Source organism: Sciurus vulgaris, assembly GCF_902686455.1.
Source record: "Sciurus vulgaris genome assembly, chromosome: 12".
Lineage (NCBI taxonomy): Eukaryota > Metazoa > Chordata > Mammalia > Rodentia > Sciuridae > Sciurus > Sciurus vulgaris.
Window position 1 is genome coordinate 75817879 of NC_136473.1, and position 72089 is coordinate 75889967.

A 72089-nucleotide genomic window follows, 5' to 3' on the forward strand; every position below is an offset into this window, starting at 1 on the left:
AGCTATGGAGTTTTATACCATATCTATCATTTTTACAAAACGACTCTTTCCTCCTTCAACTTTCTGTAGAATCTTTTATAGATAGAAAGGACAGGAAAAATGTTTATTTACCATATATTTGTTAAGCCATGTACATTTGCAATGCATCTTACCTGACAATGTGTAAAGGGTATAAAGCATTATCAAACTGGCCAATTTTGCTGATGTGGAGAGAAGAGATGATAGGCAAATAGCATTCTCTTCCAAATCAAGCCTGCCTGATCTCGCTGTTGCTAATGCATTTCTCTCTGAAGGTAGTGGCGAGTCAGGAAGGCACAGCTGAGGAAAGCAGCACATTTTCCTCTAGAAACAGCAGCCCTGCCTTTCTCTGGGGTTGAAGAATGCAATCTACAGACTGTAAACTGTGTATCCTAAGAATCTTGTGGTTTAGGCTTCTGGACACATTTAGTGTCAGTTGAGACTCTAGGAGTCAGTGTGGAAAAGAAATCCTTAACTGGCAAGAAGAAGAGATTTCTTGACTTTAAAGTGTTATATCTAGGAATCTTCCATGTGCGATAAGGGAATCCTGTTAGGTATGCCAGTAGAGTTTATTCTTTGTGACTCATTCCTTCTTAGGGCTGTCTGTTGGATTTATCAGCATAAGTGTTATTCAGAGCAGAAGGTACAGGTGTCTGTGTGTGTGTGTGTGTGTGTGTGTGTGTGTGTGTGTGTGTGTGTTTTAAGGAAGGGAGCTGTTGTCATCTGAGAATCAGATGGTTTTTAGGTTGGTTCCATCTTGAATACCAACAGTTTTCTGATGGTTGTGACATTAGTAGCAAGGGCCTTAGAAACACCCGAGGATGATACTAGAAACAGAGAAATGAGACGGGGGCTATTTCATTCAAGAGGTAAGCTTCCCAAGTTGAGTGAGTTAATTATCGACCTCTATGGAGTCAAGGAGATGGATTGGGTGCCAGAGAACCCAACAAAGTCTTGTCTCAAGGCATTTGTTACTTATTGCTTCCATCACTATAACAAATACCCGAGATAATCAACTTATAGAGGGAAAAGGGGTTTTTCTGGCTCACAGTTATTGGCAGGCAGTACCGGTCAGTTTAGGAGCAGACCGTCCCAGGATTTCCAGGTCTCTGGTGAGGATGCCAGATGACAATGTTGGGAAGTACATGGCTGAGCAAAACTGCTCACCTAGAGTCAGGAAACAAAAAGAGAGAGAGGAAAAGACCACCTGGGTCACCCAATCCTCTTTGGGGACACACCTCCAGTGACCTAAAACCTTTCATTAGGCCCCACCTCTTAAAGGTCCCATAACCTCCCAATAGCACCATGCTGGGGACCAAGCCTCTAACACACGTTCCTTTGGGAGACACGTAAGATCCAAAGCATAGCGGCATTTCTCATTATTCTGCTAATCTAGAGACACAGCAGGAAAGGGAGAAAAAAGAGGGACTAACATTTGTTGTGCCATTGTATTCTACATTCTGTACTGGGCCTGTTTATATATATGAGCTGTGCTTTTTGATCTGCTCTTTTCTCAAACATGGTTTCTCATGGACCCAATGCTACACATTCCAACAGTGTTGGTGAGACACAAAAATTTATATGTGCCCAACTGTGCTTAATGTTCTGCCCCCAGGAAGCGACTAATGTGGAGCCAGCAAAAGCACAGTCACTTTTGATAGATGACTGGCTCCTCAAGGCTGCTTCTGAGACACTTGATGTCTTCCTGTGGGATTGCTCAAGATTCCAGAAAGCCTGGGTTTTGTTTCTCTCTGCCATCATTGTGGCTGAGGTCGGATGCTGCCTTCTGTGTGACTAACTCCCTTTCCTGAAATGAAAACCAGTAGAAACAGCAAACAAACATTCAGCATGGGTTGCTTGCTCGTTGAATTCCCCTATCTACCAATTTGTGCCTCTTGCTTTTTCAACCTGGTGGGTTAATGCTATAAAGTTAATTCCTATTAGTTCTATTATTACACTTTATCTGGCTTCCCCTGGGGCAGCTGGTGGAATATTGAAACACACACACACACACACACACACACACACACATAAATGCCTTATAATAAAATAATTTTTAAATGATAGATTAGATCTTAAAATATATGAACAGCTTATGTTATCGCTGTGCCTGAGAGACTTCACCCCTCCGGTATGGTTCTGACTCTGTTTCTGATTAAAGAAAAAAGAAATTGCTGTTGTGAGTGTTTGGCTTCTGATTTTCCATAATTCTTATTTGTAAGCACTTTTGTGCTGGTACCTCCTTATAATTTACTAAGTGCTTTGCTCTTAAAGAGCACTTAGCAGAAAGAGGTGCAGAGAAATTACATCTGGCAATTATGCCAGTAAATTTAACTCTAGGACCCAAGCAATATAGGTCATTTCTTGCTTCAGGTTTCTTATCCCTGTCCCTGCAACAGGTTGCCCATGGACTGCTCCTGACCACGTGAAGGAGGCATGGGTGATTGCCTGCTGTTAAGCTGTCATTTAGGTCTCTGATGGCCTTTGGAATACATAGTAAGGCTCATTCATGAGCAAGAACAAAGACAGTACAGCCAAGACAAAGCTCAAGAAGCCTAGATTACCAGAAGTCATGTGGTCTTAGTTTCTTGTGGTGCCAAGTAGCTCAGCCCTCAAAAAAAGAATGTGACCAAAATTTTTTCCTCTGCTTTAAATAATATGCCAGTGAACTTGCCCATGACCTGTTCCCCTCCCCTCCCTCAGTATTTCCCATGCTTCTGCATAGAAGGACTGCATAATTTCTCCCCAAATCTGAAAACTTTGAGACAAAAAGAGGAAGTAAATAGTTACAGGAAGAAAATAAGTGTAAACAAGGACCCTCTTGGGTAAACTGGGGATGAGTAGTCACTGGGTTGTAAGGCTTCCTCCTCCAGGATAGAAAAGAAGACAAGGATATAAAATTAGTTCTGAGTCCTAGCACTGGGTCCACTTCTCTACACTTCCTTTTCCAAAGAACTTGTAGTTTGAGTTTTCTTGCTGTCAAGCAGAAAGAAGATATTTGATATCATGTGCACTTTGTCCTCTGAGGAATTAGGAGAGTGAAGCATCCAAGTGTGTGGGCTCCCAAGCCAGATTACATGGGTTTATATACTAGCTTCCTGCTTACCAGCTGGGTGATCAAGGTACTTGCCAGTTATTTAACTTCTTTTGTGGTTTAGTCACTAAGTGAGTAGAGAAGAGAAAATCCAGAAGCGTTACATCAATGAAAGTTCATCCATCTGGAAACAGGAGACAAGAAGGAAAGAGGTGGATTCTGAGTAGAGGTTAGCATTTACAATAGGCAACCCCTTCCCTTATCTGCAGTTTTCCTTCTGTGCTTTCAATTACCTAGTCAACTATAACCCAAAAATATTAAATAGAAAATTCCAGAAATAAGCAAGTTTTAAATTATATGCTGTTCTTATATTTAAATACAAGATTTGAGATATGGTAATAATTGGTTGATATTCAAGATGACTACTGAGTGACTACATGGTGGGTAGTATATACAGTGTAGATACTCTGGGTAGAAGGATGATTTCACACCATTGTGGGATGGAGCAGGATGGTATAAGATTTCATTATGCTGCTTACAAAGACTTCTTGAAAACCAGTGGAGAAAGTCAATAGAAGCCTAACACTACACCATAGTGCCTACATAACTCACCTCAACCACATAGGCATTTTTATATCTCACCTCACCACAAGAAGAAGGGTGAACACAATAAGATATTGTGAGAGAGAGAAAGAGAGAGAGAGAGAGAGAGAGAGAGAAGGAGTGAGAGATAATATTCACATAACTTTTGCTACAATATATTGTTATAAATTTATATTTTAATATTATTTATTAATGTTTATCTCTTATTGAGCCTTACTGATAAACTAATCATAGGGATATATGTATAGAAAAAAATGGTCTATATATAGAGTTTGGTACTACCTGTAGTTTCAGACATCCACTGGGAATCTTGGAATGTATCCCCAGAAGGTAAGGAAAGGCTAGAGTCTGAAATACCCACCAGTGCCGGGCCCTTAATGACAACTTTAATCTTAACACCAACTCAGCAAGGTACACATTTTTATCATCCTCATAATCATCATCACCATCGTTACAGATGTGAATGTGGAAGCACTGAGTTAATATCTTCCCATGACCACACAGCTAGCAAGAATTAGGACCTACTTCAAGTTAGACCACATTGCTTCCAGTATACCAACTCTGTCAACTGGAGTGTGTGTGCATGTATGATAAGAGTATTATTCTTCAGTGAAACTCCAGTTAAACTTACTTCAAGTGGCCACCAGCTCATGTTTTCTAAAGCAATTTGCCCTCAACTGGAAATTCTTCTTGTCAAAATATTTCTCCCTCCTTCGGACTTCAACTTTGTAGCCTGGGATAATTTCTTTAATCTCTCCTTGTTTCAGTTTCCTCATCTATAATATGGAACTAATAGTCACACCCACCTTATTGGAGTTTTGCAAAAACTCAATATGATAATGCATGCAAAGTCTTCAAAATGGTGCCCAATGCATGATACATTCTCAGGGACTAGTAGCTGTCCATATCATGCTTCAAGCTAGCAGGTGAAGTCAGAGAACTGGAGAAAGAAGATCTTCATCACTGAGTGGTGGAGAATAGAGGGGAACTTTAGAATTCTATCAAATAAGAAAAGATGAAACATGGCAAACAAAAAGATATTCCTTTTCTGCTTTCATGAAAAAGCTTTCTCAATGATATGACAAAAGAAGCAAACTCACCTGGCACAGTGGCACATGCCTGTAATCCCAGCAGCTCAGAAGGCTGAGGCAGGAGGATCAGGAGTTCAAAACCAGCCTCAGCAACGTCAAGACATAAGCAACTCAGTGAGACCCTGTCTCTAAATAAAATACAAAATAGGGTTGGGGATGTGGCTCAGTGGTCAAGTGCCCCTGAATTCAATCCTAATACCAAAAAAAAAAAAAAGTAGAAGAAGAAACTCACCTTCATTTATCTAGTAGCAAGCAACAGGTCCATACCCATTGTCACTGAAATCCAGATCTGCAGTTTCTGTCCTCGCCTACAGACTCTCCTATTTCCATGTTGCCCACAAACTCATGACATTTGCAGGTATGCTAATAACTCTGCAGCCCTGCTGCTCTGGGCCTACCTGGAAAGAGCCAGTGAGCACAGAGCAGCCAGGCCTGCAAGGCGCACACCTGAAGAAAGCCTCCTCATCTGTAAAATGAGGAGATTGGACCCACTGAGGCCCTCTTCAGCTCTAACACTCTATGGGTCTGTGATTCTGAGGTACCCCTGGATTACCAGGGCACCAGAGGGTGAGCCAGTTGCATTTCTCATGCATAATGGGCTGAAGAGAAGCAATTGGTGGGAATTAAAGTCTCAAGTCTCAAGCAGGGCGGTTTGTCCTTGCTGTTTATTGGGAAGCCGAAGGTCACGCTTTGCCAGAGTCTTAAATATCAATCTCATCCATAAACCCCATGCAGGCTGCCTGGAGAGTCAAAGTCTCTTATATGAGACGAGTACAAGGTGGGGGAGAGCACAGAGGACAATGGGATATTTCAATACAGGCGAACAGCTTTCAGAGTCCTATAGCCTGGTTCAGCTTTCCTTTGCAACCGTGCTGTTTGATCCCTTTGCCATTGGGTTGAAAATTGTAAAAATACTTCACTTGCAAAAATTCACTGTGCATGTGGTTTTTCCATCCACCGGCTTTTAGGAGGCATTAAATGTACCGGAACACTTTGATAACCAGAGAGCATGGGCTGCAATCATCAAGGGCAATAGGTTCCGGTAGTAAGGGATGAAGGTCATAGGCTTTGTTCTGTCCATCCTATAGAATGCAAATCTGAGGCAGGCGGAGGGTGGGGATGTGTGTGGATTCTTTATAGGCCAAAGTAACTTTCCTGGATGTCACATTCAGCATGAAATTGTGACAAAGGGGAGAGAGAATCCGCCTAGTCCCCTGAGACCCAATTCAATTTCACCAGCTGCTGGGATTCCATTTACCCTCCAGCAAGTTGTGTCCCTACAGTGTCACAATCGCATATTCAATGGAAACCTTTGCAATGGGTCCTTCTACCAACCGTTTGGGGAATTGCTTGACTCCTTTACCCTGAGTCACTTGCCATCACTTGGCTCTGAAAACACACTAACAAGGTTCATGTGTGATTGAGGAAGTTTGTGTCCAGGCACATGTGTCTGCACCCCTGAGAAACAGTGACCCCGGTAACTTAAGTATGGAGACCATGTCTGGATCACCTACGGCAACTTCAACTCTTCACACCAGCTATCTGACCTGGACACATATCTTAACTTTTCTTTCCGGTTTTCCTAGCTTTAAAATGGGGAATCAAATGTATCTTACTTCAGAAAGTAGGGGAAGGATACTGGGAATTTATACATAGCACACCTGCTATTATTTTTCCTCAATCATAGGTTAGGCATTTGTCAGGGGCTACTGTAGAGACTCTTAAAACCTTCCTTCTGGGCCTGCAGGCTACCTCTAGCAAATGAAGTTGCCACAGAGGGGAAAAGCAACTAGATAAGCGATTATCTCGCCATGGTGAGATCAAATCCTGTCTTGGTTTGAAAGGAAGAAAATAAAATGTTAAGAAGTACTAAGAGCAAGGGGTGAGGACACAGCACAAGAAGAGGAGAAGAGGCCAAAACAGAGTTTCCTAAAATCCATGAAAAATTTCACTGAATTTACAAGTTGACTTCTCTGGTCTACTGATTGAACTTCCTTTCCATCTGTCATCAGAAATTCCCACGTCTACTTTTTACATATGCCATTCTGCTCCCGTGCCAACTTCTTATGGTTTGGATGTGAGGTGTCCCCCAAAAGCTCACATGTGAGACAATGCAGGAAGGTTCAGAAAAAAAAAAAAAAAAAAAAAGATTGGGTTGTAAGAGTCTTAACCCAATCAGTGAATCAATCCCTGATGGGATTAATTGAAGTGGTAGGGTGTGGCTGGAGGAGGTGGGAACTGGGGCGTGGCTATGGGGTATATATTTTGTATCTGGAGATTGGAGACTCTCTTTCTCTCTGCTTCCTGATCACCATGATGTGAGCTGCTTCCCTCTGCCACCCTCTCCCGCCATGATGTCCAGCCTCACCTCGAACCCTGAAGAATGGAGCTGGCCTTCTATGGACTAAGACTTCTAAAACCGTGAGCCCTCAAATAAACCTTTTCTCCTCTATAATTGTGCTGGTCAGATCCTTTTAGTCACAGCAGCAAAATGGCTGACTAAAACACCACTCCACACTACTCTGCCCCCTAGAGGTACCTCGGAACTCAGGGAGAGAAGAAAGTGAAATGGCATGGAATTTCACATGACTGTGACCAACATCTGCAGCACAATCCCTGCTGGTAACTCCTAGATGTTCAGAAATAAGCCCAAGAACACACAAAGAGTATCCAGACTGACTTGAGCTGTATCCCACAGCAGTGCTTTGTTGGAGGCAGGGAGGAGGTTTCCTGCTTCTAAGGTGTGAGCCCCACCAGCGCAAGACGGTGTCCCAGGAACTGGTGCTTTCTCTGAGAAGGATCAGAGCCCCAGGTGAGAAGACATTGGGGATCCCACAGTTGATTCTCTGTGACACCCTCTTTCTCCTTCTCCTCTGCCTCTTGTTTTGCTTCTCTCCCTAGAGAAAAAGTCTCCAGTTGTGCAATGAACTTGAATTGTCAGATGGGGAAATATATTTACAAAGTAGTACAGGCTTACTGGGGAAAAGATCAGAGAATATGTGAGGGGAAAAGAAAGTAATTCCTATAATGACTCAACCCTGTAAGTCCCTCTCCTCAGAGCACTCTTGTAAAACAGCCTAAACAGTTCTGGATATATTTCCAGAACCTTTTCTATGTACACATAAGCCCAGGAGAATATGTGCAACAGTATTTTTTGAACAAAATAAATTTACATGGTACTTATTGGTCTGCAAACTTGATATCTTGCTCCACCATACATCACAGATATATTAGTTTCCTAGGGTTGACATAACAAAATACCAAAAACTGCACAGCTTAAAGAATGGAAGTTTTTTCTCTCACATTTTGGAGGTTCGGAGTAAAAAAATCAAGGTGTCAGCAGGGCCATGTTCTCTCTGACAGCTCTAGGAGAGGATCCTTCCTTGACTCTTCTATCTTCTGGTGTTTGTCAACAACCTGGTGTTTCCTGGCTCTTAGACTTATCACTCCCACTACATGACTGTCTTCCTATCAACTTCCCTCTGTGTGAATCTGTCTCTGTTTATAGATTTCTCCTGTTTACAGGGACACCAGTCATATTGAGTTAGGGCCCCCAATAATGACCTCATCTTAACATGGTCACTGCTTTAAATATTCTATTTCCAAAAAGGCCACATTCTGAAGTACTGGGAGGTGAGACTTCAACATATCTTTTTTGGGAAATGCAATTCAATACTTAACAATGGAAATCCTTTTGCATCTATTTTGGTTTCTTAATAACTTAATAACCCAATAATATCCCATAGTTTTTCGTGCTATAATTTACCATTCCACAAGTGAAGTACAGTCATCCTCTTCAGTTTTCCAATATGCCAATGAGCACTGTAATAGAAATTCTTATTCTATTGACCACATATTCTTATATATTTACTTTCGTAATGTTTAAGGATGGTGCTATGTTCTGCATGTTATTATCTCCTCTCAAAATTTGTATTTTGGACCAGTGATATTACTAAGAGGTAGAATCTTTATGGATACAAAAAACAAGATTGAAGGGAATGGCCTACTCCCTTCCCCCTTCGCACCAGATGAGTTCACAGAGTTTGTCTCTCCCTGCCTGTGAGGACACAGCAGTAGGCACCATCTCTACATGGACTAACCTTCACCAGACACCACATCTGCAGGTGCCTTGATCTTGGACTTAACCTCTAGAACTGTGAGCAATAAATTTCCATTGTTTATAAATTCCCCAGTCTAAAGGATTTTACTATGGCATCCCAAACACACTAAGACAGATGGATTCCTAGAAGTAGAATTTATGGGTCAAAGGATATGTACATCTTAAATTTTGATGGATGTTATAAAATTGTTCTGCATAAAATTACGTCCATTTTTATACCCTCCAACAGTGTACAGTAGTGCCATTTCCCCTATATCTTCATTAACACATCATCCATCCTTTATATTTCCGGCAATCTCATAAGTGAAAAGAATTTTCATGTTTAAGGGGTATCTCTCTGATTCCCTAGTGAAAATGAACATAATATGTTTATGACTCATTTGATTTATTTGTTCAAGGAATTTTTTATACTTTGTCCATTAATCCACAGGGTCACTCATTCATCCAACAAATATTTGTAGAACATCCACAATGGGGCAATCAGAATGCCAGGTTGCTTGAATGGTATTTTCTTTCTTATTGGCTTTGTTAATTTTTGAAGTCTATATTCATATTGAGGAAATTAGTTCATTGTCTATAATATACTTTAATTTTTTCTCAAGACTTTGCTTTTTATTTTTGTTCCTGGTATCTTTTACCCTTTATAAATTATAAAAAATTAATTATTCCTATCTATTTTTATTTATTTTGAACTCTCTTTAGGAGGGTTTTCATAGTCCAAGTTTACAAAAACACTGATATTTTCTTCTAGTACTTTTGTAACCTTGCAATTTTTTGAGCTTTTTGTTTTTAACTCTTTATATAGAATTTTTATATGTTTGATGTAAATATTGTTTTCCCAATATGGCCTGCTGATACCTAAATATCATTTGTTAATTATCCCATTCTCTCTCCCACTAATCAGCAATGAAACTATTACTACATTTTATTACATGCTCCCTTTTTTAACTGCATTCCCTGAAAGCAGAACCTGAGATAAAAGCTTGAGTGTTTTTGGAAATGTGAGCTTAAGAAAGAGGAATTCAGAAGTGGGGTGAGACCTTGCAGCGGGGAGAGTTAATACATGAATGTGCTTTCAAGTCAGCTATCCCAAAGGGCAACTGTTGCCTAATGCCCTGGATGTTCTGAGAAGTGTAACTAAAAGTTTTGGAAATATTCCCTAATACCCTGGGAAAGTAGGGGAGAAGCATTTACCCCTTGACTGCCATTCTTCATTGGCCAAGGAGTGCTCCACAGATACTAACTTGTAATTAGAAGTTGGGCATGCGTGAATACAGAGTACATTCTCACCTGCATTGCACATAATGTTCCATAGCAGAAAACAATAGGTCAGCATGGGGACCAGAGGCAAGTGCTGTCTGATTGCACCTGTCTGAAGTTGGGCTGAGTTTTCAAAACGGTTCCTGCAGAAAACTTTTAAACTCTTTAAACTCTTAAATCCCAGTCTAGTGGTGCTTTCTGCAGTGATAGAAATGGTTTATATCTGCACTGTCCAATGTGGTAGCTGCTAGCCATATGACAATTGAGCTCTTAAATATGGCTAGTAATACTGGGGAATGACATGGGCCAAATTATATTGTTATGTTGTGTGCTTGTATGAATATGTAATGACAAATCTCAATATTATGCACAATACACCAATAAAAATATGGGGAAAATGTGGTAGTAAAACTGAGGAACTATTTTTTTTTATTTTGAGTTAATTTTAGTTAATTTAAATTTAAATATACCTAATCACATCCTATGAGAGTGCATAGAAGAGACTTTTTAAGTGATACATTCATGGTGTCAATAAGTTACCTATGAGGTACCAAGCACCATAAAAATGAAATAGTTCACAGGATACACTAAGATCCTTACCTGTGTTATCTTATTTAATCCTCATAACAACTCTTTATCATAGATATTATTATTCATGTTTTATAGATAACAAAAGCTTAGTAAATTTAAATAACTTTCCTATGGTTGCATGACTGACAATTGTCGGAGACCAAGATTAAAACTGGGAGGTATAGTTCCAAAGGGCATACCTGTAGTCATCATTCTGTGAGGTCCTCTTTGTCACTAAATTCCTGTATGCACAGGCTCAGCATCTGAATTTTTTTTTTTTTTTTTTAATGCACCTATTCCTGCACCAGCACCACACTGTTTAAATACTGCAGCTTTAAAGTATATCTTGATTCCTGGTAGTTTCCTAGCACTTTATCATGTGATATTTTAAAACATTTAAACCATAAATTATCTTCCCTATCTAGATCAGTGATAGTTTCAACAAGCAGAGGCCAGTTAAAATCCTTTGGGTTTCAGGTTATAGACAACTAAAAATGGTGTTTGTTGTCCCACGTTATAAGAAATCCAGAGGTAGACTTTTCTAGAATTGGCTAATAGGACTGCTCAGAGACCTCAGCTTTTAGATTTATTTCTTTTACTTTTCCAGATTATTGGCATTTGCCCTAACATTTATCTGTTCGTGATCCAAGATGATTAAAGCACTTGCAACATCACCTCCTCACACAGCCAAGATCAGAAAATGTGGCTTTGGGTAGGCAACTCCCAGGGTCTGCTAACATGACAAAAAAAAAAAAAAAAAAAAAAAAAAATTGAAATTTGATTCAGAGACTGCATAGATTTAGGAGTCTCTAGAACTAAAAATATTCAGGTTTGTTTTCTATTTAAATATAATCTCTTAGTCATAACCAAAATAAAGGTTGGTTCAGAGAGTCAAAGTTCTTTTTGAAATCTTGATTCTTCTGTGGGAAAAAGGGAATCATCTGAGTTCAAAAGGTTTATTGTGATTATTTCTTTCTTGAGAGATGTTGCTGCAACTTAATACTAAGAGAAGATGACTTTCAACCCACTGAGCATCACCTCTTGATGTAGATTTAAACTATAACATCCTAAAATTTTAACTTTCACCTGGAAAATCCCATGGTCCACACTCTTCACTTTATAGACCAGGAACCCAAACCCAGTTGACGACTAGATTCCAGATTCTCTCACTTCATCTTTCTTCTGTCCCCTGCACAGTTCCCCCCCCCCAACCCCATGGAAAGAAATTGAGCTGGAATAGTTTATAGCTATTATTTTTTTTCTTTGAATAACACCCTCGAACCAGGTTTTAACCACTTCTAAAATGAGCCTAATGCAATTTTCAGAACTACGGTACTGCTGTTGTTGAGGTAATCTGGGAATTTCCTAACTAATTTAGATTATGTGTATCTCTTACAGACATTTTTGGAGATAATTTAGGCATTTGATGGGCAAGAGTAAAGTTTATTGTGTATTTTTAAATTTTAATTTAGAGAGCAAAATATACTGACTGCAGAAAACTTGAAATCTTAAAAAAAAAAAAAAAACACTCAAAGAAACAAAAATTCATCTACTACCCACTGTCCTGTGACAATCACTGGTAATATCTGGTAACATCAGGACTCTGACTTCATGTATTTTTATAGTAGATATTTTTCATGTATCTTTTAAGATTAAGATTTACCATAGTTTACTTTCTTGTGTCCTCTTTTTAAAAAATTAAAGATGGGTAAGAACAATTTTCCAAGAAGTAGTTAAGTAATTTAATTTTCAGAGTGTGAAGTATCACATCATATAGATAAACCTCAATGAACATAATGGATTACCTACAAGTCAATGCGTATATTTGTTACTAATATTGCAATATTTCAGACACACATATTTTGTGCATTCCCAAAGATAAAAATATTCACCCAAAAGGTCATTAATACATTTTGCCATAAAGCCCTGGAGAAAATTTATCTCAATTTACAGAACCCCCTGTTGTATATGACAACCCCATTTCCCTACTCCCTAGATCACCCAGGGGGTTATCACTCATTATCCTTTCAGTCAAGGGCAGCTTTTGCAAAAGCCACACTTATCTTTCTGACTGTAATTTTATTTGTCCCCTTTGTAACTCCCACGAATTCTTGTCTTGGCCAAGGCCACAAGAGGGGTTTCTGGCCTCCTGGGCTGCGCTGACATTGATTCAGCCAACAGTTTTACCAAAGGACAAAGCTATCCGATGTGTTCACTTGAGAGACCTGCTAGCAGTGGACCATGACAAGGGTGTGATGGGGAAACAGCAGCTTCCCCAGAGGTGCCTCTGACATTCTGGAGAGAGGGAGCCCTGCTTTAATTGCCTTTACCTTCTTCTCCTGCAGGGTCTCTCCCTCCTGGCCTTGGAATTCCCTGGCAGGGATTCATTTGCATTTCCTTCTGCATGTCTTGCTAGTGGACACGCAAAGGTGAATCTAGGAGCAAATTTAACAAACTGGCAGGAGGAATGATTCCAGACTGTTCTGGATAATCTTGGTATTAGTAGGGCATTTCCTTCGCTACTAAATCAATGCAAACAATGGGGTGCTTTATTTCTTTGCACGCAAGCCTTAATAACCCAACCCAGTCATAATGAATTCTGGGGCAGAATTAATGTAAAAGAGTAATGGTGATTAGGTAATTATCAAGTACAGAGAGTATTTAACCTTCCCAGTGACAGGACTGCCTCAGACTACCTGATATCATGCATGCTCTCTGGAAATAATTAATAATTTAAAAATTATCCAATCTCTACTATTAATCAAGAAATAAGGATCCAGGAATGGTGCCAATCAAGCTGAGTTCTTCCCCCATTTAACGTCTGCCAGCGTGCTCCTCATCTCTGCCGTCTTCGAATGTGTCAGCCTCTTTGGTTTTTATTTCTGTCTGGCTAGACTTAAGCTGTTACAAGTCTCTCAGAATATTTCAACAAGCTGAGACGCATCACCCTCTAAATTTATCCACCCTGAGTGAAATGCCAGGAAGTAACCTTTGGCCTCTGCCTTTTTTAATTGCAACTCAAGCCATTTTTAAGCCGTGGGCTGTGACAGCCCCATGCTCTACTCCCCTTTACCCACCCTCCTCTCCTGCTACTTCTCTTGGGCTGTTTACTCTGGAGACAGTGTGCGTGCGTGTGTGTCTGTTATTTACTGGATCGCGTCCTGATAAAAAGTCTCTGTATCTTTCCCTGGATACAGAGTTTTAATCCCTCAATGAAGGTAGACATACAAAGTAGGCCTTACCCACACATACATGTGTGAATAAATACACATGCACCCATAAATACACACACATACATATAACAGAGAGTATGGAAAAGTTCACCATGCTAAGTGACAAGTGCAAGAAAATTCAGAGTAAAATAACTGGAAGGAACTTTAAAGGTCATTTTCTCCAAATCCCCTACAGAAGATAACCCTGAGACACTGAGGAAAGAAGTGACTTTTCCAGGGTCACACAACAAATTAATAAGAGAAGAATCACTAAATGTCATTTCTTGGACTCCTGATGCCAACAACAGAGGCCAACACAAGGGCATTTGGATAGCAGTGCAAGGAATACAGTTAACAAAATATTTGCTGCAATGGATGCTCTTTCCTCCTCCTCGATGTCCAGCCAATTTCCATCTTGGACTGGTTGACTCCAAGATGCAGATCCAGGATGCTTTCCCTAATGCATCCAGGTTCAAGTTAAGGCCTCTCTGTGAGCTCTCACAGTACTCTGTGCTGAATCCTAAACTAATGATTTCAAGCTCTTTCACGTTGGTTAGCCCATGCTGGTTGTCTGGTCTTGTGTTCCTCCCTAGATTCTAGACTAAGGGGGACACACACTGTTCATGCCCATATCCCCAGACCCTGGTCCAATGCACACTGCTCAATCAGACATAAATAAGTTATGCAAAATCTCATGGATCTATCACAGGATGAGGGGTCATGTCTGCCACAGAGCACAAGGCAGGTCGTTTTTCAACACTCAGGGACAGGCAGACCAACAGGAGGAGAAGGGAAGTCCCTACAAAAAGATGTTCTGAAAAGTGAGCACAGCACAACCTCAGACCAGCTTCTTCTTTCCTGAAGCAGAAATGCTTATCAGGGTGCAGTTTGCTATTGGCTAAGGAGGACAAGAAGTAACTCCACCTCCAGCAAAAAGCAGAGAGGGGAGAGGAGAGCACAGATTCTGATAACAAACTAAAATGGATAGCAGTCTGGCTACCTATTTGAGATCTACAGCTTGTTTCTCTGACAAGCACTATTTTGAGGCAGGACAGGGTTGTAAATTTCTGCCTGTTGAATCAACTGAGCATCTGCTCACTACAGACGCATGCTCCATTTGACTAGTTTGAAGATTTAGAAGGGGTGGGGGCCATGAGAGTCCATGCAATATGCTCAGTCCCTAACCCAGTGCTGGGCTCCCAGGAAACACACAATTGCTCGCCCTCTTCCCATCTGTCCAAGTCTTCTGCAATAGGCTATCCCTGGCTCATTAATTCTGTGCTAAGGATGTCCTTTATTCTTGGCAAACATTTTCTGAGGACTACTATAGTACCCAACTGAACCAGTCACTTAACTATATAGAAAAGTATTTCCCATCCCAAACTTCTATGATCATAAAAGACACTGAAGTACTTTTTACAAAATTGCAAATGACTGGACAGTCATTCTACATCAACTGATTAAAACCCTGTAAAGAGGGGAGGGGACTTAGATATTTTTTTCAAGCACCCCCAGCAATTTATTCTATCAGATAAGTTTAGGAATTATTAGAAGAGATAAATAAAAGCAATAATTTTAATAATAAAATAAATATTAAAGTTCCAAACTTCAAAGAATACAGTCAAGTGAAAGAATGTTCTTTAAAATAATCATTCCTTACCCAAGAAGCACTCACCACATTCCCTAAGAAAACACATGTAAATACCTAGAGGAGCTCCATTTTATTTTATTTTATTTTTTGCCCCATGGAATTCATTTTTATGATTTATATGCAAACATTTCTTACAGGACTTGACTTGGAAATCCCCAAATGGAGTCAAGTAACTAAGAAGAGGGCTCTGGAGTAGTCATAGAGTCATATTGGTCCAAATGGAGGACTCTGTAGAGCTAAGCTCTGGAAATAAAAATTGTAAACTTACAAATGGAAAAACTTTCTTTTGGTTTTGAAAAATATTTGCAGGTACTTTAGAGAATGAGCAAGAGTCAAAATCAGCCACCCCCAGCAAGTTTATGATAAATGAGGCACTTAGTACACATTATGGAGACAAGAAAAAAATTACCCTGATTCAGTCAGTAATGCAGAACTGGGCAAATATTTCTCAGAAATTACCAAACAATCAAAATCCTATTTGGCTGTAAAATGTGCATTGCCGCCACACCAGTTGCCCCATCTCCTTTCTCCTCTCTCTGCATCAACATCTCTGCCTTCTTGGCACACTGGCCCCTTGCCTGGAGAATTCTCCCATGCCTGTATTTGACTCCTTTCAAATGTCCTCACCCTACTTTTTGAGGGTATCATCAAAATTAACTGTGCATATACTGATGGTGAAGTTATTTCCACAAAGTGCCGGGATAATCAGAACACTTGTTAGGAAGAAAAAAAAAAAAGTCTGATTGACAGTTGATAAATACAAAGACTAAATGATGGACTGCATTTAGCACTTTTCAGCTAGTGCATTCTGTTGTTGAAAAGTATTAAATGCTGGGGATTACATGGTTTGGGGGTTTTGTTTCGAATTTGTTTTGTCTTGTGTAACAGTGGAATCCATTTTTCCATTGGAATGTAGCACAGAAGCCTAATATGCAATGTATACAGGTAGCATTGCCATGGATAGGTGTGGGGAAGGGAGCAGATTATTGTTCCTCCCTTCCCTGGTTCCACCTCATTAGCCTCTATCATCCCTACAGATGCTTAAGACCCAGAAAAGAAAAAAAAAGAAAAAAAGAAAGAAAGAAAACCTGTTTAAAAATCACTGATGTGTTCATCCAAACTCTTTGTTTTACAAAGAGACCCAGAAAAGAAAATTGCCTAGCTGAAGTCTTGCCAATGAAGGAAGAACTGGAAAATGAACTCAGTTCCCTTGAATTCCAATTCATTCTTCTTGCCTCCATACAAAGAAGACAGCTTTGGCCAAGGAGTCAGGGTTCCTCAATGGTTTCTTCCCACTCCAGGACAGTGGGATGGGTGACAAGAGGAAGAAGCAGATGCTTCTTAAGTTGGCCAACTAATGCATACCACCCCTACCCACTGTTTTTTGTTTTTTGTTTTTTGTTTTTTTGTTTTTTTGTTTTGGCAGGTACCCGCTCATGTCTTTGAGGCTCTAAACTGGATTAAGGCCCCAGACAGATATCCTGAAGAAAGATGAAATGAGAAACTTCCGTTTCATCTCTAGTCCATCATCTATTTCTGCTACTCCATACCTGCTTGTCAAAGAAGCAAGCATCCATGTACCTCTGTGCCTTCCTTTCCTCATCCCTCTCCCTCCCCATCAATTCCTGATTTATTTCACATCTTCACATTTGCATCAGTCACTCTTCCCCTCTTCATCAAATATTCTTAACTTCTGTCCAGATTCCTTGCCCTGCCCTGGAGGGCCTCTCCTTTTAATATCAGCCAATAAGGTATTAATACATTAGTTGCCTCAAAGTGCACTTTTTAATGAGGGCCATGGACATTCATTTAGTGGAATTTGATAGTGACAACACATTGACATTGGTAAGGTTAATGATCCAATGCTTTATTTCATTGAACAAGTTGAACAACACTTAGCACATTGATCCACAATGTCCTGCAATCCATCTTTGCTATTACTTTAATGGTGCCATGGCATCGATGCCCTTTAAGTAATTGGCACTGTGAAAAGATGGACTTGGCCTTGTCATGTCAGATTAGAGCTATGCTGAATTGTGAAAGATTTTTGTCTTTTCTTTATTCTTTCTTTCCTTTCATTTTATGTCCTTCTGATTTAATGGGGAGGCTGGGGCATGTAGCAGCTAGGAGGGTTAGTCTGGCTGTATAGTGAAGAGACAGGATTGGACATGTAGAGGTACAGGGATCAACATTTTCTAAGCCCTAATCTTCCTTGAACATCAGGCCTGTGTGCTCTTAGACAGGCTTCTCAGCCTCCTTGCCTCAGTGTCTTCTTGTGGAAAATGGAGGTAATGCCTCACAAATGACAACTCCTAGCTTGAAGACATGAGACTTTGCTCCTGGCTGATGTGAGATCTCATCTAATCCCTGCCCCCAGCCCACATAAGATACTGATTTTTCACACTGTATTTCTGGGGCCCATTCAATGACTACAAAGGGAGCTAAAATTTAGGCAAGCTTAACGGAGTACCAGGAGGGCAGACAATGAGATCTCAACCATTCACATAGGTAGAGAACAAAGGTGAAGCCAAATCAGCCGTCCTTGCTTGGAAATAAGAACTTGAGTCACCATTGTCCAGCAGGGCTAAATTCAGGACAGATCTCAGGACCTGCAGGTAGGCTTTGGACAGGTGGAAACTTTGAAAGAGAGATCCTGGCTGGTGGGAAAATGGACTGTGGCAGAGGAACCACACATTCTAAGAGCAGAGATTGACCATGATTTGGCAGGAGTGATCCAAATAGTACCTGGATGACTAAACCTAGGGAAGTCTTAAGCCTACAAACTATCCAGAGGAAGAATTAAGCCTGTCCAAAGTCCTGCTTTAGTTGGGACTGGCTAAGAATTTGGAGGCTGCAGAGAGGGAAGAGCTCCAAGCCAGTGAGCAGGAAGCCCCACAGCAAGCTAGGGGAGGAGTTGAGCCAGTTAAGGAGGCTGGCATGTTGAACCTGGCTTGCTGGCTGACTTTGACGACTAAACAGGTCACTAAACAGTGTGGGTTTCATTTCCCTCCTCTAAATCTACCTCACAGGGACATTGTGGGATTAGTTTGTACAACACACATGGCGTCAGGAGGAACCTGGTGAGCGGGAGCATCAAACTTTGTTTGAAAGGAATGAAATGAAGCAGCAGAAAGAGTCATGAAGTTTATCTAACATCCTTCATTGAACAGACCTGCTAGGTACCAGACACTAACCTTGGAGTTGAGAAAACAAAGATAGAGCATATGGTATCCCTGCCCTGGAGCTGCCCACAATCTAACAGAAGAGACAGACTGTGTATTTTGATGTCAACTCTGAAATATTTAGTCCCCAGGAAAGGAAAAAATTACCAATATAGAAGATGAAAGTGTGTGGGGCCTCTTTCTTTCCATCATCTCACACAATCCTCACAGCAGGTTTCTGATTCTACACATGACTGGAAGGGTGAGTTTACCACTGGAGGAAATTATTAGGGAGCCATACTTGGCTGCAGAACTAAACCAAATTCTATAATAAATTTTACCAATAAAAAGTTTATATTTGTATTTCCATCTGTTTGACAACTGTGTATTATTTCTCAATTGATTTTGAATTCAATATGGGAAGAAAGGGGGTGTTATTTATTGGTGTCCACAAAATCCAGCATGCCAATCATTGGACAGCAGAGGAGTAAGTGAAAGCCTAGAAAGAGCAAGCAGCATGGAGGGAGTTAGTCGGGCCCTGGTTTTCCTGGACCTGAAGGGACAGTACCACATAACCTCTAAGTCTTCTCCCAGCCCCTAGATTCTAAAAGAACTCTCATCCTCTCCCACTGTTGTTTCTGTCAATCAATTCTTCCCTGACCTTTCTCTTACAGAGCACCCTATTCCCCAGATCCCTATAGATTGGTATCAATGTTTCAGATCTAACTTGGCCAACACTTGGGAGTATATCCCGGTAAAACATCACTAAGCACTTATTTCATTTCTTCTTTGTTACTCACACAAGAGGGAATGTCCATTTTGCAAAAGAGAAAAAACAAATTGACTGAGCCAGTGTTTGGTTTTTTAAAAGCAAATACAGTTGTTGAAGCCTTCTCTTTCTGTTAAAACCCCATTCCCCACAGACATATTTACAGACCCATAGAAAAGACTAGGGCCAGTTTTGCCTCCATTCTAAAAGTGGGACAAGTGTGGACATATGAGTTCCTCCAGGGTAGGTTTCTCAACCCTCTCTCTTCTGACATATGGGTCTGGATGATGCTTTGTTGTGGGGACTGTTCTATGCCTTGTAGGATGTTAAAAAGCTGGTCTTTGCCCATTCGATTTCTTGTCCCTCTTCTCCAGATGTGACAACCCAAAATGTCTACAGGCCTCGCCTAAGGTCCTCTGAAGTCAAATTTGAGAAGCTCTGCTTTAGGTTTCAATTCCCTCTACTGAAGGTGAGTAAATTGTTTGTTAGCACAAGTGGATGTCCTCAGAGAGAGGCTATAAAGAATACAGTTCTCTTCGATACTGTTCGTTCAACTAAGGGGCTCTTCTGGATGTCCACTCATTTCTTGGTTATGGACATACTCATTTTCTGACCCCATACTCTATCCGTATAAAGGCTGACAATGCCGCCTTCCCCCATGTCTCCTCAACTGTTCCTTACAGCACCGCCACCGCAGCTCCTGCTGTTGTTCCTGGTCCTGTGGCTGGCTCCATTCTGTTTCTGTGCTCTCACGCCTGCCACTCACCCACGGGAAATCATACGAAATGGCAAAACCACAGTGGGCCTGAAGGTGAGGCTCCGTATTGTAGTTCCCCTTCTGAAACTTTCTACCCGGGTGACCTTAGAAAAGTGTGTCATGTCCTCGTCTGTAAAATGGGAACGAGGGTGGCACATCCTGGCCTACCTGTTGTTTGTGGGGTAAAACAAGAGAATGGCAGAGGAAGTGATCTGGAAACCAGGAAGCTCTGTGCAAGAGACTGCTATTATCATGATCATTATCTGTAAGACAAAAGATTTTGAAAGAAGAGTATTAGTGCAATGTGCTCATCCGGCAGAGAGAAAGCCAGATGAGGGAGTGAAACAATAAGCACCTAGATTAGGCACAAAATAAGGAACTGGAGGAGAAAGGCACAGCACCCTTGCAGCTTGGGGCAACTCAACTCACTTCCTCCAGGAGTGTGAGACTAAAGAGATGAAGGCCCAGTGTGGCTGCGAGGTCAGGTCCTCTTTCCTAGCTAGCAAAGGGTTCATCTTCACTAAGATGAAGCAGAAAGCAGAGGCAGGCTTTACTCTGATTTGGCTGTAGGCAGTGGGAGCCAGGACCATCATAGGCTGTGGTTTGAATCTGAAAGAATGGCCCCATTCATTGTGAGTGTGGTCCTTTAATTCATTTAGCACTCTGAGTGGACTCAGGCTTCTGTAGTCAAGGGAAATGTCTTTTACAGCCAAAGATTGATTTTCTCAGCCAACATCATGCCTCTTGTATTTCAGACCACCTCAAAATTTCTCTCTGTGTATACGTAAATTTCCTACTTCCCCACTACATGTATTGTTCTACTTAAACCTTACAACAATCCTGAGAAGAAATCTATGTCTTTTTTAAAATTTTTATTTCTTCTTTTTAGATATACATGACAGTAGAGTGTGTTTTGACATACATACATACATGGCAAATAACTTCCCATTCTTGTGCTTGCACTTGATGTGGAGTTTCACTAGTTGTGTATTCATATATCAACATAGGAAATTTACGTCCTATTCATTCTACTAAGGAGAAAGCCATTGTTATTACCATTGTCGCTCTCTCAAAATAAGGATGTGACTGAGCAAGTAACATTCCCAACATTACCCAAGTTCAGGAAGTGACAGAATGTGATCTCATTCTGATCTTCAGATTTCTTGGACTCCAAAGACCTTGGACTCCTCACACCACGTGGTCACACGTAGACTTTGTAACTTCTTTGAAAACCTCTTCTCCTTCATACACTGATGTCGTGAACCCTGTGACGGCAGCAGTTGTGCTTTGAGATATCTACATCCCATAACCACATCCCTTCTGGCAGCTTCTTTCATATTCACACACCATGCCGTCTAAATGGTGCCCCTGGCTTCTGATGCAGCTGCTTGGGACACAAAAAGCACCCAAGAGCCTCAGAAAGGACACAGTAGTGGCACAAAACCTTCTGATGTTGGGCATGGAGTCTGTCCTTTTCTCACCTTCTCGATTCCTTCTAAATTGCTCTTGATTATGCAGCATCTGCTTCCTCTGCGATGCATATGCTTCTCCCCCTAACTCTGAATGCCTGTCGAGTAGCCCATACAGAGAGCTGCATACAAATCCACAGCTGAAAGTTGTCTTTAGAAGCCCTCCATAAATCAGATCTGCAAGCTCAGCTAGCAGACCTCTGGGAAGTGGCAGACAGCAACACAGGCAAAGATAGAAAATGCCAGACCTCCCCAGTCGTCGGATGGCTCAGAATCTTTCCATTCCTCTGGGTACAGTCAGCAGGTTAGCAAAGAGCAAGGAGAAACTTTCCCTTCTTCTGCTGGATGGATCTGCAGCCTCCCTGGCAGTGGGAGGAAAACAGGGAATCTGGGTTCATAAAACTGGAAGAGGGAAAATCGGATGGTGCTCTCATCTCAGTAAACCCCCGTGTCAGTTTATCTGCAGGTCCCCCATATTCCAGCTCCATTCTGCCTCTGAATATAGTCACCAGTGCTCTCACTGTAACCCCTAAGTCTTTCTAGGCCAGGAGGTCCTTGTAGACACAGGCTCTTTGTCACCCGTCTCCCTGTGGACTTATCAAGTATCTGACATAGAGCTGAGTTGAGTTAGATGGTTTGATCTGTGTTGGTGGCCATAACAAAATTCACAACAAATTTAAAAATAATAATTATTAAAGCCAAGACCCCAAGTGGGACTAAGGTGACAAAAGAAACAATGTTGGGGATAGGGAGTAGGGAATATAGCTTAGTGGTCAAGAGCTCCCTAGGCCCCAGGTTCAATCTCTAGTGTCAGAGGGGGAAAAAAAAATAAAAGGAAGAAAGAAAAGAATAGCCAGCCCTTCTTGGAGACAGAGCAAATTTGTTGCTGACCTCGTCCCTTCACAAATGATCCTTGGGAGGGGAATGGGCACCCCTGAGAACCAGTCAGTGCTTTGTCGCAGGGGCTCAGGGTGGGAGACTTCTCCTGCCTATAATTTTGGTGTCTGGAGCCAAGGAGCAATTAAAGAAAACAGGCTCTTACTACAAGCCAGGAATGTTAAATGGATTATCTTTGTTTTTACAGTTTTATTGAGTTATAATTGACATACACTAAACCACACATATTTAAAGAACGCAATTTGATAAGGTTTGACATATGTATACATCCATAAAATTATCACCACAATCAAGACGGTGAACATACCCATTGTCTTCCAAATTCCCTCCTGCCCTCCCTCTTGTATCTCCCACTCTCCTCCCCCAGCATCCACTGATCTGTTTTTTATTTTATTTTTTTGTTGTTGCTATAGATTTTTTTTGCATGTTCTAACTTTTTAAATAAATGGAATCATACCATATGCATTTAATAGTTCATCCCATTATATTGCTGAGCGGTATATACCACAGTGTGTTTATCTTTTCACCTGTTGATGGGCATTGGGATTATTGCCAGTTTTGCACTATTACAAATAAAACTGCTATGAGTCTTTGTGTACAAGACTTTATATGGACATGTGTTTTCATTTCTGTTGCATAAATACCCAGGAGTGGAACGGCTGGATCTTTTGGTAGAGGTATGTGGAATGTTTAAAAAACTGCCAACCATTCTATAAAGTGGTTGTACCATGGGACATTAGCACCAATAGCTTAGGGGCATTCCAATTCCTTCACGTGGACACATAGGCAGTCATTTTGACTTCAGCAATTTCAGAAGTAGTGGGATATATCATTGTTTTAATTTGCACTTTCCTAATAACTAAGGGTTAACCCTTCTTATCCAAGAGGTAGTCTCCTTTTTATATTGTTTGATTAGGCTTCATTTTTTTTTAATTTGGCATTTATATTCAGACGGGTTATTAGTCTGTAGTTTTCTTTACTTTTAGTATCTTTACTTTTGGTACCAGTATAATGCCAGCTTCAAAGAATAATTTGAGAATCATTTCCTCCTCTTCGATTTCCTGGATCAGTTTATGTAGATTGAATTTATTCAGTAACTGAGTATCTTTCCATGTGCTCATCTGCCATCTGTATATCTTCTTTGGTGAGTGTCCAAATCTTTTGCACTTTTTAAAATTAGACTATTTTTCCTTATTATTGAGATTTTTTTTAAATCAATTTTTTGAAAGCTAATTTACATACATTTCAATGAGTTTTGACAATTGTATTCACTTCAATAAATACCAATATCATCAAAATATAGAAGGTTTCCATCACTCCAGAAAATCCTGCCTCCCTCTTGAAGGTTCACCCTTATGAATGCATGTGTGTGATTGCAGCTTTATTTGTTGTGTTTTGTTTTTGGTTTTTGGTTTTTTGATTGTTTGTTTTGCAGTACCAGGATCAAACCCAGGATTTTGTGCAAGCTAGGCCAGTGCTCTACCACAAGCTACACACACACCCTCATAGCATACCATAATTCACATACCATAAAATATGACAAATTGCTGGGTATGGTGTCATGCACCTATACTCCCAGCAGCTCAGGAGGCTGAGGCAGGGATGGATCATGAGTTCCAAGCCAGCCTCAGCAAGAGTGAGGTGCTAAGCAACTCAATGACACTATCTCTTAATAAAATACAAAATAGGGCTAGGGATGTGGCTCAGTGATCAATTATCCCTGAGTTCAATCAAAAAACAAACAAATAAAAACCAACATCAATTTAGCATGCATAATCAATTATTTTTTCACAGATTTTACCTTAATCAATTTTAGAACAGTTTGCCAACTCATGTACATTAGCAGTTCCTTCCTGCTTTACATTCCCACTGACCAAGCATTACACAACTGCTAATCATCGTTTTGTCTCTTTAAAATTAGTTTATTTTCTTGTTCATTCTGGACACTTCACACAAATGTAATCATACAATTAATAGCATTGGACTGGATTCTTTCATGTAGCATGTTTTGGGTGGTTAATTCATGTTTATAGCTTTTAGTCTTGCTTTATTTCTTTTTATTGCCAGCTAATATTCCATTGTAGAACTATAGTGGCACATTTTATTTAGCCACTCATCAGTTGATGGAAATTTTTTTCCATTTTTTTTTTGCTATGAATAAAATTGCTATCAACATTTGGGTGGAAGTTTTTGTGTATATATATATGCTCTCATTCCTTTAGGTGTAAACCTAAGAGTGAAATTTCTGGGTCACATGGTAATTTGATGTTTAACCATTTGTGAAGTTGACAGACAGTTTTCTAAAGAGTTGTATTATTATACATTCCCACCAGCAGTGTATGAGGGTTCTAATGCCTCTACATTCTGGAAGAGACTTGTCATTATCTCTTTTTGGTTTTGTTTGATTTAGTTTTTACTTTAGTCTTCCTAGTGACGTGATGTGGTAATTCCTTGTAGTTTTGATTTTCAAAATCAAAAGGGCTACTGATGTTCAGCATCTTTTTATATGCTTATTGGCCATTTTTATATCTTCTCTGAAGAAATGTCTATTCAGATTCTTTGTACATTTTTAAATTGAGTTCTTTGTCTTTTATTATTGAGTAGTGTGTGCTCTTTATATATTCTAAACACAAGTTCCTTATCAAATATATGATTTGCAAAAATTGTAATACCATTTCCTGAGTTATCTTCACTTTTATTGAAGCAAAAATTTTCATTCTGAAGCACAAAAGTTGGTACCCTCTGAAGCAAAAAGTTTTAATTTTATAGATATCTTATTGTTGAAAATATAAGAGATCTATGCATATTCTAGTTATAGGTTCTTCCTCAAATTCATACTTTGCAAATATTTTCTACCAATCTGATTTGTCTTTTCATTCCTTATAATAGTATCTTTTAAAAAAGAAAGGCTTTAAAAATTTTTACAAAGTCCAATTCAACAGGATTATTTTATAAATTATACTTTTAGTAGTATTTTATCTCAGAAACTTGTGCCTAGCCCAAGATCACAAATAATTTATCCTATTTTCCTATAATCTGTTTACATATAGACCTATGATCCATTTGAGTTAATTTTTCAAAATTGTGCAAAGTGTATATTGAAATTTGCTTTGCTCTGCTTACTTTTGTTGGTATATGGACACCCAATAGTTCAGCACAATATATTTGAAAAGAAGAAAAAAAAATTCCTTCTGCACTGAATTATTTTTGTAACTTTGTCAAAAATCTATTGATCATATATGTGCGAACCTCTGTAATCTATTATTTTCAACCACTTTCTACATGATATTTGTTTACCTTGATACCAAAACCACACTGTTCTGACTGCTGTAGTTTCATTCATTTAAAAATCAGATAGTACTTCTTCTCCAAAATTGTTAGTAAATTTATTATGGCTATTCTAGTTCCTTTGCATTTCTAGTGAATATTAGAATCAGTTTCTTAATTTTTACAAAAGGAAAAAAGTCTTATGGAAATTTAATTAGTCGGGGATGAATAAATTCACTATTTCCTTTTTTCATGCTATTGCAAATGGTAGTGTTATTTAATTTCAGCTTCCATGTATTCATTGCTAGTATATAAAATGCAATTGATTTTTGTATATTGATCTTGTACCACACAATCTTGCTAAATTAACCTATCTATTGTAGTTGTTTTTTTTTTTTTTTGTAGATTTCATCTGATTTTCTGTTATCAGTGGTTCTCAACTCGAAGTGGATTTTAGCACTGTGGGAAGGTAGGTGACAGTGGTTGGAGACATGTTGGGTTATCATCTCTTGGAGAGAGGTGGGGCCGTGCTACTGGCATCTAGTGGGCAATAGCCAGAGATGCTACTAAACTTCCTACCATGTACAAGAGATCCATCAAAGCAAAGAATTATTGAACCCAAAATGTCCAGAAAAGGTTGAAAAAGATATCTACATAGTCACATTGTCTGCAAACAAAGACGGTTTTGTTTCCTCCTTTACAATCTGGACTTTCTTTTTTTCATTTATTTTGTTAGCCTAGTTACACAAGTCAGAATCTCCAATGTTGAATCCAAGAGGAGAAAACAGACACATCTGCCTTATTCTTGATCTCAGGTGGAAAGCATTCAGTCTTTCACTACTAAGCATGATGTTAAGCGTGATATTTTTGTAGATGCCCTTTATCAGCTTAAAAATTTTCCCTAGAGTTCTATGTTGTTGAGAGTTTTCCCAATATATTGCATTTTGTCACACTATCTTTACTGACATGTTTTTCTGTTGTTTACTGACCTATTGTCTACTGTTGTAACTTGACAATGCTATGATTAATTTTAAAATATTAAACATTTTGGCTTCCTTAGGATGAAACCCCTCTTGTTCAAAATGTATTCTGCTTTTTATATGTTGTTCAATTGGATTTGACAGTTTTTTAATTTTTCATTTACATTTGGAAGGAATATTGGTCCAGAGTTCACTTCTAATGTTTTTGTCTAATTTTGATATCGGAGAAATGCTGGGCTCAAGAATGAATTGAGAATTGTCCCTCCACTTTAATTTTCTGCATTAGTTCACGCCATACTGGTATTAGCTCTTCCTGAAATATTTGGAAGAATTTAACAGAGTCCGTCTACAAAGCCTAAAGTAGAGAGATGTTTTGTAGAAAGATGTTTTAACTGTAAATTCAATGTCTTTATTTAACATTCAGGCTATTTACATCTTCTTGAGGTATCAGTGGTTTGTGTCTTTTCTGGGATTGCGCCAGTTTCTTCTAAAATGTGTAACTCTGTAGTAAAGTTATCTCTCATTCCTAATGTAGGTAGTTTGTATCTTTCTTCATTTCCTGATCAATATGACTCTAGGAGATAAATAGAATCCACACACCCTTAGCCAGAATATTTTCTATTTTGTAGATTTTTGCTTTGATCTTTATTATTTTCTTTATTCTCACTTTAGGGTTAGTTACCTTATTTTTCTAGTTTCTAAACATAAAAGAATGAAATCATTGATTTGAGATGACTCTTTCCTAGTGTAAATGTTTAGGACTATAATTTCCCCCTGAAATACTGCTATAGCAGCATCCCACAAATTCTAATATGTTGCATTTTAATTCAAAATGCTATTGATTTTTTTCCTTGACTCATTGGGTTATTTAAAAGTGAATTGCCTGGTTTCTAAATGTGTGGAGATTTTCCAGATATCTTTATTCTATTGGTATTTAATTTAATTCCATTGTGGTCAGAGAACATTTTTCTAGGGTCTAAGTCCTTTTAAATTTACTGAGATGTGTTCTTTGTCTCAGAACATGTGTGTCTTGACAATACCCAGAGTACAGTACCATCTGCCAATTTGTAATAGAAAGACACCCCATCCACAGGACAGTCATTCAAGGGCAGGTTTTCATCTCTGGGAACAACTTAGTAATGTTCCATGAACATTTGAAAAGAATACATAACCTCCTCTTATTAGGTGGAATTGTTCTATTACTGTCATCAGACAAAGTTGGTTGATAGTAATTTTAGTCAGCTTTTCACCACTGTGACTAAAAGACCTGACCAGAACAGTTGTACAGGAGGAAAAGTTTATTTGGGGGCTCACAGTTTCAAAAGTCTCAGTCCACAGACAGTTGGCTCCATTCCTCGGGGCTTGCGGTGAGGCAGAACATCATGATGGAAGAGTGTGGCAGAGGGAAGCCACTCACATTATGATCAGGAAACAGAGAGAGAGAGAGAATTCACTCACCAGATACAAAATATGTGCCCAAAGGCACATCCCCAATGACCCACCTCTTCTAACCACAACTTACCTGGCTTCAGTTACCACTCAGTGAATCGCTCTTAGGGGATTAATTCACTGATTGGTCAAAGGCTCTCATAACCGAATCATTTCTCCTCCAAACCTTCTTGTATTGTTTCACACATGAGCTTTTGTGGGACACCTCACATCCAAACCATAAAGATAGCATTGTTCAAGTCAGCCATGTCTTTGTCAATTTGGAATCTGCAGCATTTTAGATTTCATGGAGTTTAAAAACTTTTTGTTCATAATATGATTTTTTTTCTATCTCTCCTCCTCCTCTTTATTCAGGGACTTCAATCATACTGTATTAGGATGCTTAGAGTTTTCCCATAGCTCTTTCCATTTAAAAATTTTTCCTGTGTTTCATCTGGGTATGAACTAACATTGCTGCAAAGATTGATCTTTTCTTCTGCAATGTCTACTCAGCTTTTAATCCCATCCATGTCTCATATCAGATATTGTTTGATAGTTTTTATGTCTAAAAGTTCAGCTTGAGTGTTCTGTATATCCTCCAAGTCTCTAATGAATTTTCTGAACATACGAATACAGTCATAATAAACTGTTCAATGTCTTTGTCTCCTGCACGTTGTAGGATGTTCAGCAGAATCTCTGGCTTTTTCCTACTAGATGCCAGTAGCACCGCCCCACTACTCTTTAAGAGGTGACAACCAAAATGCCTCCAACCATTGTCACTTGTGCCCCTCCGCAGGGGTAAAATCAATTCCAAATTGATAACTGCTTACAACAGAAAATCAGATGAAATCTACAAAATAGCAACTACAGCTAATAAGTTAATTTAGCAACCCTGTGTGATCTTTGATCAATATATAATTTATGTTTTTTGATCATTTTCAGTTGATTCCCTCATTATGAGTCCTGTTTCCTGCTTTGCAAAATCATGGACTTTATTCTAAACTTTGGGAATGTTACCCTGTTGGGTGTTGGATATTTTCGTATTATGAGAAATGGTCTTAATTGCTTTTCTTGGACATAGTTAAATGACTTGAAAACAGTAGACCCCTGGCATGTGTTCCGTTTATATTTGTTAGATGGGACAAAAGTAGGGTTCAGACTAGATATTTTTGACTACAGAGGTCAGAGATTCCTGAGTATGCTACCCTATGACTCATCAATTACAAGGTTTTCCAGCCTGGGTGGTAGAAACAGGCACTGTTTGCAGCACTGTGTGAACCCCAGCACCATTGTCTATAGACATTTTTGAAGGTTATTTCCCGGAATAGAGGTATTTTTCTAGCATGCATGTGTTGATCAGTACTCAGCTAAATATTTGAACAGCATCTTCGGCAGATCCCTGGGGAATCAGCCTATGTAGCTCTCCCCTTCCAATACTCTGTCTTGCAAACTCTAGCCACCTGATGCTCCTCAGACTCTACTCTTGTCACCTTGAAGTCATGAATTTGATAGGCTCTGCCTTGGCTTCCTCTGCTTGCATCAGAGACCAGAAACTTTTGAAGGCAATGAACTAGTGTCATTGCAGGACTCACCTCATTCATTTCCCATCTCTCGGGGGTGGAGTCTTTTTATGCCTCTGATATCCACTGTCCTGGAATACTATTTTATATATCTTTTCTGCTTTTGCTTTCTTTTTTTAAGACAGGATGGTGAACCTAGTCCTGTGACTCTATCTTGTCCAGAATCAGAAGGCTCTGACTACACTATCTTTTCAATTTCACATGGAAGGGTAATGTGAAGGACAGACTGAGTGAGAAAATGAATGAGACATTCATCCGAACCCTATAATGAAGGGTGAGTATAAGGATTCTGGTGGAACCCCTATATGTGGTCATATAACTCTGACCTGCGCAACCCCAATCTTAACTGACATGTCTCTGTAAAGAACTAAGGGCAAAAATAGGGTGGTAGTGTTCTGGTTCTAAACCTCTACAAGTCCTTGCTTGCTCTCTGTCCTAGCTGGCATGATCAGGGCTTGAAAGACCTAACTGGTGTGTTGCCCATGACCTCCAGCAGTCACATGCAACTGGGCAGAAGACCACAATCCTCACATTCCCAGAGGAAGCAGAATTGCAAAATGAATAAAAGAAATATACCCTTGTGTCTGTGTGTTTACTCGGTGATTTGGATTTGTATATTTCCCTGCCATAATAACAGGGGTGAGCTAGGCTTTGGAGCCAGGTTCCCCTCCATCCGAACTGCCTGGGAGACAGCCTGATGGGACAATTAGTGAGAAGAACCACAAGGGGTATGAGTGCCTCTTACTAAATACATGTCTTAGGATCTAAGGGTCCATGTTTTCCTGACATAAAAATTGCCTTATTTCAGGCTACTCTGTGCCAGCAGGTAGCTTGGCCCTTCAGTAAAATGTTTTTCATGAGTGCTTCCTCAAGTCCTGGTCAGCAAACTTGGCAAGGGCTGGACCCTGACCCCTGGGCAAAGCCTTTCACTCTGGTCCTGAACTTGCCCTTCCAGCATGTTCCTAGCTTTGAAGAGTAAGTTTAAAAAAAAAAAAAAAAAAAAAAAAAAACACTCTGGTTTGTCTACCCATAGGTATCTCCTGGAGGCAAGATGTGGACTGGGTTGGTCTCTTTATGAAAGGTTTTGTGGTGTCATTACTCTGACATCTGTGCTAAGTCCCAGCAGCCCCATAACCATGAGTCTCAACCACAGCTCTGAGACCCACGAAGGCAGTTAAGGGGCGTCAGGCTGTGTGTGTCTATTAGACCTTGTAAAGGTTCTTCTGAGAATTTCGCTCCTCTCTCTCCCCAGGGGTCTATGTCTCTGTGTTTCCCGTATTGTTTTCTTTCTTGTCATGGAATTATTTACTCCCCAGACCTCTCCTTTCTCCTTTCATGCCTCCTTCTTTGTTGTCACTTCAACATCTGGACCTAGCATCACAACAGAGCCTCAGGTTTTTATTTTCTGCCATTCACTCTTTCCTTCCCTGGCCTTCGCTCCAGCTAAGCATTTATTCCTCTCCCAAATACCACATGCCCTTTCTAGTATCTCAGTTTCTTTCTTCATCTTGCTTCCTCTGCCTAGAAATTCTTTATCTTATGTACTTGTCAAACTCCAGCATACCCTTTAAGCATGGGCTCAGAAGGTCCCTTTTTGTTTCAGTACTTTAATATTATAATTTCTTGTGTTTCCACTAGGCAAGGTACTCCTCCAAGGTAGAGACCGTATTTCATTTATCTCTGTATCCCTTACTCTAAGTGTGAGGCCCACATACTAGTAGGTAAGCAACTAACGAAAAGTGAGTAAGTGAAATGAATGAATGAATCAATCAATCAATCAGTCTGTGGTCTCCTGGGTGTCAGATGCTTTTCTCTAAAAGCTTAGTGCTCCTAGGATTCCTAAAGATACCCCTCACTGAACCTATCATCTTAAAGAAGATAACCTCACAGATACTCTTAGGTTTTTGTTTTTTTTTTCCACTTGATTGCATCCAATATCAGCTTTATGTGTAGAATATAAATCAGAAGATAATGTAGAGGGTGTCCCTCAAATGGTATGCCCCCACCAATTATCGAAAGGCCTCCACCAAAAATTCCTTGCACCCTTCAACCTTACACCTGGCAGTTTTAGACTGCTTCTATTTAATGTGGATTGCCTATATCCGACAGGTGTCAAGTGTGGGGAACTTTACATTTTAGATAGATGAAAAGATTTTCACAGGGGCAGGGAGGCATTTGCAGGCCTTCAAAGGGAACAAGCAACCTACTGCTCTGGGTTACTCCAGGTCCACACGGCTCTCACCTCCCTGAGAGGAATTCCTGTTAGCTCTTGTTGCCTTTCAAGTCTGCATTAACCATGGGAGACCTTGGTTCTCACGTTCTCTCCATCCTGTGTTTATATTTTTTTATGATTTTATTCCAATATAAGGCCTCGGTCATGTTCTTGGCTCTGTTGCAAAGGAAAGATGAGATTCCAGCATGAAGCTGTTCCTCTCCCGGTGTTCTGACACTCCTGGTGTTTTGACATCCCTGGGCTCACTCTTCACCCCAGATTGCCGGGGACAGCCCCAATTTACCTGTGTAGTCCCTGTGTAATTATTCATAGCACCTCGTTTCCTTCTCCAAAGTGTCCCAGTGTGGACGATAAATCATGTGATCTCCCTACCCATTGCTGGTTTTTCCTACTTCTGTCTCTGAACTGACAAGTCACTCACGTGTCACACCCACCTTGTAATATGCTGAGATAGGACAATTCCCATCCTGACCTACTTCTGTCTACTCCACAGCATTCAGATTGCTGGGCAGAGTTCGTGAATGTGTTAAAACAGAATTCCAGCTCCTAGACAAGTGTGTCCATGGTCCACACACACACACACACACACACACACACATAATGGTAACAGCATTAGCATCCTCCACTTGAACAAAGAGACCTCCACATGGTAGAAAAGGAGGGAGGAAATGGTCTGGTAGCATTGTAATGATAGATGTCACACAGTGACATAGAAAAGAATTATAAAGGACCAAAAAGATAGGGCCAGACGGTGATCAAACCCTTTTCCTCCAATGGCATGCAATCCATTTTCCTTTCAAGTCCCACACCATAAAGGGAACAGACGTTTTTTGCACAGACATGGACACAAATAATGCTCACGAGGTCTTCCCAGCAGATGCTCATTACCTAAGCCAGCTACCAAAGAGCTCTTTCCTAAGTTAACCCCGTGAGTGGCACACCTCGTGGTAAAGGGAACATTTGCCTGTTAGCAGTGTTTCATCAGTGTGGCTTTCTGTTCTGCGTCCTCTGAAACCTGCAGAAGCCTCTAGTGGTATTTGATCTGTTAAGCACTTTATGCTGAAAATATCCCTTATTTAAAATTGCTTCATTATGCCTCTAGAATGGATTCAAATAGCACTCCAGGGTGACAAGCATGTCGAACTTGCTGTGGTATCCATTCTGCTCTCCAGACATTGCTGTGAATCTGATTCTTCCAAGACTCTTTGACTTTCAAATGGGGTGAAGGTGAAGTGATATTTTTCCTCTTAATATTCACAACTAACATCTCTAAGTGTTCAAATCAGCAGAGATAAATATGGATATAATTCTGCCCCAAATGTTACAGGCCTGAAAGAAATGTGTAGCCAGACGGGTTATCTTCTCTGAAAACCAAGGCTTCTCATCTGTACACCACCAACTGGCTGCTGGTATGCTGAGGGACTGACTGATCCTCATTCCCTTAGGTGGACAGGCTGGCACATGAAGCAGTCAGAACTCATGAGCTATTGTCTCTCTAATGGAGTAGACTTAGTCTACTGTCTTCTACTAACATTTCTGTGTGTATCATGACATAAAAACACTAGGAAATACTGCATGGATCCACACACACATGGCCCTAGACCTAACTCTGAACCCTGAGGTGAACTGAAAGGAAAAATATTATCATTAATATTATGATTAACAAGTTAGAAAGAATAACATCAGGTAAAACAATGTGTGAATCATGTAAAGACATCAGAACTAAACAGAGCAACAAGTTCCTTGGCTATCAACATTGAAAATAATCCATACACTCTACTTTGTCATTCATTGTCTTTGGTTCTCTCCTCCTCTTCCTCCTCCTCCTCCTCCAGCTTCTTCTTCTTGTTTGATTTTGCCATATGTGTACCATCCTACCTCCTGATCCCAAGCAGAAATAGCAGAAGGGCCTGAACTCAATCCACCTCTGCTCTCAGTGGGGAGATTGTGGATAACATGCCATTTCTTGTCTCATTTTTCTCATCCTTTCCTTTCCACACAGAAAAATTGTGACTCTTCAACCATTCGTGGACATCTTCGTGTCTGGAAATAAATAGGAATGATAAATATATCGGGTTTATTTAAACTGGAAGACCTGCCCCCATTCCACTCAGCCTACTTCACTAGCCAACCAATAGAAAAGACGTAATGAGCAAGAGCAGACATGTCTAGGGCTGACCCTAACCAAGTATCCTCCCGCTCTGGAGGAGACCCACTAGAGGATTATACTCCTTTGACTCTTTGCAGTCAAGTAGACCACGTGATCCATTTGACCCAACAGGCTGTGAGTGGAAAGAATTCATTTCACATCTGAGTCGTAGAATTTCACTGACAGTGGGAGACCCTTCTGAAAACTCTTCTTCTATTGAGAAGCCATAGATGTTGCTGCATGTAGCACTACATGATACAGCAACAAAGAAGCACTCCATCGGCCTGGGTTCCTTGATGCTGTGAAATGGAGTTCTTCACCACCTTCCGTGAAAAATGCACTTTGGATTTTGGAAGATGTGGTGGTCAATTTCTGCAGCATATCCCAGCTTGCCTAATACTTTAACTTCACCCAGCCACTACACTCTTCCCATTTTTTGTGGCTGTTGTTACTTGTTTCTTTAGAGAACAGCCCTTGGGTAAAGCAGAGGAAGAAAGAGAAGACAGGTCATGTCCTCTTATCATTTATTTGTTTTGGCCATGTTGAGTGTGGTGATAGTAGTGAAATTGAGGCTACCGTGTCAATATGAGTTGAAGATTCTGAGAACAATAAGAAACTCACTTTTTAAGCTAGGATTACCAGAAGAAAAAAAAACATAAGAGGGAGAGAAAAGCAAACATATTTTGTATTATTGCAGTGCACTCATCTTTGGTCCCCATCACCCAGTGTCATACTTTGTGACCTCTTTTTCAGTAGAGACCTGGAGTGGCCCTGATTCATTTGTCTTTTGCTTCCCTGCACTTCCATTATGATGTGGAATTCTAATGCCAGAGCCCCCATCAGCACCTCTGCTCAGTGGCTTGAAGTGGGTTGAATTGTAGCCGGCGGCAGGGGGTGATAAATGTAGCGTGAGCTGCCTTGCCCCCAGAAAACTGCAAATTGCCTGAGCAGTACAACCCACAAAAGGTTCCTGTGGAGTGAATTTATCTTGTATTGTGGAACGGAGAGGAAAAGAGGAGAAACCAGGCATTCTATTTTTGCAAAGTCACATTCGATCTTGTTCAACGTGCAGTCCACACATCTTTTAAAGAGGGCTCCAATGGAAAAGAGAACCAGCCCAGGAATGTAGAACAGATAAAGGGATTTATTTTTAACGCTGTTGGAGTTCACAACCGTGTGAGCATTTCAATTTCAAGTCACTCGCTCTTGAATAATAATAATGTGTTCTGTTAGATTGCATGTTATGCACATTATGTCACCCAATAATTCAGGATGGAGAAGACTGTGCCGTGCACAAAAAAGACACAACTGGTCATCAAAGAGAAGGTTCCTCTTTTCATGAGCTCACTCACTCGTTCAGAAGGGAAGAGTTGCGCTCCTCCTTGTAGCTCAAGTTCTTCTTGATTCTTGCTTCTAAGTTGGTATACTAACTACTGTGTGGCTCATTCTCTTTTAGACAAAATTCCATTAATACATTATGGGTCTGTTGAAGCAGCTGCCATTTTGGAACCCTCCTGAGTGTTGAAAAGTAAAAAGAACGTTGGCATATGACTAGCTTCATTACATCAGGTTTTAGGGTGAGGTATTTGGGACAAGTCTTTCAGACATAAGATGTTACCTCTCTCTGGGATAAGTGATTTTAAAAAATGACTTTTCTCAAGAAGAGTTGTCATAGGACTTCATAACATTACTCTAGCCAAGAGTCAGAAGACATTCTATTACAGGACTTTCAATTGTGTGTGTGTGTGTGTGTGTGTGTGTGTGTGTGTGTGTGTGTGTGTGCGCACGCACACGCATGCTCAGGTAAGTCTGAAGACTTTCTTCAATTTTTCTTATTTTCAGGAAAGCATTTCCTACTTTAAAAGACAGGCCCAAATCCTCTTCCTGTTTTCAATTCTACCTACTCTGCAATGACTTCCTTGACATTTCTAACCCACAGAGATTTCCCTTCCTCCAAAAACTCGGTACTTGGGGTCTAAACTGCTCTCTCAACCCTCATAATAGGTAAATGCTATACTCCTTGTATCCCTCACAGTATTTTATACATAAGTAATCAAAGCTTAGCCTTTCTCAGCTGGGGCAGCAGTTACTATAGTGGTGGTTGATAGCTTGGGCTCAGGAATCATAAAATTGGTTCAATCCCAACCCTTTAATTACTAGCTTGGGCAAGTCTGTGCTCTTCTCCATATTTCAATTTACTCATTGTAAAGTGGAAATGATGATCATAATACCTACTTCATGGGGTCATTGAAAGGATTAAGTGAGAAAATGCACATAAAGGCTTAACATAGTGCTGAAAAACATTTGTAACACTCAGTAAGTGTTCATTGTTATTATCACTCTTAGTTATAATTTATGGACACTCCTTTTGTTGCTTTGTGCCTGCCACCCACAGACTTTTAACTAGAGTTCTCTGGGATGCATCAGTGACTCCACTCCAGAATTTATTATACCTGGGATTGGATTTGTGGAAAATAATGGCAGAAGTTTCCTGTTACCATATTTTGGTACATTGGGTTAGAAGAATGTCTCTGGAAAATGTGAGCAAGATTATTGTATCTGGAAATCCTCCAAGACATTGCAGTCATACAAATACCTGACCAAAGAAGAAAATGACTGTTCCTCAGTAGGACGGGGCTCCTGAGTTCAAGTTCTTATCCCATGGCATTGGAAAAGTCCTCATACAGATGACAAGTCCCACTTCCATGGATACTGGACATGGTTTAAGAGCTGAGACAACTTACCAGCTACCAAATTGTCCACAGGCAGAAGTCTTCAGTGGACACTGTGGACCCTACTACAGAAGCCTTTCCTCTCTATGGAGGAGAAATAGGCTGACCTTTGCACAGTTCATTGTGGCATTTGGAGGAAAGAGGAGAAAAATCTAGCACTCTATTTAGTGTTTGGTTATAACATATACCTATTTTTATAGACCTGTCCATAATCAATAGACATAGGTATTTTCTTCCAGCTACTAAGGCCTGGGAGGAAAACTGTTTTTATGAGATTAGAAAACAAGAAGATTCAAAAATTCTGCTTTTTAGCTTTAATTCAGTAGATTTTCCATGAAGACCACTGAAACACCAAGCAGTGTGTTATGCTGCCCATATATGATGAGGAGAAATCCTCCTTATCAATTACCTAGAACCAGGTAAGACTCCTGCTCCAAACACCACTTGGCCTAGCAGGACTCGCTTCACTTTTGAACACAACCAATCTTATCTCTTCTGGCCCTTTCAAACCACAAAACATGACTCCCTATTGCAGCAAAAATCATCTTGTCATCTGCTCCAACATCATCCAATCTTACCTCCCTAATCTCTAGGGAATTCATCTCTCGTGCCATGTGGTCATTTTTAATTAAGTCTCCAAAGCAGTAAACATTAACTGTAAAAACTGTAAAGAATTTTAAGAAATGGAAAAAAAAAAAAAAAAAAAAAAAAAGGAAAGGATGCTAAATAACAGTAAGAATGGTCTGTCCCTTGAGTATGTCAAAAAATGCAGAGATGAGAGACCATTTGTAACTTTTCAAAAATAATATCTCAGTTACCTTTATAATAAACAAAGTTAAAAAATAAAAAATGAAAAGTAACAATCCAATTGAGTGAAAAAGTGAGACTATTTCATTATTTTAATGGAGTATGAATGTGCTGATTTCCAACTCCATAAAATGTTTTACTAAATTAAATTCCTTTTGTTTTAAGTCATGAATCATGCTTTCTCTACCAATAAGAAAGTTCCATTTGTCAATTTGTAGATAGAGTAGGTCTTTTATAATGGTCCTTGCCCTACACATACACACACACACACACACACACACACACACACACACCACTTATGTTTCTCTCTAGGTCTTTTCCATATTTTTCTTGTGGTTGAGATGGACTTAAAGAGAGTCAGATTCCCACCTCTCTAACTCTTTCTTCTTTGGAACCAAAAGATGGTGAGGGATTGACTTGTTGCCCCTGAGGCACAGACTGAGGGAAACTGGACCACACCAGACCAGAACCAAATCTACAAACCCTAATGAGACTGATATTCTCTAAGCAGTGGAGTTGGCCACCCAAGGGGATTGAGTGAAACCAGACAGAGGTGGGGTATGACTGCATAGCAAGGATGCTTTTTAGACACACCAGTGTATGATAAGAGCTATTATCTGTCAGTAACTCTTTTCCATGGGCAGAGTTATCTGGCACAGTTCACAGCATATAAACACATTTAATATCAGTCATATTTAGGGAGTTGGTTTGAATATTTGTGGGGATGAATGCAGGTCATGAAACATAAAAAATATCATCCACTCAAGACAAAATAGACAAGTAACAAGAAGGAAGAAGAAAGCTGGACAACTAATGACCATACAAAATTGTGTTCTACCTCCCTAATAATTAAAAAAATTCCAATTGAAATAAAAAATGCTACCCTGTGTTCGTTGTCTTATAAACATTTAAAAATAAAACAACAACTGCTACTATGTGCCAGGGCCTGTCCTGAGCAAAAACATTCATTGATTTATTTAATCCCTACAAGACCTTATGAAGAAGATGCCAGGATTCTTCCATTTTTTACATGAAGAAGCTGAAGGAAAGGAATGCTAAATATTTAAGCCTAAGGTCACATAGCAAGAAAGTGGCAGAGCCGAGGTTCAATACCAGGCACTAGTCAAGATGCAGGGAAAGGAGACACTCATGCACTGTCAATGGGAGATCAATTTGGTGCAGCCATTCTAGGTGACATTCAATTGCTTAGTGGTGTTAGGTGTGTGTCACACCTTCACATAACAGTCCAGCTCCTGCATATCCCAGGGAAACATCAGGCAGGTTCACAGCAAGAGAGAGATACAACTGTTCATGAAGTTCAGTTTTTAGCATTTACAATTAGGGGACTGGATAAATAAATGTAATATAATCAATGTATGAATATGACAAGATGCTACACATTGGTCAAAAACAATGAATAGGATATAGTCCAAAATACAATTTTAAGTAAGCAAAAGTTAAAAAAAAAAAAAAACCTAAGACACAGAACAGAACTATTTCTGTAATTTTTTAGTATGCACAAGCAACATTTAATTTTTAAGGCTGTCCCTAAGAATAAGCAAATGAAATAAGCAAATGAAAGTTGGATCATTGCAACAGGCAAAATTATGATTTCCAAGAAGATTCTAAACCCTAATCCCCAAACTGTAAATATGTTGATTTTCTGTGACCTTAATTATAGATGTAATAATCAACTAACCACTTGACATTAGGAAGATTATTCTGTATTGTTGGAGTGGGCCTGTGACTCTTTAAAAGCCAAGAGGAAGGAAGATGAGTAAGTTGGAGAGATTTTAAGCAAAAGGAGGACCGACATGCCATTGCTAACTTCAAAGATGGAGGGAGGGAGCTTCAAACCAAGGAATACAGGCACTTTCTAAATGCTGAGAATGATTCCCACGAGCAGCAAGGAAGTGCACACAGTTAATTGAATAAGCATTGAGGTAACTGCCCCCAGAGCCTCCAGTAACCGACAAGACCAGTCAACACCTTGATTTCAATCTTGTGATATCCTAAGCAGAGAACCAGCCAAGTCATTAGACTCAGGATCTCCAAAAACTGTGAGATGATTGATTTTTGTCATTTAAAGCTGTTAGGTACATGGTAATTTGTTAAAGGAGGCACAAAAAAAAAAAAAAAACAATATAGTCACCAAATATATATAAGAAACACCCAAGCAGAGGTGCATCCACAGAGAGTGAGGAGTAAGAAGCGAACAAAGAGGAAGAAGAGAACCACAAATTTAAAAAAAAAAAAAAATCAGTATAAAAAAAGATGCTTCTAGCATCTTTTGACTGATTCAAAATTGTGTCATAAACTGAGTGAACTCTGATCAACTTGATTCTATGAACCTGAGGTCAAAAATCATGCAAGAGAAACTCCTGTTAATTCTTTGTCCAGAAGCTTTCAAGAACACTCTGGTCTAGGCAAGGTGTGGTTTTACATGCAGAAATGAAGCTGAACTCATTTCTGGACAGGCCTGACTTTTTCAGGCAGAGGAATTTGGAGAGTTTGCATCTGTCGGAGGTTGCCTTTCCTACAATGGTGGGAGGAAAGGTCAGCAGACTGATCTGGTGTCTCCAGCCCATTTGGGGGTCACCCTCATTGACCTCTGTCCATCTTCTCTTCTTCCTCAGCTTCGTTCTGGTTCCTTCTCTCCACACTGCAATATTTCACGGCAGCACAGCCCCTAGATTCTAGGGCAGACTTAATTTCTCTTTCAAACATTATCCTTAACCACAGAGACAATTTCAGAAACCCCCTCCTCAGACTTCCAATAAGCAGCATATCTCTGCTCAGAAATAAATGTGGGTAATTAAAGTGGAGTTTGAGTAATTTGAGAGTCGAGGCCTGTATATATCATGGGATATAAAACTTGATCCACCAGAAGCTCCCGGCAAGATATCAATTACTGTACTTAGCATAAGAGAAGGGCCTGGTGTTTCCACTGAACAACAGCGTTAACAGGCACACACACGCCTGGGAGTGAGCATACATGCACTACATGGTGGTACATGCCCACACTCAAGTTCAGATATGTGTGATGGCAGGTAAGCCCCAGGGCAGGGAAAAAAAATTCTACCTGGGGTCTTCAGAGTCCCTAGGGAGAAATCTGACCCTGTCACTCATGAGGTGATCTTCCTCTGTTACATCCAAGAAAATCCCACAAGCACTGAGCCTTTGGTTGATTTGCCCGAACCCAGATGGAGAAAGCAACCTCCAGCATCCGTCTGATCACATTTGTGACAGTAATTATCCAGGAATTGGACACCAAGTCATTACCAGTGAATGAATTATTACTAGAAACAGTTAGTGTCCAATAATGAAGTTAATGGGAGATAATATGACAGTCATTACACTGACATGGCTCTCTTCATTGTTGAAGAAAGAGGAACAACCATCAAAGGCTGGCAACAGGCAGGCAGGATTAATCTATGTCAGGCAATGTTTACGACACCGTCTGGACTGCTCTTGTGGTCGAGCTCTGATTAGAGGATTTGTATTTCCTGTTGGAAGTCAGCACTAGCGGGTCAGAAGGGAGCCCCCATGCTCCAGTGGCACTGATGGGCTTCTCTGATGGCAGGATACCCTGCCCAAAGCCATATTTGTGCACAATTCTCATCTCTGCATGAAATGTCCCTCTTTTCTTTCACCTATAAAATGTCTACATTTCCAGTCGGGAGCCATGGCACATGTCTGTAATCCCAGCGGCTCGGGAGGCTGAGGCAGGAGGATCATGAGTTTAGAGCCAGCCTCAGCAACAGTGAGGCACTAAGCAACTCAGTGAGACCCTGTCTCTAAATAAAATACAAAATAGGGCTGGGGATGTGGCTCAGTGGTCAAATGCCCCTGAGTTCAATCCCCAGTACCAAAAATAAAACAAAAACAAAAATTTCTAACCCAAGCCTCTCCTCTTACTTCCAAGCATTGCACTCTATGAATTAATGAGTCTGTTTCCTGTTTCACTGAGGAGGCCTCAGAGGCAGGAGCTGTGTCCCCCTCGTTCCCTAACCATCAGCACCTAGGAAATCACCTCTAGGTCCCCTGCAAATGTCTGATGAAAGAGAAAAATGAGAAAGATGGGGGAAGGGAGAGAAGGAAAGAGAGAGGAATCACGTTTCTAACTGACTCCACATCTTATGATGGACAGCAAATCACTTAGCCCACCTAGCCCTCCATGTCTTCATGTTCCACATGAGGGGGAGCACCCCTACGGCTTCTCGCTTTGTGGATTCAGGGGTGGATGAAGGAGGTAGAGTAGACCCAGAGGAGCACTTTGGGCTAAGATGAAAGAATGCCCAAAGTGTTTTTATCTCTATGCTGCACTGGCTAGAGACCACATCTTTTTGACACTGGATAGAAGTTTCTTTCTGTACCATTCCATGCCTTCCTGTGTGTATCTATGCATATTCATGGGTGGGGCTGAGAACAAGCAAATCAGACTTGACTCATCAGCAAGAGCCAGCGCTGTATGGGTAGCCAGTGACATTTCTGTGCCTGGAGGGGGTTTGTTCCTTTAGTTTCATTCACTGCAGTTAGTACAAAGTAAAATCTTTAAGAAAAAAACTTAGTTAATGGCAAAACCTTTTGCTAAGTCAGAAAGGCAAAGAAACAACAAATGAGGAGTAATGGAGTTTCCCTTTTAGTGGCATTAGCCTGTGGTGGTGTGTGTCAGCACTTCCCTGTAACACCACAAAATAAGATCTTGTTTTCCAGGGGACCCATAGAGCCCTGAGAATTGTATAGTATTCCCCTGAAAGCAAGGAACTCCAATGGCTGGGAGGTGGCCTGAAGGACTAAGAGCTAAGAGTGGGGACCTTCATGTTCCCTTAACCCTCACCTTCTCTCCCAGCAGGAGCTTCCTGATTGCCACACCATGCAGGGGATGAAAAGATGTGTTTCCTAAACTCTTCAGAGCTGAGAACATGCTGCATTACAGAATTTGAAAAACAGAGACTAATGACTTCTTCCTGAATGTCAGCTGGGCTCAGGTATCACTGTATTCTCCAAAGAAGCAGAATCAATCGAATATAATATAGATATTTATTATAAGGGATTACCAAGGCTAAGCATCCTAAATTCTATAGTCAGCAAGCTGGACACACAGGAGAACCCACATGTAGCTCTAGTCCAACTCCAAAGGGCCAAAACCAGGAGAACCAACAATATAAGTTCTACTCTGAAAGCCAGCAGACTAGAGAACCAAGAAAAGCCAATATTTCAAAGATCAAAGGCCAGAAAAGACCCATTCCCCACCCAAGAAGTCAGGCAGAAACATTTCCTTCCTGCTTAGCCTTTATATTCTATTCCAGCCTTCTGTTGATTGGATGAGGCCCTTTATATTAGGGTGGATGATAGGTTTTACTCATTCTACCAAGTCACATGGTAATCTTTTTTTCAGAAACACCCGATGGACACACTGTAATGGTTAATTTGAATTGTTAACTTGATTGGATTAAGAGATGCTGATGATTGAGAGGCCTCTGGGTGTGTCAGTGAGGGCGTGTCTAGGAATGACTGAAATGTGGGATAGTAAACTGAAGTGGAGACCTTCCCTAAGCGTGGGAAGCACCACCAATGGGATGGTGGCTTAGATGGAATAAAAGTTGGAAGAACAAGGAAGTAGATGCAGGTGCAAGCTCAACTCTTCTTGAATGCGTTCTTGATTGCTGTTTCGACCATCTGAGGATATTGGTTTTTCACTTCTTCACTCTTCCAAAAGCAGACTCTGCTAGTGATTCTCCAAGGACTTTCCAGAAGCCTTGGTCTCAGACTAGGGTAGCACTGTTGAGCCCTCTTGTTCTGGAGCTTCCACCTCTTGGACTGCACAGCTGCTGGTTCCTCTAGCTCTCCAACCTGCAGACGGCCATTGTGGACAATCCAGCATCTGGTTGTATAAGCCAATCTAATAAATCCCCTTTTTATATTCATACTTCCTGTTGATTCTGTTCCTTTAGAGAACCCTGACTAATGCACACACCCTGAATAACATTTGGCCAACTCTTTGGGCACTGTAAGGATCAGTCATGTTGACACATAAAATTAACCAGACAGCCGAACATTGTCTTCCACCAGCTTCCCCAGAGTGGCAGCCCCAGCCACAATGGTGGGAACCTCAGGACCTGGAGGCACAGGATCTCCTAGCTGTGATGCACCTGGCATCTCTTCCAGACCATCATTCCAGGTGTGAGCCTAGTGCCTCAGCACACTATGGCTGCTTTAATGTTGCCATATGGGAACTCGTTTTGACATGGAAGTTCCTGGAAGGTAAAGTCACATCCCTTTCATCTCTGTTTATACCTTTCTATTTATATCATTCACATTGTCAAGAAAGGGCCTGGAACAATAATAGCTTCCATTCTAAAACTAGTTCTGACTGTTCTCCTTCATGCCCCCATCAGTATAGCCATCTTCACCAAAGTCATTCCTTGAGCACATGTCTTGCTTCTCTATCTCCTTGCTTTTTGCACAAATTGTCTCCTGGACCTAGAATGTCCTCCTTATTTTTCCATGCCCTGTTCCTTCCAATCATGCACAGCCCAGCTTCAAAGTCCCTAGATGACTATAAGGATATCTACTATTTGTAACTCCACCCAGTGAGTGGTGGTATGACAGGGTCTCATCTCAACTGGAAATACTGAGCACTTCCTCATATTGGATTGTTCAGTACTAGACTTTGACCCTGAAAACTCAGTATTTATTTTTGCCTTATTATTCTATTTTTTCCTGAGTTCTAAGTATATAGATACTTAGAATAGGGCCTAGAGGCTACCTGTGAATGTCAGATTCTACAAACACATGGAGGCACAAACTAGGTGAGGCCAGGAGATTCAATAAGAAGAAATGATGAACTCCCTGACACTGGCACAAAGACTCTTAAAGAAAGAAAACACCTGTTTCTCACCCAGTTAAGTTCCAGAGGCAGACTGCAAACTCTTAAATGATATCATTATATGCTTCTATAAAATTAGTTAAAGCAAGGACAGAGATGGCCCTGCATCTTCGACATTCACAGGGCTAAGACAATTCTACAAAGTCATTACTTGGACCTTGTCCAGCATTGACAAGTGACACTCTATGCACTGGGTGATTGGATAGTATTAACCTTCCAGAGGCACAGGGACTTTGGGAATGGGCATAAAAACTGCTGCAATGAAGATGCATATTCTTTGAATAGTGCTAATGGCCCTAAGGTGTATTTTGCTAAGTCCTTGACTATACAGAACTGCAAAAGTTACCCTGAGTAACTGCCATTTATGCCAAACCATTTACCAACATGACTTTATTAGCAGCCACAGACATGACTGTGGGCAATAACTTCCTCCCCTCAGGTAACTGTGGTACCTGTGACCCCCCCCTCTGACTGTGCAGTCTGTGCGGGCCATTGAATAGGGAATTGGAGTTGGCCTGAGACAGCTCATTTGTAATGACTAGAGCATTAATTATAAGTAATTTGGAAAATGTCTTGATGACTATGTGTGCATTGAGTGGAACCAATTAAACCAGTGAAGCCAGGCACTTAGGAGGCCAGGCAGCTGCTCCACAGAGGGCTCAGGTAAGAAGGGAGCTGAGAGCTGTCCACCCAGGGTCTGGCAGACCTGTGCAAGCAAGAAGTGTCCTCTCAGAGAGGCTGCCTCAAGCTAAGCTGGTGATGATGTTCAACAGAGTGAAGCATGGAACAGGGTCTGAGAGGAAAAGAAAGCCCTCATTATTTTTGCAAAATTAAACACACTTCCAAAGTACTGGGGCTATTATCAGCCATTATGTGGCATTAATATACAGCAGCTGATAATGGAAAGGGGTTGATGATCTCTTAGACTACATCAGCATATACTTAAGCAATATACTTAAGATGAAGGCAAGGCAATTAGCAAATCAGGTCAATTGTAGATGCATCCAAGCTGTGATGGAATTTTTCAGTCTAGTTTGTGATCCACTAGGGCCCCTCATGAGGAAAGCAGATATTCAATAGTTAGACTCTACCCAAATGTTGATGCCTATTGTAAGCTTACGAAGTGCATTCCTAATATCCCCAAATCTCCCAAAATCTACGAAGTGCTCTTTCAACTAAATTCCCATTTCCTTTTCATTTTATGGTGTGTTTTTAATATAAATAATTTGTATCATATTTTGACATCTTTTAGTTTCAAACCTAATTTATTCCCTCATCTCATATGCCTTTAGTTTACTTTCTTAGTTGTTTTTCCAGTACATTTTTTCCCCATTACTGGGGTCAGTAAGCATTGCCTTAAAAAAGTGTCCAGTGAGTAAATATTTTAGTCTTTGTACATCTTATGATCCCTGTCGGAGCTACTCAACTCGACTTGTGTAGCACAAAAGCAGCCAAAGACAATACATAAATGAATAAGCACAGCTCTGTTCCAAAACCTAGCAAGAGCAGATTTGACTTGTAGACAGTAGTTTGCCAACACCTTTCCTATAGGAACTGAAAGACAAATAAGCCTGTCCCACCTCTGGACTTGCATATGAAGGAGTACATTTCCAGTCACTGTCACAATACAAGCAGAGGTGGAAGGGCTATTCCAGCTTAACCATAGTCACAATGCTGGCCCAGAACAGTTACGTTCAAACAAAAGTCAGGTCACATCACTGTTCTGCTCAGAAATCCAAGTTGCTCCCCATCTTATTAAAAAGATAAAGGTCAACATGATTTGCACACTAGTCCCCATTACTCTATAATCCCTTCTCCTTTCACTATTCCCCCTTAGAGTTCTAGTCATTGGCCTTCTCATAGTCATCCAGGAAGCCAAGAAGGCTTCTGTTCATGAATTTTGTCCTTAGAGTCCCCTCTTCCTGGAATATTCTTTCTCTGAAAATCTGTGAGTTACTCTCTTACTTCCTTCAGTCTTTACTCAAAAGCCACCTTCCCAGTTCCATTCTGTCTGGTATTTTACTTGATGTGTCAGCTTTCCATCACTGTGACGAAATGACTAGGAAGAATATCTTTAAAAAGGAAAAAATCTGATTTGGTTCATGGTTTCAGAGATTTTAGTGCATAGTTACTTGGCCCCATCACTATGACCTGTGGTAAAGCTGAACAACATTCTGAGAAGGGAATGGTGGGGCGAAGCAGCTCATCTCATGGTGCACAGGAAGTAGAGGGAAAGAAAGAGGAGGGGGACAAGATATACCCTTCAAAGGTACTCCCCAGTGACCTGCTTCCTCTAGGTAGGCCCCACCTCCTAGAATGTCCACCACCCCCGATAACCCCACCAGCTGGAGCCAAACCTTCAATACCAAGGTTTTGGGGGACATTCCTGACCCAAACTATAATGCATTACATGCCCTTTATTCTTTGTTTCCTTAAAATCAGCATACTACAGTAATGCAGTCACATCAGTGTTTATAGCAGTTCAATTCACAATAGCTAGATTGTGGAACCAACCTGGATGCCCTTCACCAGATGAATGGATAAAGAAACTGTGGTATATATAGACAATGAAATATTATTCAGCCATAAAGAAGAATAATAGTATGACATTTGCAGATAAATAAATGGAATTGGAGAATATCCTGCTAAGTGAAATAAGCCAAGCCCAAAATAACAAAGGCCAAATGTTTGCCCTGATAAGTGGATGATGATATATAATGGGGGGGGGGGATAAAAGAAGAATGGAGGAACTTTCGATTATGTAGAGGGAAATGAGAGGGAGGGGATGATGAGGGTATGAAAGATGGTGGAATGAGACAGACATCATTATCCTATGTACATGTATAATTACACAAATGGTAAGAACTACACCATGCACAGCCATAGAAACGAAAAGCTGTACCCCATTTGTGTACAATGAATCTCAATGCAGTCTGTAAAGCTAAAAAAGAAATAATTTTTTTAAAAAATTGCCACTATTCAGCATTTTCCACACACACACACACACACACACACACACACACACATACACACACACACACATGCATGCACACACAGACCTAAGACATGTGTATGCCATTGTTTGGTTTTTATTTCCATGTCCCTCCACTCCATTAGAACCCAGGCTGCTGAAAGGTGGGAATCTTTTTCTCTTTTGTCTACTTCAGTATCTCCCTGGCCTAGAACTATATCCAAATCATAATCGATAAATATTAATTAAATGAATGCATCCTCACCCAAGATCATAAGAGTATCTTCATTAAACTGAAGTGTTTTAAAATTAATGCAGCTTCTCTTTTGTCTGAGTACACATTCCTCTACTCTTCATCCTAGACATATGCCTGCCTGAGAAACATTAGAAATTATAGAATTAATATGAAAAAAAAAAAAAGCCAAGACGGTATTCAACTTTTAAAGCAAAAAAAAAAATCTAGATTGTTGAAACTATAATAGCTGACAAGTCAAGATGTTGTCTTGAAAAAGGATTATCAAAAATGTCTTATCTCCTTTTTTAAGCACATTGACACCTGGGCTCAATCAACACCTGGATTCAAACACAGGTAGTCTCTAGGATGCAAAGGCCTGCTCTGTAAGGGAAGGGCTCTGACTGGGGGAGGTGGGAGAAAAGTCCTTTTCTCCTTGCACTCTGGCTATGGTGGGAGGGAAGGGGATGCAGCACAGTGAGCAACAGGGTCACCTCTCTTTCCCTCCTCTGAATTTAGGCTTAGAGAGAGAGAAGTTAAATAAGTTGACAAGAGGTCTAATGGGAGGAGCCATCCATCTTGTTATTTGGGGGGATCCTGGGAAGAATCTTGCTGACAAGCAGCTTCCTGCCAGCCTGGGCCTCAGCTGGATGGGATACCTGCAGTGTGTCAAGCAGAGGGCAGCCCTGATGTTTAGCTTGCCTGAACCACTGGGAGTCCCTGGGTAATGTGGCTGCTGAGTTGATAGTTACTGAGTTCTCTGCAGGAATTCCCATGGCCAAGCAATATGACCCTGCCTGGGAGTGGACTTTCTGGTCAGCTCAATGTTGTGAGACAGTAGTAAGATGCTGGTGGGAGACTAGGTGTGACCAAGGCAGGCAGGGAGTGCCACTGCAGTGCTGGCTGAGCAGAGAGAAATGAGTCTGAGCTGCACAAGGCACCCACTTCAGCATCAGAAACAGAGGAGGACATTAACACAATGACCAGGCAGATAGGGATGCCGCCAGTCAGCTCTTGCAGGAGGGTTGGGGAACAATTCCTTACTGTAGCAGATCCTGACTCCATCCAACCAATGTTGTTGTCTTTTCTATGAGCCCATAGAAAAATTACATTCACTCACTTGCATTACAGTTAGGTTGAAACCTTATGAGCAAGCAGGTCCTGGTGAAAAGAAGATGAGTATATTAATGTCCACCACTTCAGGCCTGGTCAACACATTTCCTGCCTGCATTCTCTTTCTACAGCAAGCACTCAAGTCATGTACTGAAGTAGGTAGAGAGATATGTTTTCAAGGAAAAAAAAAAAAAAAAAGGATGAAAGGACAGCCTGGATCACTAAGTAACCTCTTGGAGAAAAGCCATCCTTCCCACATCACACAGTAAGATGAAAGAGAAATAACCCTTCTTCCTGATAAGGCACTGAGATTTGGGGAAGGGGATGTTTGTTACAGAAGCTAACACTGCATAGCCTGACTTAGGTATCTGCCGAATGCCAGGTCACACACCTCTTTCCCATATGCACAAATGCCAGAGAGACTTCCTTTTTTTTTTTTTTTTTTTTTTTTTGCTCTCTCTCTCCTTCTAGAAAGAGATTGAACATTACCTGAAGGAATTATTTAACTTTTCCATTTTTAAAATGTGACTAAGGTTATATTTAAATGAATATTTAGTTCGTTTATTTCCTCCACTAAGTGGAAATTCAGGAGATAGACCAAATTAATTACAGACAAAAGTAAAATCTCATGTTTTATTCTTTTGCATATCTATGTTAAATCTGTGACCCCATTATACACAATCTGGGAGAGAGGTTTGAACAATAATTCTAAGATTCTCATTCTAACCTCTAAAATTCTAGTATGTGACAGTAAGTCTTGGGCCCAGCAAAGTATAGAAATAAGATTATAGGCTACAAACAAGGGCTTTTAAACCAGTCAAAACATGGCTCAATGCTTGTTCAGCCTCATATGACTCTGTAGCCTTGAGAAGGAAGACAGAGAATTCCAGGAGTATGTAGTTGAAAGGAAACTTTTACACTCTAAGTTCTATCTCATGAAAGGATGCCACATTTTTCTAAATTACAAAGAAATTTCTCTCATTTCTAGTCTGTGTCTATCTTTGTCTTTCTTTCACATACACACACACACACACACACACACACACACATACACACACACATCTCACACTCCCCATAGAACTATTTTATTTGTATTCACATTTTTTTATTGAAATCTTCTACAAAAATAATCAGATCCTAACTCAGAAACTCACAAACTTGCAATTCGACATCCCAACCTTGCATCCTTCCAATGAACCAGTTGGGACATGCTGCAGCCCTGCACTGGGACCCATCTCCAATTTTACAAAAGGTCTCTCTCTTCTGGAGTAAATGTGACTCTACTTCATCCCTAAAGGGACCCATATCACTAAAAATATGGGAGCAAAAAATGGATGACCACCCTTTGTAGGATGGTGAGAGCAAATCACACATTTATTCTGGCTGCCTTTGACCTGCCCAGCTGTGAGGAATAAACTCTTGCTTCTTGCACACCTGGCATCATTAGTTTCTGAAATAGAGAGCCTTATCAGTAGTGCTGCAGGAACCCATTCCCCTAATGAATCACATCAATTGAGTCTAGAGAAGACCATGCTGCCAGGGACCTCCTGGGTCCTGGGCTACAGCCCCTCACTGCCTCAGCTATATATGGGCAACATCTCAGTGTCCTTCTAGCCCAGTCCTTGGTTCTTTATGCCACTTCCCACACCCCTTAGAAGCCCAAATCCTAATCCAACAGGCCAAACCTCTTTCCCTTAGTACACCCCTTGCCAACCCCTTTTTCCTGGAGTTAGATCTAAACCTGAACTTCAAACTGAACAGATGAACCTCAACTCAAACCTGAATAAATGTTCTTAAAAATAACCCAGATATCTACAAATATAAGGATCATCTGAAAACCATGTCCCTCTGCAGTACTACATTCCCCTGCCCTTCAAAAGATCCACCTGGCATTCATATTCCTTTAATTCTGGCTGGTAGTCTTGGCTTATCCACCTTTGCTGACAAGAGCTAATAACATGTTCCACCACTTCAGGGAAAAGGACAGGTATGACCGCTGGGCAGCTCATCATGCCAACACTTAGCTATACACTTTCACCAGTGACTTAGGAATTCGCCATCTTTTTTGAGTGTGTTGTCCCTTTTTAATATAAAAAGATATCTCCATATAATCTTCCTCTTAGCATTTACTTATTAAGAAATATATAGTGACAAGCAGTGACTATGAATTTAATTATTCCTTTAAATGACTTCACTTAATTAATCCCAATAGTGTGTGTGAGTGTGTGTGTGCGTGTGTGTGTGTGTGTGCATGTGTTCTCACACACATTTGAAAACAAATTATACACTTAAGAACAGGACTCACTTTTTTACTCCTTTCACAAAGAATGCTTAGTGCACTGCATTTAGATTACTCTCTGGAACCTCCTGGGGTGACCACAGCTCACAGGTAGATTCTTTACCACAGATAGGGAACAGATGAGTGCTGAGGGACTCAACTTGTTTTCCCACCTTGTACTTGACCTCTGATATTTCCTTGCATCTGCCTATGTTGGCCACAATTCCCTCCTAACCAATTAATTCTACTTATTTCTTTGTCCCCAAGAAATCGTATAAGAAATTCAAGCAAAATTGGCCTTAATAGAAAGATAGCCTTTATTGTACCTATTCAGTGAAGGATTGGTCATTTAGGAAAATTAATGTTTCTATAATCATTTAAAAGGAACTCTATACAAATGACTGTGGATACCATTATATCATGGCAACAAATTTAAAAACCACTGGCTACATGGTTTCCATGATGGTAACATGCCATGTACCACTGCTACTGTTACCAGGAAGATTAGACACATTATTCAACTTGATGCTCATAGCAGCCTGATGAGACACTTACCAGAGAGGATTCTAGGATTGAGAGGGGTTAAGTATCCACCCCAAATCTTAGGGTTAGTAAGCAGTAATTAGTAGTAATTCAAAAGCACTTCTGTCCATACTAAAACTCATGTATCTGTTTTACTAAAGTAATCCTTGAGTAAAAGGAAGGAAACTTTGACCACTGGTAAATCCTTTTGAGTTTTTGCCATTGCTCCCATTAATGATATAGAAGGTTCCATGTGTTTATCTATAAAGATTCTGCCACTGATTAAAGCAACAACAGCAAAAAAGGAGACATGAGTTCCAACCAGGCCACTCGATAGGTTCATGTATTTCTCTGCTTGTTACTTTCAATAACTTGAATGTAATGTGTGCAGCCATTAAAATTCAAGACTCTGGAGCCAGACTGCTTAAATGCATACCTGATACCACAGTTAACTAACTAGGAAATCCTAGGCAAGTTACCTAACTTACCTGTGACTTGCGGTTTCCTCATCTATAAGATGGTAAGAATAACAGCATCTATGAGCTAATGTATGTAAATGCTCTTCCTATTACCTGATATATGGTTGGAGCCATGCAGAAGTTTCCTATTAAGTAATAACTTGCATTGAATATATATCGGTCTGCCATTTTGAAATAAAAGACATCCAGTAAAAATAAGGGTTAAGGAGAACTAACACACTACCATCTGTCTGACAGGGATCATGCATTCTCTAACACTGAGTGAGGGGAGTTCTACCCTCCAATCGATGGAGTATTCTGAACCCATATGTGTATCAAGCATTAGTTGTATTCATGGCTGCATGAGAAGTAGGTGGTGGGGTGAGGATAAAAACCCAGTTGGAGAAACACTAAAGCCTGACTTCTAGTTACAATAACGTGATACGATCTTGTATAATTTTAACCAAACTCACTGACATTTGGGAAGAGACAGAAGAGAAAAATCTCATGAGGAAAAACATGGCTCTTTGCCATTTAAAAATACCAAAATGAGTACATTACCCTTAGCATTTACATTGGATTTAAACTATTTTAGATCGGATAATGTGCGGCATGAATTACAAATGAGGACATTACAAAATGCCATGCTCGGTGTTGGCTGTGGGCTGAGTGTGAATGATCCCTACCTCAAGTAACTTATAGTCTGGTGAAGGAGATGGGACAGAAACAAAGTCAACTCATTCAACTCAGTGTGGAGTGGTGCTGGGTGTGATAAGCATGGGAAGGATTATCCCAGATGGAGTAGAAGTTCTGAGCCAACACATGGAAGGAGGGAAAAACAGATCAGGATGCTTGGAGGATAGTAAGTGGTTTTCTTCAAAAGGTTGCCTGTTAGAATTTCTAAAGTTCTGGTAGGAACTCAAGTGGAAAAGAGAAGGGAACATTTGGCTTCCTATCAAACCACAGGCACCAACACTCAGAAAAGGCAAATCACTTGCTAAATATTACAACGAATCAGCTCTCCACGACCTGCAGGTCCCTCAGATCAGAGGCTGCAGGACCTCAGTCATTTCTCCCTGGGTATTATCCAGAGGACAAAAGAACCAGGGTCTCCATCCATACAGGGTTCATCCAGCTGCCATCTACAATAATAAGAAGACAGCTGTTTAGCTTCCCAGGATTGCTGTACCAAAGTACCACAATCTGGTGACTTAAAACAACAGAAAATTGTTCTGTTGGTCCAAAATCTGAGATCAAAGCATCATGCTGCTCCAAAGACTGTTAAATCCCTTCCTTTCCTCTCTCAGTTTCTGGCGGCTCCAGATGTTTCCTGGTTTGTGGCAACGTCACTGCAATCTTCACATGGTGTTCGATTTCTGTTTTCTCTTCTTCCATTGAGACCACCAGTCATTGGACTTAGGGGCCACCCAAAATCCAATATGTTAACATCTTGAGATTCTTAATGAGTACATAGGCAATGACCCTATTTGCAAACAAGGTCATACTCTAAGGTTCCAGGTAAACATGAATATGTGGGGGACACATTTCAATCCAATCAAAGAGACATAAGAACAAACATGCAAGTAGAGACAAATGCCAGATTCAGAGCATCCAGGTCACCGTTCACCTCTGCCACCAGCCACCTCTGCTACAGATGCCAGGCATAACCAATGACAATCTTCAGGTGCCCACTCTGACCCCCACCGGATCCCTTCACCCACCCCTTAGTTCTGCTGGCCTTAGCATTCTGTACAGATCAGGTGGAACATTGCAGAGGTCACACTTTTGAAGGGAGAATAAAATTTCTTTTGAACATATGCTCCACTGAACAGGAGTCTGAGGAGACAGCTTGTGCTTCCCTCTTCCCAGAGGGCTGTTCTCGACTTGTGGTGAAACACTCAGAGGAAACTGCTGAGCTAGAGAACCGTGACCTCCCATTAGATGCGCTGGCTGGAAAACACGACACACAGAGATAAGGAGCGGGAAGACCGCAGGGGAGGGAGCCTCTGGGGCACCAGGCTCAGCCTCACATCCACTCAAATGATGTAGACTGCAGGCCCAAGGAAATGGATCATTTCTACTGGTGACCCAGTGATGGAGGTGACCCAGAAACAGGTGCGAGAACAACTAAAGAATACGTGTCTCCAGAGGGATGGCAGCTCAAGAGAGTAATGATTCTTCAATTAGTACACACATATAACCCTGTCTTCTCTCTACAATTATTTAAAACAAGACACGTGAACCTGAGCCCATGGGAGGGGTGGGGTGCGGAGGAGTAAGAATCACTTAAAAATGAATGCCAAGTGCTGTGTATCCCTGCCCAGGTGTTTTTTTCAGTTTAGAGTATATAATATTTTTAAATACTCAGAGGGGTCTTTCTCCTTAAAAAAAAAAAAGTTAAGAAACACTTGAGCCAGGCATGATGGCTCATGCCTGTAATCCCAGGGGCTTAGGAGGCTGAAGCAGGAGGATTATGAGTTCAAAGCCAGCCTCAGCAACTCAGCAAGGCCCTAAGCAACTCCGCAAGACCCAGGATCTAAATAAAGTATTTTTAAAAAAAGGTGGTAGGGGCTGGGTATGTGGTTCAGTGGTTAAGCACCCCTAGGTTCAATCCCCAGTGCCAAAAAATAAAAATAAAAATAACTTCATTTTTCTTCTCCATGTGAATTGTGAATTTAATAGAAGGTAGCTTTCATTCTCTTACGTCCCAGATGAGACACCACTGGAGTTAAGGAAGAGGTGTTGGATAAACTCTTAATTTCTTGACTGATTTAGATTAAAGGCCATCCAGTAAAAGATCTTGAGTTTCCTCCCCTACTTTATCACAGATCACTTTGTGGGGAGCCCTTACGTAAATTATTGAGGCCAGAAGCGGGAAGTTAAGATGTTTGCTCCCTACAGTACCTGTCTTTCTATGAAACAGAACTGTTCACAAAGCAGACATTGACATTTGTGGTCTGACCGGTCAGCATTTAATGGAATCCTTGTAGGCTACAGCAAGGGAGACTGGGATGTCAATCTGTTTGCTGTAGAATTACATTGCTTGATCTTTATCTAACAAGAATTACTAAAGTATTTGTTAATTCCTTGCATTGCTTCAATGTTCTAATAGAAAGGCTTCCCTGACTTGGTCAAAACAAAAATAAAATACCCTTCCCCTCCCCAAAGAAGACAATGCATAAGTCAAGCATAAAATATTTACCCTCCGTGCTTTCCCAGAAAAAAGTTTGCCAACTTTTGACCAATGCTTTAGTCAGCTTTTTCACCATTGTGACCAAAAGACCTGACAAGAACCATTTCAGAGAAGGAAAAGTTTATTTGGCACAGTCATGGTTTCAGAGGTCTCAGTCCATAGACAGCCAACTCCAATCCTCCGAGCCTGAGATGAGGCAAAACATCATGGCAAACATATGTGTCAGAGAAAAGCAGCTCAGGACATAGCCATCAGGAAGCAAGGCGAGTTCTCACTCACCAGGGACATGATGTAACCTCCAAAAACAGGCCCCAGTGACCTCCCTTCTCCAGCCACACCCTCCCTGCCTATAGTTACTGCTCAGTTTATCTACTCAAGTAGATTAATGAACTAATTAGATTAAGACTCTCATAATTCAATCATTCCACCTCTAAACTTTCTTGCATTATTTCACACATGAGATTTTTGGGGGGACACCTTATACCTCAATAGCAGCCTATTTTATAACAAAATGAAACTTGGTTCCCTAACCACAGTTTCAACAATTGAGACAGCATAGAGTAGAGATAAATCACAGCTTGAACACAGGTCATGGGACTGACCCTGAATCCTGGTTCTGCCACCTCCTAACTAGTGTCTCTGGACTTCAGTCTCTTTATCTGCAAAATGAAGATAATGAGAAAAAACCTACTTAACGGATTGTTGTGAAGATAACACAGCAATTACAGTTTAAAGGCACTCAATGGATAAATACATAATAGAAATAGTACTCAATAAATCCTAACACTATTTAAAATGCATTTCATAAAAAAGACTTTTAGGCAAGAAGAATCTGAGCTAATAAATCCTGCTAACTTAAAAGTTTCTTAAATATGAGAGAGTCCTCAAGTATTATCTAGGCCATTTCTCATTTTATTGGTGAAAAAACTGACCCGAGAGGTTCATGAACTTGCTAAAAGTCACAATCTGCTGGGTCCTACATTGGAACAACTATTGTATTGTGGAGAAATTATGTAGTCTCTCTTCATTCAGGGTGTATTCGTTCATTCGTTCAACAAACATTTAAAGAGTAGCTACCATATGACCAGCACTGCAGAAAGCCCTGAGGATGAGAAAGAGTGAGAGAGACCCCGTCTTTACAGCGGGGGAGGAGGGTTGTCAAATGAACAAGTGTAGAATGTAATGTGCTGCAGATCCTAAAAAAGACCAAGCCTTCCTAGGAAAAGGGAAGAAGAGCAAGAGTCCACACTGAGGAGATGCTCACCAGGCAGATGGGCAGCAAGAGCCAAGACCCAATGGTTCTTTTATAAGAACCAAGCATGCTCTGAGAGCTTCAAGGAGTTTGGTAAAGGAGGCGTGGTGAAGGCAAATAGAGACCAGAGCATTAAAGGCCATCTTTGCTCTGCTGGGAAGTTTGAGATTTATTCTGTAGTCACTATTTGAGAGTTTTAAGCAAGGGTACAATATGGTTTCCACTTCAGAAAAAAGCACCCTGCAAGCAGCAGCATGTGTGGCAGATGAGAGGGACCCAGATGACAGGCAGGAGATCAGCTCAGGGTCCATAAGAGAGAAGAGTTGAACTGGAGCAGAGTCCTTAGACCACCAGGAGAGGAGGGGGAGGGAACAGTGTGGGGCTGGAGCCAGAGCTGGAGACTGTGGGCTTCTATGTTTATTCGCATGGCGAAGGAGAAGAAAGAGTGCAGAGTGAACCCTGCATTTCTAGCTGAATGAGCAGAGTATGTGGTGATTTATCTAAAAGGGAAACAAAGAAAGAACCATCCCATTTGGAAAGAAATTTCACCGATTCTGTTCAAGACATGATGGAGCTGACAGACCTGTGAGGCGTCCAGGTGGTGGCGTCTGGGATACAGTGCTGAGGCTCAGGCTGGTGATCCAGGCTGGGCGCACAGACATATGATGAATCAGGACACAGGAAACAAGCAGCCATCAGGAAACAATTATCAGGTCAAGTGAGAACCTAAGGAATATCGCCAGCATTTGAGGCATAGTTGAAGGGGGAGAACATGAAAGAGTCACACAATTGCCATGGAAATGAAAATGTTAAGATGGAGAGCAAAGCCCAAGAAAACACCATCTCCAAAGCCCTGGAGGCAGAGATGCAGAAGGAAAGGAGTGGACAAAGTTATCTGCCACAGGAAGGTCTAAACCTTCGAGGATAGAAGTCCATGGGGTCTGGAAATGAGAAGGTCATTGGTGAACTTTATGACATTCCTCAGAGCAAGTTAGAGCAGGAAGCAAGGGGTGAGCCGGAGGCTTAGCAAGTGGAAAGAGCCAGCAGAGGGAGCCTTCCTGGAGCTCGGCTCTGGGGTCCGCAGAGAGGAAGGGATGGACAGAGGTATGGGACAGAGTTGCTATCACTCTGCCTTTTTTGTTGTTGCTTTGCCTTTTTGATTTGGTTTTAGGAGAAGACACATTCAAGAATTTTCATAGACTTTGAAAATTGTGCCAGAAGAGATGGATGTTTTGGAAATCTACAAGCAGACAAACACACGCGCGCGCGCACACACACACGCGCACTGGAGCGATGCTTACAAAATGGTGAAAAAGGACAGGTCAAGAGTGCAGACAATATTAGGAGAATGGAGGGCACAGATCCTCATCAATGAGAGTAACAGCAAAGATAATAATAATTTTGAACAGTTTTGCTGTGCCAGACATACTTTACATGCATTTGCAATTAAAATATATTCAAGATGTACCTGTGCATATTATTTAATCTTCTTAGCAACCCATAGAGCAATACCTTTATTATTCCTATTTGCAAAGAGGAAATTGAGACATAAAAAGGTAAATAGTGTGTCCCTGGGCATGGGTTAGTGAGTGGTGGTTCCAGGATTCTGATACAGAGAAGCTCCTAAAGTTACTCCAACAGCCTCACAGCCTCAGTACTTCTAGGAAGGAGAAGACAAGTTCACCCGCCCACGATGATGTCAGGAGTGTGCGCATGCGCATGTGCTTGGTTGCGAGAGCATACCTCTAGTGGTCTGCAGTCAGGATCAGGAAAGAAAGTGAAGGGTAGATGAAAAATATACATACTCCATGCTGAAACCCTTCAGTGAATCCGGGTGCCGTCTTCAACAGCTCCACTTCAGGCACACGCACCCCACCCACTCTGGGCTATTTCCTTTCCTGGCTCACCTTGCCTTTTCTCACTGAGGGCTTGCACCTCTGCCGCAGGGACCCATAAATACTCATTTATCATCTCCTTGCACCCATTCCTCTAGCTGGAATATCACTTTCTTAGGTTGCTGCTTCAACCTTTATTCCTCGTAGCCCTTTAATGACTGATCCAGACTCTGGACCTACATTTCTTGAAGCCAGATCCTGGCTCCAACTCTCACTAGAAGCTGGGACTTTGAACAAGTTATTTCACCTCTGGGTACTTCGGTTTACTGATCTACTAAATGAATAACAATAGGACCTCACTCAAAGGATTTTGAGAAAATTAAATAAGTTAAAGTACATAAAGTATATTCCTCAGTCCCAAATATTCCACAGGTACTAAATGAAACAAGATGATATCTATATATCTATATCTATATATCCATATATCTCTTTATCTATCTATATAATGTATATGTTTTACTGTAGCTCCCTTTATAGCATTTACCACCATTTTAATTGAATAAATAATAGTATAATTAAATCTAACTTCTGACCCCTAAAATATATAAGAGAGGGCCAGAGACAGTCCATCTCTTTCTGCATCATTTTCTGAGGGACCAACAGGAACTAAGCTTTCAAGGGTATTTTCAGAGAAAATTGAATTTATTTGACCAAGAATATTGAGTGATTGATATTATGCCTCAGGGGACTTAACTAAGGAGGAGGTAAAGTTGAAAGGAGGCTTGGTGACTTTGGAGAACTCTGTGGTAAACGCACAAGAGGAAGCAAATTCAGATAATGCAAGGATTTTATCAGAGCTTGACAAGTATTTGAAGTTTACTGCTGCATTTAAAAAAAGAAAGAAAAAGATTATCTGTACTAATAACATGATGGTGAGACAAGTAGTACAAATATAGGCACGTTCTCATCCACACAGACACATTGAGAATGGCAAAAAGCAGGAAGACTTCAGCCAGCCAAGCTAGGAGTGCATTTCCTGCTGGTCCCTGTCTCTGAAGATATGGGAAAGTGGATCAGTTCTTTCAGTTGTAAAATGAGAAAGATGAGACCTCCTTACCAACTTTTGATAGATAAATTAAAATATGTGTATAAAGTTTGAGGTACACAGTAGATATTCAATAAGTGAGACCTGCTCTTAATGATAATAATGATTATTCATGCAGAGTAGATGTCTTCCTGAGGGACTGCATGCAAATCAGCTGATGATTGAAATGCACTGCTATGTTCCCTCCATAAAAGGATCTTATGTTGAAGCCCTTTGTAAGACATAAAATCACCCTGTGAAACAGGGACCCCATCCCCATTATTTAATTTATGTAGTTCCTTTATGAACGTTGGAGTGTGATAATTCATAATAATGCAACTGTATAGTGGTACCCAGAGGCAAAGCTGCTCACTTCTTGTGGGGATCCACATTTATTTTGGGGTGATAACCAAAGAGAAAATCCTTGTCACTCATTCTGGAGACTAGACATGAGGACAGGATCCTGAAGGGCAACAGAAAGTTCTCACTTTGGGGACTTACAGCATTTAACAAGGTAATCTTGGGTAGTGTATTAGAAAATCTGAGTTCAAATCTTGACTCCACCACTTACTAATTTGTGTAGGTTTGACTCATTGATTATTCTATTTGAGCTTTAGTTTCTTCATAAAGTTATCTCGATAATGGGCTTAATAACACCCACCACATAGAATTTTGGGGAATAGGAAATGAAATAATGCATACAAACCATCACATAGAGTATTTGACACAGATTAGAAATTAATAGAGGGCAGTCATTTCCTTCTAGTTCATTTGTGAACCCCAAAAAACAATACAGAAAAAAAAAAAAAAACAATACAGACCTAGATGTAGGAAATAAGAATCCCAGGCAAAAGGCTTCAAGTTTATAAGACCCTTGGTTTACAGTGTGTAAACCACAGCCTCTGGAGTAAGTAGGACATGGCATCAGAAACCCGTAAGGGAAGTGAGCCAAGATATATAGAGAGAGAGAGAGAAAGAGAATTTCCCAGGCTTTTTCCCTTTTGCTTCCTCTTAGTATGCACTAAAGTCTTTGCAAACCCATCTTGCCCGAGTGGAGACAGGAATCTCTGAGGAAGTCACTTGGGTCTACCTTGAACAAAAGACAGGCAGAGAAAGCCACCCTTGTGGGCCAATGTCTTGGGACTTCTCACAGCAAAAGAAGCTCAAGTAGGGCCATGCTGGCAGCTCTCCCTCATGGTGATTCCCCCTCTAGTGCTAATCTTCAGGGACAGGGTTTGAATTCATAAGGGAGGTTTTTCTTCTCAAACTTTCCAAGTACCTTTAATTTGGACTATTTCATAGAGATGATTTACTTAAGACACACCTGAATCTGCCAAGAACTCTGTGTCTTACCCCCTAATCATCAGGGGAATAACAGAAGGAAGAAGCATCAGGCCCATTATCTACAGAAGAGCAGAATTGGTGATAAAGTTTCCCAGAAGCCCCCTCGGCTCTCTTCTCCCTCTGTGTGAAGGTACACTTAGCAGCTCATCTTCAAAATGTAGACTGAATCTCCAGCCCCTGCAGCTGGAGAGTACCACCAGAGAGCTGGGGGTACCATGGTGCACATCAGCCTGTCTTTTCCTGGGGCCACCTCTCTAAAGACCTGCTGGCCAGAGCAACTGAGAAGTTGCTGGAAGAGAGCCCAGCCAGGACCTCAGGCAACACGTTCATGCTCTGGTCCCAACCTCCCCTGCCCAATCCCCAGGTTTAATTTCAGTTGAATCAGAAGTATAGAGAAGGACATTTTCAGCAGATCAAAGGAATATAGTAAGCATGAAAGAAACACTGTCACAGGGCAGGAGCAGGTGATGTGATATCCACTCTGAAAGACAAGCAGCCTTCTGGGACACTTTGGGGGTTGGGAACCTGTGTGGTCTGAAGTCATCTTTGGAAGAGGCAGAAATCTGCTAGCAGACTCAAGGCAGTCTGGAACTTAAGGAAATAATGCCCTGAATGAGCTGGTTCTGCAGGAAAGAGCCAATGCTGGGAGCACTGAGTTCTTCAGCCTCATAATCCTCCCATCCACTTCCCCCACCCTACCAGTACTCAAGTGGTTCCTAGACTTAGGAGAAAACTAAGGCATTGTTCCACATCTGTGTAGTTCAGGGGTGTATAGATGGAAAGATCTGATTATTAAAATTAGTGAATAGTATTAACTTCCTTTTTCAGAAAGGCAACCATCCAGAACATAGCATCAGCAAAGAAGAACTCTGAATCATAGTGTGTGTCAAGAAAATCCCTGCCCTAAACAAGGGAGGATTCTAGACTGCCAGCAATAATCTGTGTCCTGATGGAAGTAAAGGGGGCATGGATATTTATTTGGTAGAAGAAATGTAAATATAAGCACCAATGGTTTATGCACTTGATTCTCTGTTATATTTAGGGGATTTTTTTAAGTTAAAAGAAAAGCTTTTATATCAGTTTTTTTTTTTTAAGTTAAAAGAAAAGCTCCTATCCTGGAATTACAAATTTTTGTTTATAGGAGAATTCCCCCATGTCCTCTCTCAGAGCCTATTCACTATTGATTTCAATAAAATTTGAAATAAAGTTACATAAGTTCCTGGTCACAACAGTTGGTCATAAAATGGAAGTCACTAGGGAGGGACAGAGGTAAATGAGTAGTCATCTCAGAGATGTGAATGATGTGAAAAATCTGACATTAAAAGGGGGCATAGAGAGAATAGAGAGGAAATAACACCCAAAAACATAAATATCAGACCCAGATGCACTTCTAATCCAATATAAGAGTACACAAAGACTAATAGCTCAAACTCAAGTCATAATAGGACAAACATTATGAAAATAATTTAGGAAAAAATAAGATCTAGGAGTGTAACTCCATGGTAGAACAGGTGTTTAGCGTGCATCAGACTCCAGGTTCAATCCCCTGCACAAAAAGAAGGAGGAGGAGGAGGAGGAGGAGGAGGAGGGGGAGAAAACATTCATATGATAACTGACAACTCAATTGAACAGATATTATTGTCATTCCCATATTTAACAGCTTAGAACTGAAGCACAAGGAAGTTAATTTCCTAAAGTCATTACATTGCAGAATCCTTAACCCTGCAGTCTGGTTTAAGAGTTCATCCCATTAGACATTTATCTTATCTGGGTAGGAAATTATGTAATAAATACATTTTTAATTTATCTAAAATAAAATAAATAATATCTAAGTGAGGATGTTAAATTTGCTCTTATAGGTTAGTGCCAGAAATCAAAGATAACTATTTCTTTAACATAGTAATTTACACCTGACACAATGACCCATTTTAAGTGTGCTGTTCAATGAGCTTTGATCAATGTATATTATAGTGTTACCACAATCAAGAACATAAATATATGTAATAATCCCAGCAGCCCCAAAATTTCCCTCATGTTACTTTAAAAGGTAGAATGCCTACCATTCCCAGTCCCAGGTAACAACTGATTTCCTGTCTCTCAGTATATGTTAATTTTTTTACTGTCCTAGAATTTAATGTAAATGAAATCATACTATATGTACCTTTTGTGTCTTCTTTTTTCATTCAGCATAATATTTTTAAGATCCATTCATGCTATTCTATGTATCAGTACTTCATTCCTATTAGATGTTGAATAGGATTCCATTGTTTATATATTTACAATTGTTTTACCCATTCACCCTTTGGTGAAATATTTGAGTTGTTTTTGATTGGGGGCTATAATAAATAAAGCTACTTTGAATATTTTGGCACATCTTAGTAAGGACATATGTTTTCATTTCTTTTGAGTAAATACCACAGAATAAAATTATTGGGCAATATATTAGGTATATGTTTAACTTAATGAGACTGACAAACCATTTTCTAAGGTTATTGTGTCATTTTATATTTCCACCAGCAGTGTGTGAGGATTCAAGTTGCTCCACAGCCATATCGACACTTGGGATTGTCAGATTTGCTTTTAGCTATTCTACTCGGTATGTAGTATATTTTGCACTGGGGTTTTAGTGATGTTGAGCATATTTCCATGTGCTTTTTGATCTCTTTATACATATTCTTTTGTAAATAAAATTAGTTGGCTATTTTAACTGGGTTATTCACTTCCTTCTTATCGAATTGCAATGGTTCATCTGGATACAGGCAAGCCTTTGTCAAATATGTGCAATATGAATACTTTCTTGTAGGCAAACAACTGTTGAACTTTCTCCCTAAGAAAATACCTGAAATTGTAAATGGAAAAGAGAAGTTCAGCAAAGGGGAAAAAGATGAGTACAAGCATAAAGATAAACAACAACAACAGCAAAAAAAAAAAAAAAAAATTAAATACAAAGCAGGTTCAAAGTCACAGTTGTATAGCGTAAGATAGAAAAGCAAATTGGAGTCAGGTTAAAGAGGGTGATACACTAAAAAAAATGTGGGATCGATTTTATATGCAGCAGGAAACCATAAAGATTTTCTAGTGTACAACTAATACAAAGTTCTGCTTTCAGAAAAGACTCCAAAAGCAATAGATAAAAAAGTTTTGATGGCCAGATAATCAAAGTAAAGAGATCAGTTAGAAGTCAATTTCAACAATTGAAGTGAGAGAAGGGAAGATCCTGAACCAGGGTAATAAAAAGAAATTATAATTTGTGGAAGTGCATCAACAGATCCTGAAAACTACTGGGGGTTAGAGTGACAAGAACCCAAAGGTTCCAAATAGACAGACAATGTCATATCACAACTCAGGAAGGCAAGATAGAGACTGCTTTTAAGAGACATGGGTCAAGATTGCACTTGAGTTAGTGAGGCCTCTGGGACCTCTGAGAAGCCATGCATATGCCATAAGAAGCTAAACTGGTTTATTCCCATGGAGAAACGAGATGACATCTGGAATCATCTTCCATCTGCAAGGAGAAAATTATTAACTATGGGAGCATAAAAAATAATTTTCATAGAGAAAGCAGAAAACAAAACAAAATTTTCCATAACAATTAAGGAGTGGAATGGAGATCAGAAGTAGGCTAAGGAAACAGAAGAAAGTGGTTTCAAAAGTCTTAAGAAAACCAAAGAATTCAGTGTTGTGAATGCTTAAGTAAATTTCCACACTGGTTCTCAAATGCCTCAGAGAGGTTGAGTATTTGAAACCATTGAGAAAATTGTACATTATGTTCAACATCCTCTACGAGCAACACACTCTATTTAAGGAGGAGGAAAATTGTGCCATATTTTTTAAATTTTCTTTTTATATGCTATATGTTTTTATAACATTGTCAAATTACAGTAGTAAGCTTGAGTTATCTTGTAAAATCATTTACATGAGGAAAACATGGAATTCCCTGATAACAGATGAACCAGTGTAGTGGTTTCCATACATTTTTTATTCGACTAGATAACTCTTCTTTCAAACTGACCTTCACTCAGAAGTTCAATTTCTAAAACAAATAGAAGAAAAGTTGCTTTGATTATGGACAGTGGAATGGAAGCAGTGCCTCAATATGTTCTGAGTACCCCACAATTGATCAGGGGACTATGGATACAAATTGATAGAGAGAGATAGATAGATAGATAGATAGATAGATAGATAGATAGATAGATAGATAGATAGATAGCCAGACACCGATTCCGACCCATTCATATTCCTTGCAGAATAGTCTACAAAAAACAGAGATTTTATCTCCTTGTCTAACTCACTGACTTATTAGAGCCTGAAACAATTAGCCTAACACTGGTTAGCACTAAACATTAGTGAATAAATGAATCTGAGCCTCTCGATAGTTTTAGAATAGAAAAGAAAAACAACTGACATTTATTGACTATCTATGTTTAGAGGGCTGGGCTATTTGCAATTATGTGAATTTATCACAGGTAACACCAATCCCAGAATAACATATTACCCACAGTGTATTCAGAAGGAAATAATAGCTTAAAGAGCTTCACCCAAGACATAAATTGACAGTCCCAGCAATCCAACCCACAAGCATTTAGCTCCAATATGCATGGCATTTCTCTCCGGCACAACATGTTGGACCACTCTCCCTTTTGAACTCATGGACAATGATCTGGCCTCTGCTGGCTGCTCTGGCACTAACTCAGATAAGTTATCTGACTCCCAGTTGAGAAGCTCTTATAACAGATGACAGATGGCACGATTGAAGACAAAATGGAAAACAATAGAGCAGCAGAAATAACTAAGCTCTTCTTGCTGAAGGTATCGGTCTTTGGATTGAGAAGACGTGTAAGGCTAAATTAGTACAGAGTAAACCTGCTCTAATAATAAGCTTTCAAATATATTCCCACTGGAAGTGGGAAAGTGCTTTGAATTCTGTGGGCCAATTCATGCTTTTGCAGCAGGATGTCCTGTGACTCTTAACCATTGTATCGATTATCTATTGCTATGTGGAAAGTCTTCCCAAATCTTAGGTATTTACAAGAAAAAAAGCATCAGATAATTTCATAATTCCATGAATTGGCAAGGTGGGTACACAGCAGTTGGATGGTTCTGCTAATCTGAGCCAGATTTAGCTGATCTTGGCAAAGAGTAGCTGGTGGTGTGTGCGTTTGCTAGGGCTATCATAACAAAGCACCACAGACTGGGTGACTAACTGGAAATTAATTTCTGGAAGTGAGCAGTCTGAGACCAAGGTGTCAGCAAAGTAGGCTTCTTCGAAGGTCTCTCTCATTAGGTTGTATATTTATATGGTCATCTTTTCCCTTTGTCTTCAGGATGCTGTCTTTCTCTTTGTATGCATATCTGTTCAATCTCCCTTTTCCCATAAGCACACCAGTCATTTGGGTTTAGAGCCCAACCTAAACACCTCATTTAAATTTAATTACCTCTTTAAAGACTTTATTTCCAAATACAGTTACATTCTGAGGTTCTAGGAGCTAGAATCTCAACAGATGGATTGGAGGGCTTTAGGTCAGCCCATAACACCTTACAAGTGGCTGGATGTTGTAAGACATTTCCACTGTGGGGCTCACCCTGTTCCACGTGGTCTCATCCTCCAGCTGGTGAGCCTGGGCTGGCTTCATTTGACAATGGCAACAGGCATCCCGAGAGAGGAAGAAAGAGAAAGAGAAAGAACACGGGACCACTCCAGTCCGAGGGCTCAAAACAAGCACAACACCATTTCTGCCACATTCTATTGTCCAAAGCAAGTCACAAAACCAACCCAAATTCAAGAGTTGGAGAACCTGGACATTTTTAGAATCCGCTACTGCTATTCTCCTTTGTTCCCATTCCTGCACCCCAGGGAAATCCATATAGTACAATGTTCACTATTAGGTTGACCCTGACAAACAACTACAAGTCAATGAAATTGGTTCTTCTGCCCCATCCTCCCACCAGCCCCCTGTTGCCTCTCCCTCCTCTCTCCTCTCCTAGGCATTCCTTGCTCTCTCCTTCTTCTACATCAAAAGGGATTCTGGTGAAATCATTCATCCTGAGAACAAACGAGTAGGTGGAAGGTTATGCCTCTTCTGAAGATAACTGCATTTGAATAGGTACATGAGTCTTAAGCTAAATAATGGAGCACTGCAGCAGAATTTATGGCAGTACCAGGGAGCAGGAGAAAATTACTTTTCTACGTGAAGCAAGAGAAGTTTCTTGTTTGTTTGCTTTTTAGTTCTTTCTACCTGCCACATATGTAGCCCCACATATACTAAGCCACACAATAAACACTCAAGTATTCTAGAGGTGAGAAAGTGAAGTTCTGAGGTCTTTTCCGTGTGAGTGATCATTTAGAATGAACTAGGAGTTGCTGAGCCCGGGGCCATTCTTAGCTATCGCCTGATGATTTGACCTTATACCTGCTATTTTTAGCTTATTGAAATCTCAATTGTTTTCTCATTTGCAAAAAGGTAGGTTGGGGAGGTAACCTCCAGGATTGCTTTCAGTTCAGATTTACTATGAATTATCATAAAGTCTTCAGGGGAAGAGAGCAGTGGTCCATTCCCCATCCTCCCCAGCCAATCAGCCCACCATATTTATCCAGCATGTGCCATCTCCTGCCTGTCTAGCACTTAGGCTGACGCTCCTGAACTCAGTGAGCCTAATGATGACCAGCCCAAATGGGTCATGAGCTGTCCTAGATTTCCAAGATTCTTCTAAGCAATTTAATAAAAGCTTTACTAGTTTTAATAACACTATTAAGTTTGGGAGAAATTGTTCATGGATTTCCATTCACCAAATATTTTCTGCCTCTCGAAATAGCTCAGTAATGAGGCTCTAAAAGGTTGAAGTTCTTTATTCCCTGTCTCTCAGCTCTGCTTCTCCAACGACCATGTCTAGTTGTATTTCTCTGTGTATACATTGAAATGCAGTATATTGTATACATTTTCGCTATATACACATCTGTCTGCTCTGGATATACACAGCCATCCTCCAACTTTAAACATCATTCTGTATACACAATGTGGGTGGGTTGGATTTGGACCTGACTGGGGAAGGCCATGCACCTATATATTTCATGGCCCTGTCTTAACAATCTGGCATTGCAGCGAATGTGAAAAAAATAAACAGGGACAGGACTCCTTTTTTTTTCCCCCAAACTCAACATCAAAAGTTATTGAGTCATTTTGCTGTGCAATAGCCAGAGGTACTGTTAACAAAGGAGAAGCTGGGAGCTTTCTTGACTGCATGGAAAGTATTTCATATGCTTTATCATCTCTTAGGACCTGTCAAGTTCAGTTAGTTGGGTGGACATGGATTGCCTCAAAGGGCATTTGCTATTCATTTATTTTCCAAACACACTACACCTTCCTTGGAAGGTTAATCCCAAGAGATAAAATGTTTGGAGGTTGATTTGGAGCTTACCAAGTCCCTCCCCCCTGACTTGGTCCTTTAAAGCCAGATCTCCAAAGGAGAAACAGGAACTGAGTTCAAAGGTGGATTACCTATTGGAGCAAACTTAAGCTTTAGCTAAGCTTCTGTTAGACATTAACTGAAAGTGAAGAATATATTTTTTTAAGCAGAGAATTTATTTCTGTTCACAAATAAGGCTGTTTCTCCAGTTACCTCAAGGCTCCAAAATTTGGTATCTCTAATCTACAGGACTACATTGACTGCTTCCCCAGAGATATCATGTGACATAGAATTCCAGTGGGTTCTCCTGAGGCCCTTGAGCGTTCTTCCATTGCAAGGTCATTGCTCTGAGTATTATTTGCATGTCAATAAAGAACATATGCACAGGAAAGTTCAGGACAAGATCAAAAAATGGAACTAAAAACGGCAGTACCTTTTAAGTTTCTAGGCTTCCTGGATCTGAGTGGGGATACACAAAGACACAAAAGAAAAGAAAGAGGAAGAGGAAAGTGAGAAGAAAAAGAGAAGGAGGCGTCCTCTTGACTCTGAAAGCCAAATAATTAGTCATGCAATGGTCCAATTGGAACACAAAGACACATACAACAGAGGGTTTACATGGAGTGGATAACAAACCACACGGGACCTTTAGGAATTTCAAGAAGGTAGAGAAATTTTGGCAGTATAGTGAGAGGAGGTATGTAGGCAGAATCCTAAGACAGTTCCCAAAATTCCCACCCGCTGGTATGTGTGTGCCCTGCATAATCCCATCTCCGTGAGTGGGGGTGGGCCTGACCTATCCAGGTGAGCCCTTCTTAAAGAAGGTCTAGAGGTGAGAGACAGAAGAAGGGAAAGAGATTCCAAGCTGCCACGCATGGTCTCTTCTTGGTCTTGAGGAAGCAAACTGCCATGTTGTAGAGAGGGTCGCGTGGTCAGAAATGGTTGGCACCCCATCAGCCTAAAGGGCTCCTGGTGGATAAACAGAAAGAACGCAGCGACCTCTGTCCTTCAACTGCAAAGACTAGAATCATGCCAAAAAAAAATCATGAGCAAGAGGACCCTGAGCTTCAGGCAGGAATTCAGCCTGAATTCCGTGATTTCAACCTTGTGAGCCCTGAACAAAGAATTCACATAAACTATGGGAGACTCCTGACCCACAAGAGATTGGGAGATGATAAATGGGTGTGATTTTTAAGCTGCTGAGTGTGTGGTAATGTCCTGCACAGAAATAGAAAATCAGGACTTCAGAAGGCTTCTTGAAGCAGAAATGCTTTGAGTAGAGCCCAGAAGAAGATGTTGACAACTTGAGGAAATTCTTAGGAGATAAGAAGTACACGCTTACCTGGTGAACAGGTCATGTGCTATCACACATATTCCACATGAGAGAACTGAGGTCTGTGGGCACTGGTCAGCAGTGCGCTGCCATTGGATTAGCCAGGGCAGATTCGATTTATTTCTTTTTTATTTATTTATTTTTTTTACAGACTGCATTTTGATTCACTGTACCCAAATGGGGTACATCATTTCATTTCTATGGCTGTACACAATGTAGATTCATACCATTCGTGTAATCATACATATACATAGGGTAATGATGTCTGTCTCATTCCACCATTTTTCATACCCCCTCCCTCTCATTTCCCTCTAGGTAATTTAAAGTTCCTCCATTCTGCTCTCACCCCCCATCCCACCACCCCCCATTATATATTATCACCCAGACTTAGACTTCTGAAGTGAAAATCCAACTGAAATTTTGGAAATATTTTTGTTCCTATAACTTGGACAATAAAATCCAGATCCCTCAACCAGCATCTGAGGCCCTTGATTTTCTTCTCATCATGTGACTTGCTATGCTTGTTATGGCTTACATATGAGGCATTCCCCCAAAGCTCATATGAGACAATGCAAGAAGGTTTAGAGGTGAAATAACTGAGTTATGAGAGCCTTAACCCAATCACAATCCCCTGATTGGGTAGTAACTGAAGGCAGATAGCGTGTGGTTGAAGAAGGTGGATCACAAGCAGAGAAACAGCTTACTAAAACAATGCTCTAGCCAAGCCAAAAGAAGCACACACATGTCTTCGCCCACTCTACCATACACAGACAAGATGGTTCCCTCCATAGGGACTGTTTCCTTACTTTCTCCCTCCTCCCAGATCCCCACCCAAGCTTGCCCTCTCATGGATCTTCCGTTCTCCCTTTAGTACTCTGGAAATTTCCCTTGGAAAGCCTTCTCCTGCCTCTCCACCTACACTCCAGGCACAAGCATCCTTTAGTGATCCTGCAACATATTGACCACACCTCTGTTACCACTAAATATTGACAAAAACAATAATGGTAATAAAGTAGTAGTACCAACAATAGTTCACATTTGTTGAGTGAATACCCAAAGCCATAACTTGGCCTTGTTATATATGTTATCAATTCATATTTTTATCACTTTTTAAGGAGTTTACATATGTCTCCACTAAATATTGACTCTCTCAAAGCAAGGATGATGACCTTTTTCATCACTGAACCCCCGGGGCTTTGGACTGGGTAGGAGGTGACTCAAAACATATTTAATACATAAGTTAAAGAGATGAAAAGTAGCCCTGGAATTCAGGTGTATGAAGCAGAGGGCAAGGTTATTTGCTGCCCTGCCATCATGAGAAAATGAATGCAGAAAGGCTTTGTCAAACTACAAAATACCATGTGAATAGAAGGGGGAAGATGTCAAGCCAGCTCCCTTGTCTGTGCCCCTCTCTTATCTCCCTCCTGCCTCCTGCTGCCAAAACAATTTTAGATTATGTGAAAGCATATCAGCTGTGCTCATCGACTTCATCTAGCCCAGAAACCCAGAATCATAAAGAAGAATGTGCATGCGTTCATGAACAATGGCAAGCCTCAGAAGACTGGTGCCAGCCAGCAGGGCACCCAGCCAGCAGGGCAGAGCATCAGGACATTTGCAGAGGATCTGGAGTCCTCAAGCAGATAGGAGAATCCAGGAAGCAGGGGCCAATGAGCTCCTAGGTTAGTACCCAAAAGATGAGCCCATGCTCACCCAGTCCCTAGAATTCTCTGCTGACCTTACTGTTGCTTTAGCAAACCAGTTCTTCAATATGGCTCGTATACGAGCTGTCGTAAACTCGTGATCATCTATGTAAGCCGAGTTCTCAATCAAGTCCTGCTAGTTAAAGATGGGGAAGAGAATCATTGTGTAGGGTATCCCAGTCTTTGTCCTTTGCCCTCACGTTTAGGCAAAAGCCAAATATTGAATCAGCCACCAGCTAACATCATGCCCTCTTCCGTTGACCCTAAGACTCAGCAAGGAAAATCAGAGAAAGAATTTTTTCCTCTCAATTTGATACAACAGACTCTATCAGGACTTCATATTTCCTTTCCTTTCCTTTTTTTTTTTTTTTCCAGCTCACAAGGTACACGATTCCCTCTTGTTCCTTTGCCTGTGACTTCCACCTAAGCCTCCCCTTCTCACGTTCCTCCCTGCCAGCTTACACCCACACCAAAAAGCACAGATAGGTAGACCACCTCCAACCATGGGCTGCAGGAGCAAATGTTTGGTGGAGTGAGAGAGGAAGAAAAAAAAAAATCAGCTTCCAACTTGCATAGTCAGCACAGTGCTTAAAGGGAACAAATTAAGGCCAATTAAAGGTATAACCCTTAGGAATACTTAGCAAAACTCTATTTTCTATAGAGGAGAACACATCCATGTAGCTTTTTAATCTA

At 40.6% G+C, this 72089-nt stretch overlaps 2 long non-coding RNA genes across 3 annotated transcripts; both read right to left on the reverse strand.

Annotated features, from left to right (window-relative positions):
- Positions 1-1003: 1003 nt before the first annotated feature.
- Positions 1004-4574, reverse strand: LOC306641756. Its single transcript, XR_013758274.1, has 3 exons — positions 4462-4574; positions 3125-3236; positions 1004-1185 (listed from the first exon to the last, which is right to left on the reverse strand). It is a non-coding gene; the product is annotated as an uncharacterized lncRNA (long non-coding RNA).
- Positions 4575-26589: 22015 nt separating this feature from the next.
- Positions 26590-58790, reverse strand: LOC306642268. Of its 2 annotated transcripts, XR_013758458.1 has the most exons (4): positions 58607-58790; positions 57283-57425; positions 28174-34143; positions 26590-27433 (listed from the first exon to the last, which is right to left on the reverse strand). It is a non-coding gene; the product is annotated as an uncharacterized lncRNA (long non-coding RNA). The 2 variants fall into 2 exon arrangements; XR_013758459.1 differs by having other exon boundaries at positions 26590-34143.
- Between the last annotated feature and the right edge of the window lie 13299 nt (positions 58791-72089).